This window comes from Hemicordylus capensis, chromosome 2 (genome assembly GCF_027244095.1).
Source record: "Hemicordylus capensis ecotype Gifberg chromosome 2, rHemCap1.1.pri, whole genome shotgun sequence".
In the NCBI taxonomy this organism is placed as follows: domain Eukaryota; kingdom Metazoa; phylum Chordata; class Lepidosauria; order Squamata; family Cordylidae; genus Hemicordylus; species Hemicordylus capensis.
In genome coordinates this window covers 225,422,652-225,492,609 of record NC_069658.1, presented here as the reverse complement: position 1 = coordinate 225,492,609, position 69,958 = coordinate 225,422,652, and the positions used below count along the sequence as shown (strand labels likewise).

Below are 69,958 nucleotides of genomic sequence, written 5' to 3'. Positions count from 1 at the left end.
CTGGGGGGTCCTCGGCCTTCCTCACCTCGGTGCCCCCTCAGCCCCCACCCACCCCTGGCCTTTCTTGGCATCTCTTCCCATCACCACGGCAACAGTGTCCCCATCAACACCACGGTGACCCCATCTCCCTGGGTGGCTCTCCACCCCCCCTTTCTCCTGCATATGGAGGGGAGGGGGTTTGCCCCATTGAGGCAGCCGCCCCCTATTCAGCCTCCTTCTCTCCCTTCCTCCCACCCCCCCATATCTTGGGCCTATTGTGGGCACAGCTGCACAGACCCCTTGGAAGCTGAGCGAGCGAGAGGGGAGGGAGGCCAGCTCACCCCAAACGCAGGCGGATAAAACCAGCGACATTGATGGCACTGAGACCCCCAGAAAAGAGAGTAATGGGGGAGGAACTGGGGGGCTTCAGTGGCTTTCAGGGGAAAGTTGGGGGGGAGCAATGGGTACCAGCTCCTTTCAAGAGAGGGAGAATAACTGTTTCCTAGGATAACTTTGTGATGGGACCCAGAGAGAAGAGGGTGGGTAAGAGCTGTGATGGATGTGGGAAGAGAGCTGCAAGTTAAGATTAAAGGAAAGACTTCAGATCAGGTTGGACTCTTGACTGAGGCATAGCCAGGCGGAGGGGGGCGGCTTGCAGAAATAGGGCACAGCCATGGATGGTTAAAAGTGCAGCTGGGTGCACATAGGCCAGCCAAGCAACCCCCACACCCCCATTCGGAGCAGATGGATTTGGGTCCTTAGAGGCAGCCTTGTGGGATGCTTTTCAGGATGTGGGTTGGGAGTTCTGGACCAGAGACGGCAGTGGAAGAAGAGACGGAGTCCAGCAACGAGAGGAGGTGACCTTTGATGGTCGGAGGATGACCTTGGATGCTGGTCCGGAGGACATTCTCCCTCCTCACCCCAGCCCTGTTTTGGGGGGACACCCTGGAATGATGGAAGGTCCCCGTGCATCCAAAAGAGAAGTAAGAAGCATGGGTGGAGGGCTGGCTGGGAAAGGGGGTGAATGGCTCTTGGGGGAAGGAAGGGTGGGTCTCTGCATGGAAATTTGGGGTCCAGGGGGCTGCAGTGAAGCAAGCGGGGGGAGTATGACACAGCTCTAGTCACACCTTCCCGTCTTCAATGCTTGGCGCACTTTCAACGCTCTTGTCTAGGATGGGGCCATTTCTTGGCATAATTTGAAATTACCACTTTCCTTTGGCTAAAACGAGTCTTGAATTCCCCTTGAAAGTGGGAGGGTGGTGGAATTCTAGCCCTCGTCCACCCAAGCAAGGGAGGTGAAACGTTGCGCTTTTCTCGCTCCTCTGTAAAAAAAAACCTCCCACGACCCTTTCCCGCTTTTGGGCCACCACCAGCCTTAGATGGAGTTTCACACAAAATGTCATATTGTATCTGAATCTGGCAGGAAATGTTTGGGTGTGGGGGAGTTGGTTTCCATCAATTAGGGGTTGACCCTCTCAAAGGTCAAGATGTGCTTTTAAGGGGATTTCATCCCACTTATGCATTTGGAGATAATGTCCAATTTTTCTGTCCCATGATTCTAAGGTTGGTTCCTGCTTTGTTTCTTCTTGATAACTGCGGTAGCTCTTTTCAGTATTAAAAAATAGTCCCCAGCACAAAGCAGATCCAGCTTCGCAGCTGTCTTCAGAGGTGCACCTAGGTGATTTTGGAGCCTGGACCTAAAGGCCTTTGGAGCGCACCACCACCACAAATTAGGCATCATTTTTTAACACGTAGGTTCTTGAGGACGGGGCCCACAGGGAGTGTGGAGACCCTGGACTTCGAGGCTGAAGTATGGGGTAAGAGCACCTCTGGCTGTTTTGAGAATAAGTTTGATGTGATTTATTTATTTATTTATTTATTTATTTATTATTTATTATTTACATTTATATCCCGCTCTTCCTCCAAGGAGCCCAGAGCGGTGTACTACATACTTGAGTTTCTCCTCACAACAACCCTGTGAAGTAGGTTAGGCTGAGAGAGAAGTGACTGGCCCAGAGTCACCCAGCTAGTATCATGGCTGAATGGGGATTTGAACTCAGGTCTCCCCGGTCCTAGTCCAGCACTCTAACCACTACACCACGCTGGCTCACTGTGATGCACAACCCTGGTTGTTGGGGGTTTTTTTGGTGGGGGGATGTTCACATCAGCAGTAGGGTTTACAGGGTCCAGATGCAGCTCCAAGCCCCACAGAGAGTCTGCTGCGCCTACAGGGAGATGGAGGTCTGGGGGGAAGGGGCAGGGTCCATGCAGGGTCCATGCAGCTCACCCCATCCACCTTGTGGGCTGCTGCTGCCCAAAGCAAAATCTGCAGATTCTGCCCAGCTGAACACCACCCATGTTTTTGGTGCTTCATCCTGGATCGGGCTGGAGGCCTAGCCCAGAAGGACCTTTTTGGATAAGCCAAATGTGCCAGTGGGAAGTCTTGAAGGGAATGGCCCTCCCCACTGTTGGCCACAGTGACTGGGATTAGAAGTAGACTGTCTCCAGACATGGAGGTTCAATTTGGCCAGCAGGACTAATAAGTACTGATAATAATCTCCTCCCACTCCTCCTCCCTGAGTTTGTCTGTTAAAGCCTCCTGGGCTAGTGACCGTCCCCACATCCTCAGGCTGGGGAATTCCACACATTCATCACATGGTGTGCAGAAGAACCGTTGGGGGCCTACTCTGCATTTCCTACTGATCAGTTTCACTGGGTGACTCCAAATTCTAGAATAATGAGACGGGGTGAGCGGCGGGGAGAAATCTTTATCCATTTTCTTCGTGCTGTTCAGTGTTCACCATGTTTTATGGTGTTTGGATTCTGCCCCCTACCCTCGCTAACTGAGCAAAGAGGCTCGTTTTAAAGGTGGTGATTCTCTTTTTTAGCAGGGGGAGAGCAACTGGCGCTATCCATCCCCAGCACAGCATCCCTCCAGTGGCTGTTACTGCTTGTTGTATCTTAAGTTTCTTTTTTCGATTGTGAGCCCTGTGGGGACAGGGAACCATTTTTATTTATTTATTTATCTATCCATACACACACACACACACACATTGGATAAATAAATACACACACACACACACACACACACATATAGGATAGATAGATAGATAGATAGATAGATAGATAGATAGATAGATAGATAAATAAATAAATATCACCACTTTTAAAACGAGCCTCTTTGCTCAGTTAGCGAGGGTAGGGGGCAGAATCCAAACGCCATAAAACTTTAGTTGGAAAGCGGTATATAAATATTTATCGTATTCGTATTCCTTTTTTGATCTCTCGATCCTGTTCCCTTTTTCTTTCTAAATAAAAAAGCCTCAAGTGCTGCAGCTATTCCTGAAAGGGAAGGGGCTCCTGCAGGGGTGTAGCCATAACTGAGCGGATGGGTTCAAAGAACCCGGGCCCCTGAGGGCCCCCCAGCTCAACGCCTCCCTATCTTCTTCATTATCTCCCTCACTCCGAGGGGCTGCTGGAGAGAGCGGAGAACATGGTCCCCCTCTCCCCTAGTTAAGCCCCTGGTCCCGCACACACCTCCACACACTCAGCCCCTGCACAAGGCAGCCTTTGGGCAGTTTCTGGGAGGAGGCAGTCTTGAGATTGCTGGTTTTGCCCCTCCCAAGTGGGGGTCGGGGCTTGAAGAGCAGGAAAAGTTGGGATTCTGCCCCACCCCTGCTTGGTGGGGTGGGAGATTCTAAACTTGATGTAGAAAATGGGAGGCATTCCAGATGAACGAATCCAGAGTCAACGAGTGCAGCTCTCTGTACGGGCCGGATGGCCATGGTGCCTCGCCGCACATCTAGGGCTGCTTTCTCTCATGTCTCTATGCACTTCTTGCCTGTATATAAGAACATAAGAACATCCTTGCTGGATCAGGCCCCAGGCCCAACTAGTCCAGCATCCTGTTTCACACAGTGGCCCACCAGATGCCGCTGGAAGCCACAGGCAGGAGTTAAGGGCATGCCCTCGCTCCTGCTGTTATTCCCCCGCAACTGGTACTCAGAGGCATCCAGCCTTTGAGGCTGGCGGTGGCCCACAGCCCTCCGACTAGTAACTGTTGATAGACCTCCTCCATGAAGTTATCCAAACCCCTCTTAAAGCCATCCAGGTTGTTGGCTGTCACCACATCTTGTGGCAGAGAATTCCACAAGTTGATTATGTGTTGTGTGAAAAAGTACCTCTGTTGGTTGGTCCTAAATTTCCTGGCAATTGGTTGGTCCTAAATTTCCTGGCAATCAATTTAATGGGATGACCCCTGGTTCTAGTGTTGTGGGTGAGAGAGAAGATATATTAGAGGCCACCACCGCAACAGAAGGTGGGTCTGTCTCCGAGGGTTGCTGGAGGAAGGGTTGAGATGCAGGATTCCAGCAGAAGGAGAGTTTCCATAGATAGGTCAGAGCCCTGTCAGACCCCTCCTGCACCTGAGTGCCTGATCCCTGAAAGAGTCTGCTCTGAAGGAGGATCCCTGAAGGAGGCTCTGCTGCAATGGAGGATCGCTCTCTCAATGGCTGCTAATCTTGGTGGCTGTAGGCCGCCTCCAGTTTCAAAGGCAGGATGAGTTTCACCTTTGAAGAGGAGAGCTGGTCTTGTGGTAGCGGGCATGAATGGTCCCCTTTGCTAAGAAAGACCTGCCCTGGTTTGCATTTGGATGGGTGATTACATGTGAGAGCCATAAGACATTCCCCCCAACGGGATGGGGCTGTAGCTCAGTGGAAGAGCATCTGCATGTTTCTTCCCTGATATCTCACGAGCTGCTGCCAGCCAGTGCAGACAATACTAAGCTAGATGGAGCAATGGTCTGACTTGGTGTAAGGCTGCTTTTTATGTTGCATCCGCATCCCAGTTGCTGGGGAGCAATGGTGGGAGAGTGTTGGCATGCCTTCCTCTGCTGCTGGTGGACTTCCCAGAGAGGCACCTGTTGAGCCAGTGTGGGAAACACAATGCTAGAATAGAGGGGCCTCATCCAGCCTCGCTGTTCTTATGCCTCCCTGGGCAATGGGTTCCAGGAGCAGAATTCTTGGGGTTTCATCTGTAGGGGGAAGCACACCAAGCCCAACAACCCCTATGGGGTTCTCTGAGACAGAGGGAAGCACTTTCCACAAGATACTTCTTTTATTTTTAGCCTACTTTCCTTAAGGAAAGTAAGCTTATGAGATCACCCAGCATTCTCTCTGTGTGTATGTCCCCACCTATCAAGTTTGCAATGCCTGGACCAATATGAACCAAATTTGGGGACACATAGGGGCACCTCAGTGGCATGGTTTGTAATGATGTCATCCACTCCAGTTCAAGATGGTGGATGCTTGAACCTTTGAGGCACAAGTGGGCTAATTTGTGAACTGCCAAACCAATTTGAACCAAATTTGGTGCAGGTGTAGGGACACATAGGGATGGCTCAGTGGCGTAGTTTGTGATGATGTCATCCACTCCAATTCAGTGTGGCAGACATGGAAACATTTAAGGCTGAAATGGGCTAACCTGTGTGGATGGTAATGGTCAATTAAGATTATAGTGAAAGGAAAGTAGGCAGATTAGTTCTTATCATTACAACTTTATCTTTATCTTGTCCTTTTCCATCCTACCTTTTCTTCCAAAGAGTTCAGGGCCACAGTCATGTTCTCTGCCTCCCACTCAGGTTTAATCCCCCATCAGCCCTGTGAGGTAACTTAGGCTGAGAGATAGCAACTGGCCCATTATAACCCATCACAGCTGGGTGAGGACTGATATGGAATTACTTGCATACTAATTACTTTAAGTAAATGTATGCCGATGGACACCAGCTTAGATGGCTTTAAGGAAGGATCAGAAATCAATAGATGAGGATGGATCAGTCAGTTCTTAACAGCCATGACCATTAAATGGAGTCTCCATGTTCAGAGGCAGTCTACCTCTAGATATTGCAGCCAATATTGGAGGACTGTATTTTTCATTCTCAGAAGCATCCAGTTAGCCACTGACAGGACCAAGATGCTGGAACAGATGGGCACTCTTCTTACGTTCTTCTGTTCCAATGTGGTAGTGCTGTGAAGCTTAAGGACAAAGGAAACTGCTTTATACTGAGTCAGACCCTTGGTCCATCTAGCTCAGAATTGTCTACACTGACTGGCAGCGGCTCTCGAAGGCTTCAGGCAGAAGTTTCTTCCAGTCCTACCTGAAGATGGGGTGGAGATGGGAGGAGAGCTGGTCTTGTGGTAGCAAGCATGAATTGTCCACTTTGCTAAGCAGGGTCTGCCCTAGTATGCATTTGAATGGGAGGCTACATGTGGGCACTGAAAGATATCCCCCATAGGGGATGGGGCCACTCTGGGAAGAGTATGCAGAAGATTCCAGGTTCCCCAGGCATACAGCTTTTCAACAAAAGTTTCCAAAGTAGACCTGGGACCGTATGCATGCAAAGCAGATGCTCTGCCAGGACCTACAGCCCCAGCCCCTAAGAGGAATATCTCACAGTACATGCATTTCATTGGCTTTCATCCAATGAAAACATTTCATCCAATGAAAGCCATGGTGGACCCTTCTTAGCAAAGAGGACAATCCATGCTCCCTACCCCAAGAGGTCACCTTAAGTGGCACACCGAGGAAATGCTTGCCTAGCAAGCATGAGGTTGCCAGTTCAAGTCCCTGCTGCAATCCCCGCTACTACTATATTGGGCAGCAGTGATATAGGAAGATGCTGAAAGGCATCATCTCATACTGCACAGGAGGAGGCAATGGTAAACCCCTCCTGTATTCTACCAAAGACAACCATAGGGCTCTATGGGCACCAGGAGAAAACCACAGGGCTCTGTGGGAGCCAGGAATTGAAATCAGTCGGTACACTTTACCCCAAGAGAAGGGTTTCTTTTGAATATGAATACACATGCTGCTATCCACCACCACCCCATCTACATATTTTGAGCATGATCCAATCAGATGTAAGCTCTTTGAAGCTCTGTAGATTCAGTGGGGGAGATGTAAGCACCTCTTTAACATCCCCGTAGAAAGGGATGGAGCTGAACCGGCTTCATTTCTGCTGGGTTGTCCCCAGTTTTTTCCCTAACTTCTTCCCCTGGGACTGCATCAGTATATTTCTGTTTATAAAGTGATTCCAGATTCATTTGTTTTAGAAGTGAACTTGGGGGGATTCTCCAGCAACCAAAATTAATCAACAGAAAACCCAGTCAGTGGTTCAGTTTCTAACAGCCTTCGTAAATGATAGATAACGGTTGTTAGATGCTGTTAAAAGTTGTAAGGGGGTGGGGGGTGACCCCAAAGCTTGTAAAATACTGAATCTGATTAGATAATGCTTAATACTTTTGTTTTAAAATCATCAGAGATGTAAGATTTTGGGTCCCCCACCCCAAAATATACCTTAATTTTTTAATGCTGAAATTAGACTATTGTAAGCTTGACTTTCTTACAATGTCATTTCCCTTCCCAGGATGGCTGCTCTCTGGCATCTCCTGTTCCCCTCCCCATCTTGCCTCCCTCTGTGTATCTTGCCTCTCTCTGACTATCCTGGAGGCCCGGCAGCTGCACCTTTTCTTCTGAGCAGGATTGGTGCAACTTTCCTCCAATGGCATCATGGGTAAGTTCACATACAGTCTGAAAATGCCAAGGGGCGACTTTTGGTGCACATTTCTGCATAGGGGGGCCAGATGCCAAGGAGGGCTTAAGTCTGGCCTCTCACACCTTCAAGAAGGTGGTACCAACTCCTGGCTGAGGAGCAGCATGTGCCAAAAAGCCCCCTCTTGCACAGCTGTGAAAAAAGGACTCAGGAGCTGTGCTGTCTTCTTGGAATCTGGTCCTCCAGCTTGTGGCTGTGTGATAGCACAAGCATGCCAAAGTCAGGAAAAAGACTGGTGCACCATTTAAAAAACAACAACCATACCCTGCCTTTGCTCCAGAATGCATAACTGTGTGGCGGAGACTGGGTGAGGTGCTGAGAGATCACACAGGAGCAGACCGGGCAGGGAGTGCCTCTGGCTGGAAGCAGGGCAGGAGGGGTGAGCATCTCTGGGGGCTCAGCAATTGTGGGCACAGTTTTTTCAACAGGAACTGTGGGAGCCAGAGAAAGTTTGCTAACTGAGGTCCCCTGCTGACTGAGCAAAGCGGCACCTTTTAAAAGTGGCGATTCTCTTTGTTGCGCAGGGGGGAGCAACTGGCCCTATCCATCCCCAGCACAGCAACCCTCCAGTGGCTGTTGCTGGTGTCCATCGTGTGTGTGTGTGTGTGTGTGTGTGTGTGTGTGTGTGTGTGTGAGAGAGAGAGAGAGAGAGAGAGAGAGAGAGAGCGCTTTGGGAACTTTTGTTGAAAAGCGGTATATAAACATTCATCATATTAATATTCGGCATGCTCAAGAGGGCAGGAGCATGTCACAGAGCTCTGTGAATCAAGCCGAGCAGGATTGTACCAGGATCCCTTCGCAGGCCCCTGCCTCATGAGCTCACAAGTGCCTGCCTGCAGCCTTGCAGTCTGACACCACTTTTCAGAGTGTGCTTGTTATGTCCTCATTTCTGATGGGGCCATCTCAGTGGGATGCAGAAGGCCCCAGGTTCACTCACTGGCAGCATCTCCAGGTAGGGCTGAGAAGGCCTCCTGCCTGAAACCTTGGAGAAGCCACTGCTAGTCAGTGTAGGCAATATTGCGCTAGATAGACTAGTGGTCTGATTCAGTATAAGGCAGCTTCCTATATTGCTAAGGCCTCTGTTGGAGCCATGGAATGTGTTGGTGATTTCCACGTCTGTAATGTCTGCTCAAGGGGGTTGTGTGTGTGTGAGCTGCCATGCCTGAGCTCACATGGGCATCAAAGGTCTTGAGTTTGTGTTTCTAACCCACAGAAAAATGGAAGAAGATGTCACCGGTTTATCAAATTCATTTCCCAACCATAGACTGGACACCCCATACCTAAACATGGCACAGGGACAGACTTTTAAAAAGAAACGAATAGGATTCTCAGCAACGATTCCACTGTGTTGCGTCCAGGGCTAATATATGCAGCAATGGCATTAGCCCTGTTTGCTGCAGCATCACTCTTCATGCAGTCATGTGGTTGCCTATCATAACCCTGAAGCTTCTTTCAGAGTCTCCCAATAGCCAGGCCTCAGCCCTCTCTAGGCCAACAATATATTTGCTTCCAGCTGCTCATGCTCTCTATGACACTGCTCTTACCTTTGAGGTGACCCCTCAGGGGGTTTCAGCAGAAGTGCGTACCTATGCCTATAGGCCCTGCTCACAGACCCAAATGTGGTTTCCTGCAGTTACTGAATATTGAATGAAAGGTGCTCTGCACACACCTAGACTCCCTTTTACACATGTTCCAGATATAAGTGCTGGCTGGTATAACAGGCTCCAGAGATGAGTCCAGATTTCTATAGTACTCTGCGTGGCCAGTTTACTATCAACATTCAGCTTCCTTTGAAGGGGGACTTCAGGATTTCTGCACAATCTGTAGGTTCGCTGATACACTGGAAACAGGGGCGACTCATACCCCTGGAGTATCTGATGGGCTCCCAGGGGCTACTCAGAGCCTTCCTCCTGCCTCTCCATGCTGTAGTTATGCAATTTGTTCCTCATTGGAGGATCACTGGCCTGAAGCCGACATTTCCTTAGCAATGTGTCCACTGCAGAAGGGGAGGGAGGATGGTGCAGACCTTCCCCTCCTCCACTCCTGATTGGCTGGCTACATGCTGAAGCTCAGCATACCGCTTCCCTTCCCTCAGCCTGACTGATAGGCTTCAAAAAATTAAAACTGAGTACACCCATTGAAATTAATGGGACAAGTAAACTTGTACATTTGTCCCATTAATTTCAAGTAAACAAGTAAACTTATCCCATAACTTAGACTGGATGTAAACCAGTGACTGGCGTAGTCAGTCTCATAATGATGTGTTTAAACTTGTGTGTGTATCTATCTATCTATCTATCTGTTTGATTTATATACCACCCTTCCAAAATGGTTCAGGGTGGTTTAGAACAGAATAAAAACAATTAAACCAGTTAACAATTAAAATCAAAACTATAAAAACCAGAATAAAACCAATAAAACATTCAAACAGCTAAAAACCCTGGAAAACCAGGACAAACATTTAAAACAATTTAAAACAGTTTACAGCAGTTAAAAAACCCAGGAAGGCCAGGCCAAACAGATAGGTGTTAAGGGCTCTTTTGTATATGTACATATGTGTGTACACACACACACACACACACACACACACACACACACACACCAGCCCCCCCCTTGAGCAAATTCCCATTGAATTCAATGGGGTACACTCCCAGAGAGGGGGGATATTGGATTGCTGGCTTTGTGTCCCCCACTGCTCCGGAGAAAGTCCTGCAGATGTACATGCGGGGCATCTGGTACGCCCACATGGGGTACCTGAGCTGAAGGTTTGCAACAGAAGCGGTACACCTGTTTTAAAAGGTTGGGAACCCCTGTGCTAAGAAATGGAAGGCTGAGCCATGATGCAGCTGCTATGCACGCACAGTCCTCCATGTGGAGACGGGCGCATCTGCCTTACAGGGAGAGTAAGAGATCGTGTGGTGGTCCACTCTTGCTCACTTTTGCGCCAGCTTCTTTTGCACCGGGACAATTTGGGAGAGGGCACACATGAAGGAACTTTGTCAAAAAGTGGTATATAAATATCCGGAGGAGGAGGAGGAGGAGAGCTATGGGTATGCTGCATGTTCACGGGAGCTCCAAGGAGAATGTCCATGTGTGTTGACCCCAAGAATATCCGTGTAATACTAGCCCGATTTTTGTGATCGTAAGAACCACCGGGCTCACAGCCGAGCCCGGTGTTTCTGGAGCAACTAACCCGCTCCTGTAGCCCACCCCTTCGCCCGGGTTTGCGGAGCGAGCACTCCGCAAACCTGGGCTATCTGCTCGTGAGTAGCCGCAGCGCCACAGCTACTCACGAGTAGAGCCCCAGCTTGGAGGCTTAAAAGCAGCCTCCCGGCTCGGGGGTCTCCCCAGTATGCCCTGCGGGCTCGCGCAGGGCATACTGGGGCTTCCGGGGGCCGCGTGGCCCCCGAGCTCCCCAGCCCCCGCTGGCTCAGTCTCTGGGCCAGCCATCGTGTGGGCGGCCGATCCAGCCGCCCAGGGCTTCCTCCCCGCTCAGCGCCCTAAACCGGGTCTCACGGATCGTGAGACCCAGTCCAAAATGTTCTTGGCATGCCCTTTCACTCGCTCCTATTAAAATACTATCAAATAATAATAGCACAGTCCAATCAGGAGCCAGCAGCTTGCAAATGAGTCAGGGAGGCGGGAGAGGAGAGCGAAGAGAGGGCCACCTGCCTCCAACATAGGTCCAGGGACATTCATCCCCCCTTATTCAATTATAGCCATGCCCCTGAGCCCATAAGAAAAGCCCTGCTGGATCAGGCTCTAGGCCTATCCAATCCAGCATCTTGTTTCACACAGTAGCCCACCAGGTGCCTCTGGGAAGCCCACAAGCAAGAGGGGAGGGCAGGCCCTCTCTCCTGCTGTTGCTCCCCTGCAACTGGCATTTAGAAGCATCTTGCCTCTGAGGCTGGAGGTAGCCTATAGCCCTCAGACTAGTAGCCACTGATAGACCTGTCCTCCATGAATTTATCTAAACCCCTCTTCAAGCCATCCAGGCTGGTGGCTGTCACTACATCTTGTGGCAGAGAATTCCATAGGTTGATTATGCGTTGTGTGAAAAAGTACTTCCATGCCCACGTGAGTGCTTACCCCACAATTCCTTGGATCCAGAGTGGCTGGAAACTTGTCCCTTGCAGAAGGAGGGGGTTAAGGGTCAAGACAAATCAAGTTCCAGCAGCTCAGTGGCAGAGAGCAGCCTTTGTGTGCAGACCATCCCAGGCTTAGCTCCAGCATCTCTCCAGTTAATGGATCTCTGGTTGCAACAAGGCTGAGACAGATCTCTCTCCCCGAGGCCTGGGGTTCCAGCTTCCCCAGCCAGCTTGGAGCCCCTGCTTGTGATTGTCCAAACGCAATTCTTGTCTCTGCACCCGAGAGTTGAGTGTGGACATCACCAGCCGGAGGTTTGATGTCAACAATCAGCAAAGGCTGGGGGAGGAGGGAAGATGGGGGGGCTTTCCCTCCCAAGGAGAAGCAACCCCTGGGTGTGGTTCAAGAGTGTGACCCTGCTTACTTTCTTTTTAAATAATGGAGTGTTAAATTAAGCAAAACAGAATGATTAAACAGAATGAGACTTTGGTCTGGGGCGATATAAAAATCCATTAAATAAATAAATTAAATTAAATTAATTAAATTAAATAAATTAAATTAAATTCTGTATACATTTCACCACAATGTTGGAATGAAGTTAGTTCCCCAATGGATATTTGTCAGCTTATTTCTGCACTCTTTCTTTCTGCTATTCCCCACCCCCCGCAAATGCCTGCTTCTGCTAGTGATAGCAATATGACACCATCTGTCTCTGAATTAAAGCACTCACAAATAGAACAGTACTAGTTAGGGGGCGGCTTTAATCTTCAGCCTTATGAATTACAGAGTGAGAGCTCTTTTTTCAAGCAAAGGTAGGTGCAAACTTCTGTGTTACATGAAGCAGTTAACTAAACAGAACAGAGAGCAAGATTCTCCACTCAGCCTTCACTGTTCCTGACCACAATGCCAAATCATCTGGACCACAGGTAAGCAATTCCATCTTGATGCTTCCCTTCAATTCAGGGAACCTGCATGCGTAGGAAAGGGCCTCTTCTGCCACATCTTGTCAGACTCACCAGATCAAGGTGCCTTACCAGAGAGCTTGGATCTGGGAACAGTCAGAATGACAAAAGGTGCCTCTCACTTTTCCAGAAAAATTCAAAGCAAAAGAGCACAATCTCAGGCAAAACCTGGACTGGCCTTTCCTCCCTGTGTGAAGATTGCTGCCTGGCTCAGATGGGCCTTGGCCCAGAGACAGAAGAAGAGCACTGAAGAGGGGACCCCATATGAGACACTACTGCCTCCAAAGACAAAACATAGGAAGCATTCCAAGTCAGATCATTGATCCCTCCAGATGCTCTTTGACTGAGTTTCAGCCCCATCCCGAGAGGAATACCTTACAGCCGACAGTATTCACATGTAGTCACCCATCCAAATGCAAAGCAAGGTGGACCCTGCTTAGCAAAGGGGACAATTCATGCTCGCTACTGCAGGTCTCACTTTACTCCTCACAGGCCTCAGGGACTCAAGACAATTGTTAAAAACACTCAGTGGGGACTTGGCTATTCAGGGGCGTAGCTATGGGAGAGGGGGCCCGTGTTTGCCCCTCTCCCTGGCAGCACCTTGGAGTGAGGGAGATAATGAAGAAAATAAGGAGGGGCGGAGTTGGGGGGCCTTGGGAGCAGAGACGTATCTAGGAAAAATAGCGCCTAGGGCAAGCACTGAAATTGCGCCCCTGTCCAGACATCTGACACCCATCTTTCAAATAACTTTACCAGAATATCAGCTCAAAAATACAAGTCAAGCTCGTTAATCTTTTAATATTTCAAGAACTATTTAGCAGTGGACGTAGCCAGACCAAAAAATGCTGGAAAACTACAAATTTCAGGATGCTGGGGCTCATGAAATACCCCAATACTATGTGGAGGTATACTTGGAAAACTAAACAGAAGTGCCTGTCTAATTCTCTACTATGCTTTGTAGCATCACTATTACATATGTTTTAAAATTAAATGGAGAATTTGACTTTTCCCAGATACTCTGAAAATAATTAAAGGATATGCAGAGTAAACTGTGTCACTGCTTGGAATATATTCTACTATTTCAGAAAGACAGTTAAAATGAGAGAAAGAGAGCAAGAAACTCCCAGTGGGCCTTAATATTAAGGATTTCACACTGATTCAAAGACAAACTCACCATTAATAGCCATATTATTAAGATATCACATTTAACTCAGTTATCACAAGAAGCAAAGTAAGAGCAAATGAATACAATCCTAGCTCATAAGCTTCAGCTCAGTATTCACAAGCCCTGATTCTCTGTACATAGTGCCAATCTGAATATGTGTACAGTGACTTATATTACATTTAATTTTTTTTTAACCTGTAGCCCCTTTGGGGAGGGAGGTTCCTAAAGGCTTGGGGGGCTGTCTGCAAAAGTTCCCCCTCCCCCTGCTGGCCTCTAGGGCCTCACAGGGACCATTTGAGCATGTGCAATGGCCATTTTTAAAAATACATTTTAAAAAATGGCAGCTGAAAACAAAGTGGCAACCACACATGCTCAAATGGCCTGGAATGGCATGGTCTAGGGCCTCACAGAGGCCATTTGAGCACACACAGTGGCCATTTTGTTTTCGGCAGCTTTTTAAAAAGAAATTTTTTTTAATGGCGCCCCCCTTCAAGTGGCACCCGGGGCACGTGCCCTGCCTGCCCTACCCTAGATATGCCCCTGCTCGGGAACGGGGAGCCCTGAGTTCTCTGAACCCATCTGTTCAATTATAGCTACACCCCTGTGGCTATTCTCCCAGGGTACAGAGCGAGCCAACTGGTTACAGAAACACCAGGACACATCAGTAGCACCTGTGACAGCAACAGCAGAATGTTTTGGTTCCTGTGGTCCTTTTATTCACAGAAAGCATCCAAAGGCCAAGCCAGCCAGATGTCAAGCGTGGATAGCCCACCAGAAGGCCAAGAAGGCCAAAGCCAACATAGCAGTTGTGGAGCAGGGCGCAGGGACCCAGGCATTGCACTCTGCCCCAAAGGAAGGCACTTTCAGGGGGTTGTGAGGGTGGTGGCATGTTTGGGCGAGTTAAGGGGTTTGGTTCAGTGGTCAGGCTGTTTTTATGACTGTACACTAGGAATTGCTTTACTGCCTTTCACTGTCGTTCCCTTGAAAGCATTGTGAATAAAGTGGTTCACAATCTACCTAGATGTCCTATAAATAATGATATGGGAAAGAGGTCAACAGATAAAGGTCTTTGGGGAGAAAGAGGTCTGCCAAAAGGACGTGATGGTAACTGTGGACGTGGGCCCTTCACGGGGAGAGAGCCTGAATCAGCAACGGACGGAGCGGAAGATGGACAAAGCCAGGCTAATATCCCAGGAGGTCTTGAACAGAAAGCATCCAATGTGGCAGGTGCTTCAGGGTGTCCATGTACGTATGTGCACCTTACCAGCAAAAGGGACTGACCTTTTGAATGCGCAATAAAATAATAAAGACACTAAGGCAGTTCAAACGATCGCTAAGAGGGTGGGACAAGCACACTCCCATGTTCATGTGGGCTTGTGAAAACCTAGGTAGGAGTGATCATCTGTGAGATGGGAGCTGGGGAGGACAGCCTGGGTTTAAGTGCTGGGTGGGATGGAGCTGTCCCTCCTGTCCAGCTCCTGTCCCACAGACAGTCACACCCCACTCCTCCAGCCTAGTTGCTTGCTAATAGATGGTTGGAAATTGAGAGCGCGCACAGCTCCCCAACACTTGTCCTGCCTTCTGGGTGATCATATGCATTGCCTCAGTGGCAGGCATAATGCGTAGCCTACCATCCCTCTGACAGTCCGTCCCGGGGCTGCGCGGACTTTGAAGCAAGCCCCAATGCTGTTCAGAAGCAGCAGATGCAGAAGATGCAGCTGTTCCTGCAGGTTTCCCCCTTGGAGCTTTCCCAGACAGCAGGCTTTACTATGGGTTTACTGCAGCGCTTTACTGCAAACTTGAAGTTGTCCCCAAAACCCAACGCAAAAAGTGGATATTTTTTCCTCTGGATATAAATCAGGCTGCACTCTGATCTACAGTGAAAATCCCAGATTGTGAGTGAATTGCTCCCTTGATAGCTCACAGGGGCCTTGGGGTAAATCTGCCCGATATGTGAACGCACAACCTCCATTCCAGAGGGCTTTAAAAGCCCTGTGTGGAAAACACCTTGGTGTCCATGGGAAATTTGTAGAAATGCTGCTTCTGAACCCACAGTTTCTGAACAGCAGGGCTTGCTTAGAGGTCAGCAGTGCCCAGGGCTGGACCATCCCAGTGATAGCAGACAGTACATAAATAAAATACGGGCAATTAAAGCAAACGATCTGGAGTCGGGTAGTGGTGAAAGCATGAGTTGCGACGGCGAGCCAGGAAATCTCCACTTCACATTTCTCATGGGCCACGAACTCACTCGGTGGGCCTAGACTAGGAATGCTGGCAGCTTCTGCCCTCTCCCAGCTGTAAGGATAACAGCAAACAGCCAGATACACTGTGGTGGATTAACGGAGAGGCATTTGCCTACGGCGGCAAAATTTGAGGAGCAGCAAATTTTGCCCCTCCTCAAATTTTGTCGCCCCTCTCTGTGGGCAGCGGCTGCTGCAGCAAGGGTAGAGTGGGTGAGGAAAATGTTTCCCCCCCTTACCTTCTTTTAAAAAGGCAGACCGTATTTAAGGTAAAAGGGTGGCAAAATCCTTTTTGCCTATGGGCGGCAAGAAGCTTCATCCACCCCTGCAGATCTATGTGGCTTAATCCAGGGGCAGTTGCTTCAGGGGTAGATGTAAGGGGGAGCAGGGGACAGCAAGTGCCAGCCCTCCGCCACCGTGGGGCAACTCCACGGCCCTCCCTGCTGCCTGCTGCCACCACCCTTCCTCACCCCACTGGGGCATGCTGTCATGGAAGATTGGAACACACATAGGAACATAGAACATAGGCACCTGCCATATACTGAGTCAGACCATTGGTCTATCTAGCTCAGTATTGTCTTCACAGACTGGCAGTGGCTTCGCCAAGGTTGCAGGCAGGAATCTCTCTCAGCCCTATCTGGAGAAGCCAGGGAGGGAACTTGGAACCTTCTGCTCTTCCCAGAGCATAGAACATGGGAAGCTGCCTTATACCGAGCATAAGTGACACCATTGGTCCATCTAGCTCAGTGCTGTCTACACTGATGGGCAGAAGGAACTCCAAGGTTTCAGCTCCTCCAAGCCCTGTCTGGAGAAACAGCCAGGGATGGGACCTTTATGTCCAAGCAGATGCTCTGGGAATGGGACAGGTTACTGTGGCTCTCCAAGGTGCTTTCCGGACTGAGTCCCCACCAGCAGATGTGGGCATGTGGGCGGGGGGGGGCATTATATGGTTCTTGACCAAAGGCAGCAAAATGTCTTGGCCCATCCCTGGTTTATGTAAGAATGTAAGAACCGCCCTACTGGATCAGGCCCAAGGCCCATTTAGTCCAGCATCCTGTTTCACACAGTGGCCCACCAGATGCCGCTGGAAGCCTACAGGCAGGAGTTGAGGGCGTGCCCTCCCTCCTGCTGTTGCTCGCCTGCAACTGGTACTCAGAGGCATCCTGCCTCTGAGCCTGGAGGTGGCCTATAGCCTGGTAGCCACTGGCACTGATAGACCCGTCCTCTATGGATTTGTCTAAGCCCCTTTTAAAGCCATCCAAGCTGGTGGCCATCACCACATCAAAGCAAAGTCCATACATCCTGAACCACTTTTGGGTTGCAGGAGAACAGGTACAGGATGTGCAGTAATAATAACAGTCAGTGTGGTGTAATGGTTAGAGTGCTGGACTAAGATCAGGGAGACCGGAGTTCAAATCCTCGCTCAGCCATGGAACTCACGGGCGACTCTGGGCCAGCCACTTATCTCTCAGCCTAACCGACCTGGCAGGATTGTTGTGAGGATAAACATAAGCCATGTATACCGCTCTGGGCTCCTCCCCGGAAGAGTGTGGGATCTTAAAATAAAAGTGGTCTCTGAGCATGTGTAATGTGCTTCCCCATGAGTAGCCACAACTAGTAGTCCCCATATGTAGGGATCAGGGGGAACTGGTCTGATGGCTTGAACCCAGGACCCCTTAAGAGCATGTTACAAATAAAGTCGCACCTACTTTTGGCCTGACAAATCCTGCTTGAAGCCTTCTTCCCTCCACATCCAGCTCCGCAATCTGCTATTGAACAGAAAGAGAGGTTGGTGTTAGCCGGTGAAGTGGGGGCAGGGGGCAGCGGCAGCCACATTCGGGCCCCCTCCCACCCGAGCCTCAGACAGCTCCACAGTCCCCTCCTCCCCCTCCCCACATAATCCCCTGGCCCTTTTCAGTGGGGACAATGGGGCGGGCTCAGCATGGGTGGTCTCAGCCCTTTTCAAGCTAACCAGAAATGTCCAGCCAAAGACATCCCGCCAAGCCTAGTCCACCTAGAGTTTCCCAGACTGGCCCCTCAGCTCTGCGGCTGTCTGTCGGCTCCCCACAGTCCCTTCCCATGCCGGTCTCTCTTTTCCTACCCCCAAATCCACCTCTGATAGCACAGACTGAGCTCAAGCAGTTTCTGCTGCGTCTGTGGAACAGAGGAAGCTGCCATATACCGAGTCAGACCATTGGTTCATCAGTATTGTCTACCCAGACTGGCAGCGGCTTCTCCAAGGCTGCAGGCAGGAGTCTCTCTCTCAGCCCTGGCTTGGAGATGCTGCCAGGGAGGGAACCTGGAACCTTCTGCTCTTCCCAGAGCGGCTCCATCATCTACGGGGAATATCTTCCAGTGCTCACACATGTGGTCTCCCATTCATATACAACCAGTACAGACCCTGCTTAGCAAAGGGGACAATTCATGCTTGCTACTACCACAAGACCAGCTCTGTGCTAAATAATAAGATGGGGAAACTGGCAAGCTTTTGGATGACTCAGACATCTTTTGCAGGCAAAAAGAGAGAGAGCAAACATTTTGCATAGCACAGAACGCTCCACTGAGCAAAACAGAAAGCAGGGTTTTAAGAACATAAGAACAGCCCTGCTGGATCAGGCACAAGGCCCATCTACAGGTGAAACTCGGAAAATTAGAATATCGTGCAAAAGTCCATTAATTTCAGTAATGCAAATTAAAAGGTGAAACTGATATATGAGACAGACGCGTTACATGCAGAGCAAGATAAGTCAAGCCTTAATTTGTTATAATTGTGATGATCATGGCGTACAACTCATGAAAACCCCAAATCCACAATCTCAGAAAATTAGAATATTACATGGAACCAAGAAGACAAGGATTGAAGAACAGAACAATATCGGACCTCTGAAAAGTATACAGTGTACTGTGCTTGATTGGCCAGCAAACTCGCCTGACCTGACCCCATAGAGAATCTATGGGGCATTGCCAAGAGAAGGATGAGAGACATGAGACCAAACAATGCAGAATTGCTGAAGGCCGCTAATGAAGCATCCTGGTCTTCCATAATACCTCATCAGTGCCACAGGCTGATAGCATCCATGCCACGCCACATTGAGGCAGTAATTGCTGCAAAAGGGGCCCAAACCAAGTACTGAATACATATGCATGCTTATACTTTTCAGAGGTCCGATATTGTTCTTTTCTTCAATCCTTGTCTTCTTGGTTCCATGTAATATTCTAATTTTCTGAGATTGTGGATTTGGGGTTTTCATGAGCTGTACGCCATGATCATCACAATTATAACAAATTAAGGCTTGACTTATCTCGCTTTGCATGTAATGCGTCTGTCTCATATATCAGTTTCACCTTTTAATTTGCATTACTGAAATTAATGGACTTTTGCACGATATTCTAATTTTCCAAGTTTCACCTGTAGTCCGGCATCCTGTTTCACACAGTGGCCCACCAGATGCTTCTGGGGAGCCCACTGGGGAGGCCACATGTACATGCCCTCTATCCTGCTGTTACTCCCCTGCAACTGGTATTGAGAGGCATTGTGCCTCTGAGGCTGGAGATGGCCCACAGCCACCAGACTAGTAGCCATTGATAGAGAGAGGAGAGTTCATCTTGTGGTAGCAAGCATGACTTGTCCCCTTAGCTAAGCAGGGTCCACCCTGGTTGCATTTGAATGGGAGACTAGAAGTGTAAGCACTGGAAGATCTTCCCCTCAGGGGATGGAGCCGCCACTCTGGGAAGAACATCAGAAGGTTCCAAGTTCCCTCCCTGGCAGCATCTCCAAGATAGGGCTGAGAGAGATTCCTGCCTGCAACCTTGGAGAAGCCACTGCCAGTCTGCGTAGACAATACTGAACTAGATAGACCAATGGTCTGACTCAGTATATGGCAGCTGCCTATGTTCCTATGACCTGTTTTCATTCAGGTCTGTCTACTTTTTCGCCATTGCACTGCCAAATCTTCCAAACCTCTCAGGCTATCCATTCCCCTCTTCCCTTTTAATCATTTCCCACAAACTGAGGGCGGAAAAAGAGCCCAGCTGCTGGAGCAGGGCAAGGTGGTTCCATCTAGTGCAGCATCCTGTCCCATCAGTTGCCCTCATGGGGAGCCCACAAGCAGAGAGAAGATGAAGGCAACAGCCTTCCCCTGCTGGGGAGGCTACTCCCAGCAACTGCTGGTGGGGTAAAGAGTGACTCTCAGCATGGAGGCTTTATTGAGCCACCACATTTTTGATTACAAAAATGTATACTTTGCCCCTTTGTCACAATTGCTGCCCAGGGCAGCTTACATAATAAAATCACAATTAGAATAAATACATTAATAGACTCCTCCTCCACCATGTATTTGTCTAAAACCCTGTGACCTTGTGGGTACAGTATAGAGTTTGAAGAGCCAAATATACCTGCCCTGTGTCCATACCTTCCCAGGGCTAGACACTTTCTGCTTCCATCTTGCGAAAGGGAGTTCCATACATTAATGATGCACTACCATGATAGTAAGCCACCTAATGGCACAGCAGGGAAATGCTTGACTAACAAGCAGAAGGTTGCCAGTTCGAATCCTCGCTGGTACTATATCGGGCAACAGCGATCTAGGAAGATGCTGAAAGGCATCATCTCATACTGTGCAGGAGGAGGCAATGGGAAACCCCTCCTGTATTCTACCAAAAGAAAACCACAGGGCTCTCTGGGCGCCAGGAGTTGAAATTGACTTGACGACACACTTTACCTTTACCATGATAGTGCATTAATTAATGATGTGAAGGACTTTCCCTTGTCTGTCCTTGCCTCTCCTATCTTTCTCTTAGACAAGACACTATGACAGGTCCAAATTCTTCCTGCCTGGGACAAAGAGACCACAACACCCATGTCCCCTGCTGCAACAAACTGATTATGGGAGTTGTAATCCAACAACAGCAGGATAGCTTCAGGCTGGCCATCGAATATTTATATACCTCTTTTGAGCAAAAGTTCTCAAAGTGGTTTACATAGAAAAATAACAGTAAGGAGAAGATGGCCCCCAGTCCCCAAAGTGCTCGCAGCCTAAAAAGAAACAGAAGGGAGAGACCCCACCAACAGCCACTGCAAGGACGAGCGTGCTGGGGTTGGACACAGCCCGTTTCTCTTCCCCACTAAATATAAGGAAATCACTTTAAAAGGTGCCTCTTTGCTCAGCTAGCAGAGGTACTCGGTCTGAAGGCTTGTGTAATAAAACTCCAAACCAATCTACTCAGAATAAAGCAACAGAGTCTGTGTGTGCCACCAGTTCTGTTTTGCATAATTCTGGGTCTGAGCAGACCAGCTTTTGAAAGAAGGAGGAATTTCTCTTTTTGTGAAGAGGAAGGGAAAGGCCTGCGATGGGGACAGGGAGGGACTCCGGTAGGGGCATTGTTGCTAGGCCCTTAAAAGAGAGCTGATAATTAAGCTCGGTCATACCTCCCCGGAATAATTATGCATGTTGTAAAAGTCTCTAATTTTACAATACAGCACCTCTGAAGGTGGAATCAGCAGAGCCAGGAGAGGACGGGAGCTTTCTCTCATCATGTCCTGTGCAGGCGCCTCCGTGGTTGCCCTTCCTTGCAGGAAGAAGAGGTCCTAGACCAGGGAGCTCACGAATGAGATTCAGGGCTCTCAGCCATTCATCAGGAGCCTGCCCCATGGGCCATCCCCTCATTATGCCCCTGGGCTGGGCTCCAGTAGCAATAGGAAAGCTGTGCAAGGGAAGAGAGGCCAGGAACCTGCTTCTCTGGCTTCTGAGCCTTCACAGGATGGAAATCACACACTGGCTTAGGAACATAGGAAGCTGCCATATACTGAGTCAGACCATTGGTCCATCTCGCTCAGTATTGTCTCTACACAGTATTGTCTCTACACAGACTGGCAGCGGCTTCTCCAAGGTTGCAGGCAGGAATCTCTCTCGTCTCTCTCAGCCCTATGCTATAAAAGCATTCGTTGCAACCTATGCATGGAAGTAGGTCACACGTACTTCTGGTGCCCCGAAGCACATTACAATAAAAGTAATAGAGAAAGGGCAACGAAAGCAGCGAAAGTAGCTGAATCAGGGAAATGGAGAGCACAAAAACAAACAGAAGGACCACCTGAAAGACAATAAAGACAACAACAACAGGATCACCCTAGGGCGGGAGAGGATATGGACACGCATCCCCTCCCACTGGCTGATCACACAAGCTTGGAGGGTGCAACTAGGGAGACGCAAGATCAACTTTTGTCCCCATGGATGCAGGCATCTTCTAAGAAAACCAAACAAAAAAAGCAATGGGAGGATGAAAGAAGCGGATCGACCAATCTTAATAGACACCCCAAAGACACGGGGATGGGTCTAACCCAACAGAATAGATTCAAGGTGCTAGCAACTATGGCAGAGGTTCCAGATGCCAATGATGAATTGATCCCTCCTTCAGACTCAGCAGCTGACCAAAAGGCAGATGATTTGATCAAAGCCCACAAAAAAACAAACGGATATCCTCAAAGCACTCAAGGGCCCCAAAGAAAACTGGACTAAATACACCCAAAACTGTAACCGGCCTGGAGGAAGAGTTGAGGGTGGAACAAGACAAAGCAGCAGAAATATGGAACCTAAAGAAAGAATACAAGAGCATTCTAAAACAACAGGAAGAGGAAAAGTCAGCCCTATGCCAAGCCATACAAACAAAAGACCCATCAATCCAAACTTCAGGGGAGAAAGACCCTGATGTGGAAAAATTGGACCGAGTCCTAGCCCAGATTAGAGCAGATATCGCAGAATATAAGTCGATAGACTTGAGTTACAGCTATCAGCTTGCAAAGATAAGAAACATACAGGAGGAAATAGGATAAATTAAAAGCATCCTAGAGGACTCCCAACAGGAACACGAAGTAACTACCTTGGCCGAAAATGGTATTACTGATTATTGTATCATGACAGAAGAGAATATGTTAGTGGAAGAAGGGAAAGATCCTAAAAAGAGCTGGAACGAAAATGTAGAAAAAGAACATCCCTTAGAGGCCTCCCAGGAACCTGGGAGGAAAAATGGGTCTATCCTCATCCCAAACCACCCTCCCTTGCCTCCCGTCTCTGAACCCCAAACCCCCTCCCCGTCACCAACCCTCCCCGGGGCCCATCTGCCTCAGAGTAGGTCTACACTTTCACGTGAAGTAAACGTGGAAGGGGTAGGAGGTAATACTGTGATCATGGAAGACGTGGAAGTAAGGGTTGAATTAACCCAATAAGCCCCTTTGAACAATACTTGACACGATCTGAGACCTGAGGAACAAATGCCTACTATTCTATTGCCTCGCTTCTACGTGAACAGCAACTCTTTGTCTGAATGGGTCCTTGCCTTACACATAACACCCTCCTATCATGGGTTGTTTGACCAATTCCTATAATATACTTACATGAAATGTTAATGGATTAAGGTCACCAAATCGTAGGCAAGAGATCCTACACTTTTTAACAAAATGGAACTATCACATCTATGTTCTGCAAGAGAACCATTTCGAAAATGAGAGCCACCGCTTTTCGGCACAACAGCAATGGACAGCGGGCCCATCCTTCTGGTCCTACGATGGGAGCGGCAATGCAGGGGTAGCGATATTGTTTAAAGACAGACCTGATCTCAAAATCGAGAGGGTATTGGAAATTGATCAGGGCAGACTAATGTATGTAGATTTTACTGTCAGGGGTGACCCAAGCTCGGCAACCACTCAAAGGCTTGACCGAGCCTTCAGACTCTGTACCATATATGCCCCGGTACAATCACACCTTAGGAAGGCTCTTTGGGCTAAACTAAAAGATATATGTGACACCAAGCGCCACCTCCTGATCGCGGGGGATTTTAATAACAGAGCCCAACTGAGCTTTTAACAGAGCCTAATAACAGAGCCCAACTGAGCTTTCCTGAAAAGGAAAGCCTTTTCAGGAGGCCTCCCAGTCTCCCCCTCAAATCTCTCTCTAACGAATGAGGAAAAAGCTCTCCAACGTTTTCTGAGCGAAACTCTGGGTTTAGATGATAAGGCCTCGGGGGTATATAATGATTTTGATTTTTTCCCAACCCGTCACGAAGAGAAATTTAAATCGCAGTATAGACATAAATTTAAATCTGGAGTCAAATTTACATATTACCACCCGAGATCAGCTAGCCAGCTAGATAGACACTGGGCTCCCCCTTCTTTTGAAGTCTACAGGTGTAAACTAGTACTTACCCCATGGTCAGACCATGCGGCTGTGGGATTTATTTGTAATCTCTCTGAGGTAATTCCACATGGTAAGCCCTTGTGGAGATTACACCCCAAAATTTTAAGTGATGAATATCTCAAAGGTGTCTTTTTATCAGAACTGAGGCGACAGATCCCTCGGCTATTAGAGGCAGAAGATGATCCTTTGGGAGCCTGGGAGACATTTAAAAAGAGGGTGGGCTGCCGCACTAGGGCAGTGACCAGCCGGACATATAAGATAGGGGTCAAAAATTATCAGAAAGCGATCACCCAACATCTGAGGATTGTCGATAAGATGAACAGGGGAGAAGCCTTCGACGTGGAATCATGCCACCGCTACAAAGACACAATCAGGACATTTCAAAATGAGCTGCGGCACAGGCGTTTAGAAAATAAGCTGTATCGCTTCAAAGTGTCTGTAGTTGAAAAAGGGAAGTGGGCAAAGGACAAGATGCATGCATCTAGTTTGACATTCCAAGGCCTGCGATCGGATGGAAGTCGCCCACTAAAGGCTGACCCCCACAATATGTTAAAGTTCATGGCCCAGTTTTATACAAACTTGTATGCATTGAAGGATATTTCTGTAAAGGACATTCAATCTTATCTAGATAGGTTCTGCAGTCTGAATGAATATGGTCTCCCTCACTGAGGGGGGGGGAAGCTCTTTGACCCAACCTGTAACGATAGAAGAAGTCAGAGCAGTTATCTCAGCGGGAAAGAACATATCGGCCCCGGGGCCTGATGGTCTGACATGGCCTTTCTATAAGATTTACGCAGACCAGCTACTACCAGTCTTAGTAAAATTATTTAATTTGGTCCTAGACAATGGGCGTTTAAATAAGTCTTTTGGGGATGGCCTTTTAATTTTTCCCCCCAAGAAAGGTAACACCACTTTACCACAAAACTGGAGACCGATAACCCTCACAGAATCTTTGCCAAAATCCTAAATAATAGATTGGCGAAAGTGGCCCCTAAATTGGTCCACAGCTTGCAGACAAGCACCATCTCGGGAAGAAAGATGACAGACTCATTGTGTCTGCTGAGATAACTTTTTTTACTCTATACAGAATGAAAGTTGGAAAGGTCACCTCCTCTTATTGGATCAAGTTAAGGCCTTTGACAAAGTGAACCACAATTACCTGTGGACATTGTTGAAAGCTAAAGGTATACCACCCCTCTTCGTTACTTGGCTACAGCTGCTCTATGTGAATGCAAAGGTGACACCGCAGATTAATGGATGGCGAGGCGACCCAATCACTTTGCATTTGGGTGTCCGCCAAGGATGCCCACTGAGCCCATTACTTTATGTTTTTGCCCTGGATCCGATCCTGATCAGGATTCAGAGAGAACCCCATCTGCGAGGACTCACAGTCTCTATCCCTCCGCCCTGCGAGATCTTCCCAGGAGGGAGGAGAAGGGAGAGTGATGGGATAGCCGAACCACCTGTCCACTCAGAACCGCGTTCTGAGTTTAGGGTAAAATTTGTAGCTCATGCCAATGATGTTACATTACTGTTATCGAATGAAAATGAAATCTCTGTAATACTAGACCTCTTCTGGGAATATGGCAAGATCTCGGGCTCAGAATTAAATGCTGACAAAAGCGTATTTGTTAAAATGGACCCCGGACGCCAGCAACTCTCGTGCCTACCCATCTCTGAATGTAAAAGCGAAGGGGCCCCAGAGTCCAAGCTGAAGCGGGTAGATACAGTAAACATTTTGGGGATTGAATATGGGATTAAGGGGAAAGTCTGGAGGGGAAATTGGACAGATTGGGAAGAAAAAGTAATGCTTAAAATCACCATGTGGAAAAAATGGAGCCTTGCCATGTACCAGAAAGCGGTTTACATCCGGACTTACCTGATACCCCCGGTGCATAACCTGGCGGTAGTCTATCCTCCCCCGCTCGATCTCCTTCGGAGAGTTGAAAGCCAGATCTTCCATCTAGTATGGCACACAGCGGCCTTTCCTTTGGCCTGGAGGCTGAGCGGGGAGGCCTAGCCCTACCTGCCCTGCAACCCTATTTTGTAACTGAATTCATGTCCTACAATTTTGGAAACTGGATCTTCGTGAATGTCCATAATATGTCCAACCTCCTGCAAAAAACCTGGGTCTCGCTTTTTGCTCTGCGTTGGTGCAAGTCAGCATGGGGCATAGCATGGTGGGGGGAAGGATCTTTCAACAGTAATATCACACAGTATTAAAAAGAGAACACCGGACTACTTGAGAGATTTGCTATTCACACTTTAAAAATGGAAGGTTGAACCGGATCTATTTAAAGGATCCTCCTCAGTTAAGCTGCTAAGGAAAACAATTTATGGAGAGATTCTAGAAGTGGGTTTTTTAAAACCTGATTTAGAACGTAAACGCTACAAACACCGCACTTCACAGTACTTGTTGCAACCCGATCACCCTATTGCTCTTTTTAAGGAGAAAAAGGTCTCTTTCCATTTATGGGAAACGAGGTGGCGTTTATACCACCAAGTACTACCGCTTAATGCAGCTAAGCCATGGTTCCCAGAAGACCAGCAAGAGTGTCCTAAAATCACCTGTAAACAGAAAGCTAGTGAGCTAGGCAAGCTAGGCAAAACATTCAGGGAAATCCATTCACATTTCTTAAAAGTGTGTGGTAGCCAAAAGAGTGTGGCAGGGAGTAAGCAAGTTGTTAGAGTGGCCTGATTTGGAAAAACAGACTTGGGAAGATCTAACCTCGGGTTTGAGTGATAGAACCTCTTTTCGAGGTCCCAGAAAGAAACCTTCAAGGAAATGGGATGGAACAGGTGCCCTCATACTAGGGAATTGGAATGTTCCCCTTCTCGTAATCAGGTTAGTAAGCCTGTACAGGTATGTCATTTATGCAATGCTCCTACATAGGAATAGGGAGGGAAGACGTGACCAAGAGGTTCACGCAGATGAGACAGTAAATCTCTTCTGGAAAAGTTTGTATGCTTATGTGCAAAAAGACAAGTGTATCTCTTCTAAACAGCAATGGGACAAATTATGGAAATGGACGTTGGACGTACCCCCGCCTCCCCCGATTACCTGATGTGCCTTGTAATCCCCCATCCCCGAGTTACAGTACTGCCTGCATATACTTTATAACCCTGTTGGTTTCCAAATCCTTGTGTGTAAATCTTTGTAGATATATGATGTACAAACAACCACTTTGTATATAATTGTGCTTTGGCAACGTACTGTATGCTTTGGTAGTTTGTTGGTTCAATAAAAAAAATCTTGTCCTATTTAAAAAATAATTTAAAAAAAATCTTGTCCTATCTTGGAGATGCTGCCAGGGAGGGAACTTGAAACCTAGATGCTCTTCCCAGAGTGGCTCCATCCCCTGAGGGGAATATCTTACAGTGCTCACACTTCTAGTCTCCCATTCATATGCAACCAGGGCGGACCCTGCTTACCTAAGGTGACAAATCATGCTTGCTGCCACAAGACCAGCTCTCTTCCTCTCTAGGCTTATTTGCCTAGAGTTTTACAAATCTTCTACTTAAAAAGGAAGATTTCCAAATCTTTTTAAGAAAAAGATACCTCCCCTTAAAATGAATGAATGAAACAATGAATGAATAACTATAACTATAAAACTAAAACTAAAACTATAACTATATATGCACTGCAGGATCAATCCTCAAAAATGAAAACCCATTAAAAATAATTAGGGCTCTCATTCAATTATTGGAATCAGTCAATGAACAGAATGATTTTCAATTGCTCAGTTAATCAAATAAAGCTGGATATATTTTCATAAATGTCAAACAGCAGTTTTGATGAAAGGAGGAGCGTTCCTGCAGGGCTCCGTTGTGTGACTCAGCTAGATTCCTAACAGGCACCCCTCCAGAAGAAGCATGCCCTCATGTGCCAGAGAGACAAAAGGAATGCTTCTCCTGCCTCCTAACATGCCCTTGTGTGCCAGAGAGACAAAGGGATGCCTTTCCTGCCTCCCAGAATGCCACCATGATGCTTCCTCAACCCCCTCAGCACCCCTATCCTACAGGGACTAAGTCTAAAGACATCGCACTGAAAGGACCACCTCTTCTTGCCTCTCCTCCATTTATCTCCACTTCCTCTGCTGGTTCTGTGCCAGAATATTTTGGCTTCCAAGCAACAGTTTTCAGGGTTCCCAGATGTTGTTGAACTACAACTGCCTGCTCTCAAGAAAATCCCAAGCTCTGCTTAGGGACCAGTCTTGGGCCCAAGGGTGGGATGATCTGGTTCTTTTCCATGAATGAAGACTGCCAACCGCTGTGTGGTGTTGGAGGCTGGATGGAAGCTCCTCAGAGCCTGGCCCTGTCTGGTGCTTGCTGCACAGTCAGGTGCCACCCAAGGGCCCCAGGGAGAAGCCAGCAACTGATGCCTGGTGGTGCCCATCATTTCCTCTTTGGCTAAGCACTGGCCCTAAAAGCAGCAGTCAGATGGAAAGGGAAAGGAAACATTTTGCCTGATTAACTGGGGAGAGACACATTTTATAAAAGAGACACATTTATAAAAACTGAAATATCTACAATATATTTTGAGGAACTTGTGCAAAATAAAGTCATACTTCCTGATGACCTACGGATACCAAATTTTGCATTCACAACCCTGTCACTGAAATTAGTTGAATGTACAATTTTGTATACAGGAATATGCTTGGGGGGAATTTACATTTTTTATTTTTTAGAAGAAATTCTGAATAGCATACTTCCCAGTTACCTACAAACACCAAATTTGGCATGAACCATCCTGCCATTTAAATTAGTTGAAGGCACTACTTTTTACACAGGAATATCCTGGGGGGGAGACTTACATATATATAAAATTCTGGATATAATCCTCATATTTTAACTGCATAGCCCTCCATCAGTAGCTATACATTATATACATATATTAGTTATACATATAATTTCTATAATATTCCCACCCTCCTCTGCCACCTTCCTAGAATAATTACAGTAACGATTCTTAAATATTTGTATATCGATATGTATATTTATTAAATCCACATGGAGCAATCCTGGAGCTTTCCAAGAGTACGCAACGGAGGTCTCCTTTCTTTCCCAGGGCGCTTCAGCCAGACACACAGCAGCTCCTTCGTACTGGTGGAGCAGTTCCAGCCGTCCCGAAGCGTGCTTCAGCGGACGGGCAAGCAGGCCACCATCCAACCAGTAGAGCAGTCCCCACCTGCCCTCCCCCCGACTCCTGGGAAGCCCGCAAAGAAAGAGGGGGCTTCCGTGACGTCACGGGTGGTGGGTGGGGAGAGCCCCTCGTGTGACGCAGCCATGGGCGGGGAGCGGAAGTGACGCCGGCGCGGAGGTTCCCTCCCCCTCCTCCTCCCCCCAGAAGAAAGCGGCGGGCTGGGCGCTCTGGGGGCCCGGAGAGGAGGTGAGGCTTAGCTTGGCGGGCAGGAGGGAGCCCCCGGCCCCCCCACCGAATATTGGCTGTGCAGCTTCTCCAAGGCGCCCCCCGCGAGCATGTGCAGAGTGCAGCCCCCCTGGAGAGCCAGGCCGCAGGGGGAGCATCTGAGCATGTGCTGAGGACCCTCGGGGGCGACTCTAAGGGGCAGAGCACGTGGGGCGGGGGGCAGGCTCCACCGGTGAGGGAAGAGCTGCTGGAGTCAGTCAGAGCAGAACCCAGCGGACCCCGCGCTCTTGCTCCACCTCTCGAAAACAACGCTTCATTCAGGTAGCAACTGAGTCCTGAATCCAGGTAGCAATTCTGAATTCTCGTTCTGAGAGTAACTGGTGAGAAGGTTCCGTGGGTAGGGAGAGCCCTGGCTCGAATCCTGGACAGCTGCTGCCAGCCAGTGTAGGCGCTATTGAAGGACCGTGGGTCTGGCTCAGTAGCTGGCAGACATCTCTGTGCAGAGAAGGCTGGAGTGTTCAGTGGGCAGAGCCCCTGCTCGGCAAGCGGAGGGTCCCAGCCCAGGATCAGTTCCTGGCAGCATCTCCAGGGAGCAGGTGATGGGCAAAGACTTCCCCTGCCCGAGACCTTGGAGAGCTGCTCTCTGTCAGGGAGGACTGGCAACCCAGATGGGCCTATGGCTTGGCCCAGGATACGGCAGCAGTTTCACATGCTTTGCCTGCAGAAGGTGCCAGAATCCATCCCCACATGAAAAGGTGATTTTGCTGTTCCCAAGACCCTCTTCCCAAGACCCTGCCAGTCAGAGTTGGCAGTTCTTGAGGTAGATAGAGTTAGGGTCTGACTCTGGCCACTTCATATGTGCCAAGCACAAAGCGGGCAGATGAGATGCAGCTGGACCAGCTCAGAGTTTAAACTCTGCATGGACTTCTCTGATATCAGTACTGACTTTTATAACTTTTTGAAACTGTTTTAGTATTGTCTTAATGTTTATTATTCTGATCTTTGTGTTATGCCTGGATTAACTTTATTATTACTGTATTAACTGAATAAAGCAGGGGTACCCCGCCCTGGGGGCCTAAATGTTGTTATACAACTTCTACCCCGAAGGTCATTGTGGCTGGGGATGGTGGGAGTTGTAGTCCAACAACATCTGGGCGCCCAAAGTTGGGAACCCCTAGAATAACAAATTTTTAAAATAATAATTAAAAAAACAACACTCTTCATGACCAGGAGTTAATGAATATTGCCTGACTGGCAACCCTCCCTGGAGCCAGTGTGGTTTTCTTCTTCCAGGACTCGTAATACAGGGAGGCCTCTGCGATCCTCTGTCTTTTGACTAACGGTTTCTCCCTACCACGATGGCAACTCCGGCCAACGCCCAGAATGCCAGCAAGACCTGGGAGCTGAGTCTCTATGAGCTTCACCGGACTCCCCAGGTGAGAAACAGCAGGCCTGAGGTCGTGGAGGATGGGCCTTTTTTTAATATGGGAGGGGTTAGATAGATGGCTAGACAGGGTGAGCCCCCCCGCCCGTCCTTTCAGATCAAGAGGAGATCAACCCCTGGCAGGGGGTCTTCCTCCCCAGTTCAGAAAGAAGGCACAGTGTATGTTGTGCTGGAAGGTCCTGGAATTGTGACCCCAGCTGTAGAAATAATTCCTGACCAGTTTTAGCAAGCCGTGAGGCATAGCGAGCATGGGTTGTTCCCTTTGTTAAGTAGGGCCCATCCTGGTTTGCATCTGGATGGGTGACTACATCTGAGCGCTATGAGGAAGTCCCCTTAGAGGAAGGGGCCATAGTTCAGTGGAAGATCAGAAGGTCCCCGTTTCAATCCCCGGCAGCATCTCCAGGTAGGACTGGGAGAGACTCCTGCCTAAAACCTTGGAGAGCTGCTACCAGTCAGTGTAGACAAAACTGAGCTCCGATGGTTCAAAGGACTCTGTTGAAGGCAGCTTCCTATGTCCCTGTACAATTTTGTTTTTAAATTAAAGTGTCTTCTATAACAAGGATTTGGTCCTCTTTGAGCTGCTTATTCCTCCTTCTGAATGTTCTTTGTGGAAGCTGCCAGGGCAGAGGGTGGGATCAGAACTCAGACCTCTTCCCCCAAACTCCTCCCTGCAGGAGGCCATCATGGACGGGACAGAGATTGCCGTCTCCCCCCGCAGCCTGCACAGCGAGCTGATGTGTCCCATCTGCCTGGACATGCTGAAGCACACCATGACCACCAAGGAATGCCTCCACCGCTTCTGCTCTGACTGCATCGTCACGGCGCTACGTAGTGGGTATGTTACAGGGAAGGGGGCCAAGGTGCTGGCGCTTGGCCCTCTGCAGAGAGAGCAGCCAGGTGGAGCAGGAGAAGCAGGGCCAGGCCTAGGGCCCTCCTCACCCGGACCCTGATGGCCCTTTGGGCCTTATGCCCTGCGGGGACTCTGCCTGGCTTGGCTTTCTCTGAAAGGTGTTCAGTGGTTTGAGAGCAAAAAGTCAGTCTGGGGAGGTCGGCGTGTTGTGAATGGTGCTGTGGAAAGATTGAAGCATTGAAGAGGGGAAAGCACTTGGCCTGATTCAGAGTAGCGCTGGGTGAGTTTATGAAAAGGTGGGTGTTCTGTTGTTCTTGTGATGCTTTGGGGGAGGAGTCCAGTCCTCCCTGCAGGCCTCGTGGGATTACTGGCTGCAAAGGAGCAGAGCTGGCCTTGTGGCACTCGGCTTGACCCTCCTGCTAAGCAGGGTCTGCCCTGGTTTCCATTTGGGTGGGGGACTGTACATGAGTGCTGTCCGATCTTCCCCTGAGGGGATGGGGCCACACGTAGCTCAGTGGCAGAGCCTCAGCTTTGCCTGCAGAAGGTCGCAGGTTCACTCCCTGGCAGCATCTCCAGGTCGGGCTGGAGAGAACTCTGCCTGGAACCTTAAGGGGGCTGCTGCCAGTCAGTGCAGACAAGACTAAGTTAAGTGGACCAGTGGTCTGACTCGGCATAAGTCAACGTCCTCTGTCCCTCTCTCTGCCCATGGCTCTCCTTGGTGGTGTGACAGCAGCACTTCCAACTCTCTGATGCCCACCCCACTAGGTGGTGTATCCCTGCCAGCAGGGGGCTCCCAGGCACCAGGGTGCTGGTGGCCCTGGCGGGGTTTGGGTGGTAGAGCCTTGGATGGTGTCCCTTCTATGCAGTAGCTGTTAGGGGGCATTTGGGGTTGGAGCCACTGCAGCCAGGAAGAGGTCCCCCCCTCCCCCCCAAGTAGAACCATAGAGTCTCTCCTTCACCTTAAATTTTGCCCCTCGGGGAACCCCATCTGCAAACGGGCACCACAGAAGGGGATCTTGGAACTGCAAGGTCTCCTTCAGCAGATGGCGTTGTGCAGCGTGGAATCCTTTTCACCTCTGTGGCAGTTGTGTCTACAGGCTGAGGAGCTTCATTCAGTCGTGTTTGGAGATTCAAGCCTCTCCCTCTCCGCCCCCTGCATATCAGAGAACCTAAACATTTCCTTGACACAGAGGTGTTCAAACCTGACATTGGCTGACTACAACTCCCATCATCCCCAGCCACAGTGGCCTTTGGATGATGGGAGTTGTAGTCCAACATCTGGGGTTCCTCGTTTGAGGACCCCTGCCATTAGTATGGGCATTCTTTGCTGCCTGTTCTGGTTTAGTGGTCCAGGCAGGATAACGGCCTTTTAGTCTACAATGTGTTGGCCAGGGTTTGGGGTGATGGGGTAGGGCAGTAGTTCCCAACTGGGGTTCCTCCAGATGTTGCTGGACTACAACTTCCATCATTCCCAGCTGTGACTGGGAGTGATGGGAATTGTAGTGCAGCAACATCTGGAGAAACCCTGGTTGTGGACCACTCGGGTGGGGAGTTGCTGTGAGCGCTGCGGTCCTCTGGCATGTGGGGTGGTGACTCCCTCCCCAAACATCTCCACACCCTTCACCCACCAACAGCCCCTTCCTTTTGCTGTAGGAACAAGGAGTGCCCGACGTGTCGTAAGAAGCTGGTCTCCAAGCGCTCCCTGCGGCCGGACCCCAACTTCGACGCGCTCATCTCCAAGATCTACCCCAGCCGGGACGAGTACGAGGCTCACCAGGACCGGGTGCTGGCCAAGCTCAACCGCCTCCACAACCCGCAGGCTCTCCGGAGCAGCATGGAAGAGGGGCTCAAGATGCAGGCCATGAACAGGTGAGTGAGGCAGCAGGCCTGGTGGGTGGGTGGGTGGGCTCTCTGTGTGTGCTCTGGAACCCAGCGGGTGGAAGAAGCAACTCCCTGGATAAGAAACACTTCCCCTAGGTTCAAATAACTTTTTAAAAAAAATTTAAGAAGTGTGCATGCACATGTGCGCATACACACGCACACCCAGATGCCCTTCTCTGTAGTGCTGGTATTGTGCCTGTTCAAGTCACTTATTTTTGGACTGAGGAGTGCCAAAGTTCCCCTGCCCTGTTCTCCAGGTTCCCAGATGTGTTGCTGGGGTTGGTTCTTCCCAGCGCTGGGAGATGAGCCGTTTGGCTGTCCTAGCAGGACCCCCGAGCACCCGTTCTTGACAGAGAGCAGGGGCAGGCAACCTTGGCTCTCCAGCAGTTGCGGGCCTGCAACTCCCACCCTCAGCCACACCTGGAATTCAGCCAGGAACCAATTGGCAGCCAGCCAAATGGATGGAATGAAACAGGTGGCCAGCCTGAGGTTCCCCAGCTGTGATAGGACTACAACTCCCATCCTCCCCAGCTGCTGCTGCTGCAGCTGGAGTGATGGGAGTTGTAGTCAGTCATAGCTGGAGAGCCTCAGGTTTGTCATCCCTGGAATAAAGTGTGGGAGTAATGTGATGCGGTCTGCTGGCCCCGAGGAAAACCCTGGCAACTCCATTTCTGCTTGACTGCAATTTCCAAAGTATCTTCAAAGGCAACCCCAGCTAGAATTGGGTGGTGGGTATGCAGGGTGGGGCCTCTTCCATGGTAGCACCCTGGCTCTGAAGTGGCTTCCCTAGAAGGGCTAGGTGGTCCCCTCATATTCTTGGTATTCATTTCTCCATCTGGCAGCAGCTCTCCAAGGTTTCAGTCAAAAGTCTCTCCCAGTTTTTCCTGGGGATGCTACCGGGGACTCGACCTTGGACCAGTGGTCCCTCTAATTTTTTTTCATCTCTGTGCGGAATGAGTTTTGTTTCGGGCGGCAGTCTTTTGCCTCTCATCAACACACACACACACACACACACACACACACACACACACACACACACACACACAAAGGTTCAGGGTGGTGGTCCATGAGTCTTAAAACAATTTTTTTTAAATATTCCTTTAGTACTTACACCCTTCTCTGAGGTTGCGGGGGTGGGGTCCACGGAGGTTCCCCCTCCCCTCACCGGCCTTCCTCGCCGGCCTTCCAAAAATCTCCCGATTCGGGCGTTCTTCGGGCCTTTCCCCCACCGCAGTGGCCATTTTAGGCCTCTGCATGGCCTGGGTCGTGACCCTGCCACACAGGGGCCTACTGCGCATGTGCGGTGGCCTCCAAAATGGCCGCTGCTATGTGGGAAGGACCGAAGAACACCCGAACCGGGAGATTTTTGGCACGAGGAAGGCTGGCAGGGGGAGGGGGAACCTCCCGTGGATCCCTCCGCTCATGGCCTCAGAGAAGCCTCCTCGGAGGGGTAAGTACTAAATATATATACAGTTACTTGCGAACCTCCCCAAACAGCCGGCTTGCGGGGAGGGTTGGTCCAGGGTCGGAACAAACAGGAGCTGGTTCAGTTCAACCCCAAACTGTCCAACCTGTTTGCACATCCCTGCAAGCAGATGTTCTACCACTGAGCTACAGCTCTATCCCCTAAGGGGAATATCTGACAGCGCTCTCATGTAGTCACCCATCCAAATGCAAACCAAGGCAGAGCCTGCTTAGCACAGGGGACCATTCATGCTCACAGCTGCAAGGCTGGCTCTCCATCCATTTCCATGGGAAGTTAAGCACGTCCATTTTAAACTTGCTTTTGATGTTTAATGCTTTCCTGTTTCAGGAGTTAGTCTCTGGCTGCTTTCTCTTCATGGGTATTTGAAATCTTAATTGGCATCTGGAGTCCCTGTGTGCTTTTATTTTGTAATGTTGTGGGTTATGATCCTGAGCTGCTGAGTGGCAGAGGAGGAGCACCCACCAGTCAACCTACCTACCTGGGTCCGGGCATGTCCCTTCAGGCCCAGGAAGTCTGAGAAAGTGGAGGCCATGCCCAGCAAAATCAGAGATGGAGAAGATTTGGGGGCTGAGCAAGACTTTCCATTGTTGGGCGGCGGGGAGGAGGAGGAGAGAGGCGTTGGCGGAAGCCGACATACACTTGTTTGGAAACAATAGCAAAAAACCTGCTGTTTGAAGCCAAGATGATGATGACTCTTCTCTAGGAAAGGTTAACCATAAGAACACTGTGTTTAAAAGACAAAAACGGCAACTGCAGGATGATTCAAAATAAGACTCGACATACCCCAAGACTGCCCAGCTTCCGCCCTCCAGCTGTGTGTGTTAGAATGGCAACTCCCATCATCCCCAGCCACAGTGGCCAATAAGGGTTGATGGGAGTTGTAGTCCAACATCTGCAGGAGGGCCAGCGTTGAGCAGCCCTGCTCTGAATCAGGGTTTCTCAATGTGTGGGTCCCCAGATGTCATTGGACTTCAGCTCCCATAATCCCCAGCCCCAGTGGCCTTTGGTGGGGAATTATGGGAGTTGAAGTCCAGTTACATCTGGGGACCCACACGTTGAGCAGCCCTGCTCTAAATGAATCGTTTGGTCTGTGTTGCCAAGGGAGCAAGGCGGGCTCGCGCTCCAAACGTTACAGCGCATCCACCAGGCCTGTGTTTGGGAGGCAATGGAGAGGAGAGCTGGTCTTGTGGCAGCAAGCATGACTTGTTCCCATAGCTAAGCAGGGTCTGCCCTGGTTGCATATGAATGGGAGACTTGATGTGTGAGCACTGCGAGATATTCCCCTCAGGAGATGGAGCAGCAGCTCTGGGAAGAGCAGAAGGTTTCAAGTTCCCTCCCTGGCAGCATCTCCAAGATAGGGCTGGGAGAGATTCCTGCCTGCAACCTTGGAGAAGCTGCTGCCAGTCTGTGAAGACAATACTGAGCTAGATAGACCAATGGTCTGACTCAGTATATGGCAGTTTCCTATGTTCCTATGTAGATGTCTGCGTCCAGCCGCTGTGCACCTCTGGGCTTCTGCGAGTGGCGCGCTCTCTGTGGTGGGGGGATGGCCGTGGGCTAGGAGCTGCCCATTAGGAATAGGTCTACAAATGCTCTCCCTCCCCCCGCCCTCCTCCAGGGGACAGCGGGTAAGGAGGCACCCTCAGGAGTCGGACAACACCACCTTCAGCGGGGCAGAGGACAACTGTGACAGCCGGTCCCATCTCAGCAATGTCTCGGCCCCCAGCCAGCCCGAGGCCGGGCCCAGCCGCAAGCGTTCCCCAGCCTCTGACGAGTCGTGCCCCGAGCCGGAGACCTCGCACGAGGGAGGGCGGGGGAGCCCTGAGCCAGGGCTGGAGCCCAGCAGCAGCGAGATCGAGTTGGTCTTCCGGCCCCACCCTGTCTTGGTGGAGAAGGGCACCTACTCCCAGACCAGGTGAGACCTGGGGCAGAGGGGCGGGCTCCGTTTGGCCTCCATGCTTTTTTTCCTCATACGCAGTGGCTAAGGTTTCGTTCTCTTTGCCCCAGGCCTCCTATCTGCTAGGTGTTCTTTATCTCTGTCTTTCAATGACCTGCCAGATTCCCCAATAGAGAATGAAGTGCAACCGAAGCATTGAATTTTATATTTTGTACCTTTCTTTCCTCAGGTTCCTTCCCCCTGTTTTAAGCATGGATTAAGCATGAAGGCCAAATAGTGCCCACTAAAATATCTAGTTTGGGGATTGAAAGGAACCTGTAAAGGAGGAAAATCAAGGAAGCGTTATTTATAGACACTTTGAGACCTGACATTAATGCTCAGGAGGTACTGGCTGATGCCATGAAATGTATTAGCTTCTGAGAAGAATCAGGTGTTCCCCCTTCTCTCCCTCACCCCCCTCCCGCTCATCATCTCTCCACCGGTCAGGGAACTCTTGTGTTATCACGTCTAAGGAGTTTCACAGCTGGGGAACCGGGGTCTTCATCTGCGCTCATTTGTTTTTACTTAACTGAGGATTATGTGTCACACCGAAACGTCTTACGGTTTTACGTTTACCAACTTTTAGTTTTTCTTCATTTGTGCAATGAAAGGTCTTTTTGTTGAGAGGTTACCTTGTTAAAATAGTGCTCAGGTTGGCTTCCAAAAATTAAAACTTGTCGCTGTCATTTCAATAAGAACAACAAAATCATAACCTCCTAAAAGGAAGTTAGCCATCTAATGGCACAGCGGGGAAGTAACTTGCCTAGGGAGCAAGAGGTTGCTGGTTCGAATCCCTGCTAGCATGTTTCCCAGACTATGGGAAACACCTATATCGCGCAGCAGCGATCTAGGCAGATGCTGAAAGGCATCATCTCAGACTGTGCAGGAGATGGCAATGGTGAACCCCTGCTGTGTTCTGCCAAAGACACAGGGCTCTGTGGTCGCCAGGAGTCGACACCGACTCGACAGCACAACAACTTTTAAAAGAAGTTAAGAAATAGCTCTGTCAGCTCAGTCATGGGGGTCCTAATTGAGAGCCGGTGCAGCATGGTGGCTAGAGTGTTTAGGATAATGATGATTTATGTATATGTATATGTATATATGATAGATAGATACACACACACACCCCACTTTCTATCAAAAGTTCCCAAAGCGGTTTACATAGATATAAGTAAATAAAATAGTTCTCTGTCCCCAAAGGACTCGCAATCTAAAAAAGAAACATAAGATAGGCACTAGCAACAGCCACTGGAGGGATGCTGTGCTGGGGATGGATAGGGCCCGTTGTTCCCCGCGCTGCTAAATAAAGAGAACTACCACTTTTAAAAGGTGCCTCTTTGCTCAGTTTAGGGTTAGTTTAGGATTGTTTCTTGAGGGTTTTGGTGTTTTCTGATTTTTGATGGTTGGTCCCTTTGGGCATTTTGGAGAGGGGAAATGAGGTGCAACTTCTTAAATACACCCCAAATGAAAGCACCCCACGGTGAAGGGTTGCCATGTTGCCATGTGCCTGTTGTATACATGTTTCCCTATAGACATTGGCTGAACTGAGCATGTTCCCTCTGCCCCCAAAGAGCAGCAGAGACCCTCCTACCTACCCTCCCTCCCACCCACCCACCCAGGTTGACCTTGCAACTGCTCTCCCCTTTCTCACTTCTGCCTCCCGCTTTGACAGGTATGTCAAGACCACGGCCAACGCAACAGTGGACCATCTCTCCAAATACCTGGCCTTGCGCATTGCCCTGGAGGAAGCCCCGGGGCCTGGCCCAGAAGCCCCCGCCCTGGAAGACGTGAGCGAGAAGCAGTACACCATCTACATCACCACGGCCGGGGGCGCCTTCACGGTAATGGCAGGAGGAGAGCCGTTAAGAAGCCTGGGAGGTGGGGGCGAAGGAGAGATTGCCCCTTGGCAGAGATCGAAAGGGCTTAGCCAAAGAGGGCTGAGAAGGGCCATGGCCCCGCTCCCTAAGCACAGCAGAAGCAGAGGGATTGGTGAAGACCAGTGTTCCCTGCAACAGGGATTGCCAGATGGTGTTGTCTAACATTCCCAGAATCCTCGGCCAAAGGCCATCGCAGCTGGGGATTCTGGGAGCTGTAGTCAACACCATCTGGAAATCCCTGTTACAGGGAATACTGGTGAGGACAGGAGGCCCCAAGTTCAAGGGCTTCGTCTTCATTTTAGATGGCACTGATGGTGGCCATCACAAACTTCTCCATCAGGGATGTCTTAAGTATCTTCACCTGTCACGATGACTACTCTACCTCTCTGGCTTGATCCGCACGATCGTTAGAATCTAGGTTGAACATGCCTTACCAACAGTAGTGTGGTTGTGTGAACCCATGCCAAGGCAGGAATATCAGATTCAAGGCCAGAAACCACCTTGGTGTAGGTTCACACAGTTGTGCCAATGTTCTTAACCCATGCTCATCCTGGATTGGAATAACTGTGTGGACCAGGCCTCTTGTGTATGGTATTGGGGAAATTCCTTTTTGTTTGTGGAGTGGGGGCTAAATTAATGCTCAAGTGGCCAATGGCGCATTGTCTGCTGTGAAGCTGCATCCAGGATAATGTTTATTGTGGATTGTCTTTAGCCTGTAGTTATTTGCTCACAATTGGGTCTTCTGGTTGCCATGTTTTAGGGAGCAAGGGAAAACGTTCCCCTAGGTCAAATTGGCTTGGCAGTATTTTAAGGTGTGTTTCTCTTTGCTAACTGAGCAGAGAGGCACCTTTTTAAAAGATATTTTCTTACATTTAACAGCGCGAAGGCAACTGTCCCTGTGCAACCCCAGCACAGCATCCCTCCAGTGGCTGTCACTGGTGTCTACCTTATGTTTCTTTTTAGACTGTGGGCCCTTTTGGGGACAGGGAGCCTTATTTGTTAATTATTATTATTTCGATGTAAACCTCTTTGAGAACTTTGGTTGACAAGCAGTCTATGAATATCCGTAGTAGTAATAGTATGCAGCTTGGCTCACTGGCTTGAGTTGCCTGTTTTGCTCTGAAGGCTCTTCTCTCCTCTCCACTTGCTCTCTGCTTTGGGCACACTTTCACCTGGGTTGACCTGGGAAGGCTGTGCAGACTCTCTAGGTTTGCCTCTTAGCGTGGTGGTTGTCGGTCCCATCTAGGCCCACGCTGGGTTATGGGGAGCACTCTAAGGAATGCAGAGAGGGTGGGGGAGAAAAGCTGATGTAGGCAGTGGGAGTGGTGGCACAGAGAGGAGTCGGTGGGCTCTTCTTGCTCTTCCCTTCTCAACTTTTCCCTCCACCTCCTTCCCTCACTCAGACGCTGAATGGATCCGTGACCTTGGAGCTGGTGAACGAGAAGTACTGGAAGCTGAGCAAACCCCTGGAGTTGTACTACGCCCCCACCAAGGAGCAGAAATGATGGCTGGACCCCAGAGTTGTGGACTGCAGCGTGTGGGTGGGGTGGGGGTGCTGGCTTTGCCCACAGGGGCCTCTCCGAGGCGGCAAGAGGCCCTTGTAGAAGATGACGCTTTGCGGGGGAGCAGGGCGGGAGAGTGCTGGGTGGGATGGCTGAGTGGCTGCCCCTGCTTCTTTCTCCTCCACCTCTACGACCACCCCGCAAAACATTCTGGCATTCTCGCCCTCCCCGCCCGCCCGCCCGCCCCAAGCAAAGTCCTGTGTCCTCAGGAAGGGTGGGGCGCCCCTCCGTTCTGGCTTCCCCCTCCGGTGAATGACTGACGCCTCCTGCCCCCTGCTGCTGCCCTGCTCCATGCTGCTGGTGCGGGTGGGATGGAGAGGGGTGCGGCGGCTTCTGAAATAGGTTGGTTTTTTGTGTTGTTGTTTTTTTAATAGCCTTTTTACAGTTTTTGGGGGGGTTTTTTGGTGGAATTGAATCCATCACAGTTTTCTCGCCCCTTTGAAAGGCGCTGCCTGGAGTCTGTCTCTGTTTTGGAGTTGGAGGGGAGGGAGCAGTGGCCCCCCACCTCCACCCCAAGGGGGTTCTGTCCTAGCCGTCTCCCTCCACCCACCGTGAGCAGAGCTGGGCATAGGAGCCGGAACTCCCTTCCTCTTCCATGGGGACCAGGGAAGACCCGGCTTTCTGCTCTACTGGAGGACGTTTCCAGTTAGGGAGCTGGGAGCGGGAGCTGAAGACCTGTGGCTCGAAGTCAGAGAGGCGAGAGGAGGCGGGAGTGCAGGTCACAGCAGACCCAGCCATGCAAATTGATCTGTGTGGGAAGGAAAGAAGCCCAAGGTGGGGAAGAAAGGGCCCAGGTCGGCAACTGCTCTGATGGAAAAGGTGGAGGGATTAAACAATCAGGCCTGTGTGGAGTCTGCAGTCATTTGATCAATTGAAATGCATTGGAAATCTTGCTGCAGGTGCTTTTGGCTGCAGGATATCATGCATGACACCCCCCCCACGATATCCCTCCCACCCCTGATTCTGGATTCATCACTCTTTTCCTTAAGTGCAGGACTGCAGCAATTAGGCCTGGAGATACCCAAGGGAGTTTGCAAGAGTAATCTGTGGGGAAAGGCCTTGTTTAGGCAGGAAGATGAAAAGAGGGTGGCTTGGAGGAGAATTTGCTCCCATCAATGCTTGTGCGGATGCTTTAGACTGAGTCAGACTCTTGGTCCATTTAGCCAACCCTGTCTGCTCTGAGTGGCAGCAGCTCTTCAGGATCTTGGGCAGAGAGAGGCCCCTTTCCTATCCCTGCTGTGAATGTGTTGCTGCCAGTCAGGGATTGAAACTGGGGTGCTGATGGTTCACACAGAGGAGGTGCTCTTCCCCAAGCTGTGGCCCCACCTGCAGCCTTATAGTGCTTTGGCTGCAGCTGCTTACCTGGGACTGCCTGTAACCATCTTAACACTTCCATATTCAGTGAGGCTGAATCGTTCCGTGGACAGTCAATTAAGGCTGTCTCACTATTCTTCATCCAAGTCCTGGGTGCAGATCTTCTCACCGGGACTCGGGAACTGCACAGGAAACTTCCCCCAAGAGTGCTTTCTCTCCTGGGTTCCAAGGAGATGTGGAAGCTGTTCTCACGATCACTGAAAAGCGGGCCAAGGGAGCTTAGCCTGCTTTCCAGGGATTGTGGGAACCACCAGGCGAGCCCGGTCCTCCCAAGGTGGCTAGCCTGCATAATTTCCCCTCCCCTTAGACGAGGCTAACAGAGCGACCACTCCGCTAACCTCATCTTTTTGCTCGTGTGTTGCCACGGCACGCAGCCACACATGAGTAGACCCCCCCAACTGGGAGGCTGCAAACAGCCTCCCGGGCTCAGGGGTCTCTCCAGCCCCCGCCAGCTCCGTGACGGAGCCACCACTCGTGTGGGCAGCCGATCCGGCCGCCCAGGGCTGCCTCTTGATCGTCTGCAGGAAGAGCAGGCTAAGCCCACTCTCCCCGCAGAACCCCCTCCTCCGTGAAGGTCTTGAGGAAGCCCGATGAGGAAGCTGTCATTGTGTTCTGTGCTACAGTTGGGAGGGGCTGTGACTTGATAGCAGAGCCCCTGCTTTCCATCCCTGGCCTCTCCAGGGATGCTGCTGCCAGTCATTGGTCCCAAGTGTATGACTCAGTAGGAGGTGGCTTTTATGTTCATGACAGAAGGGAGGGGGCATTGTCCTGGGAAGAAGCTGCCTCCAATCACAAGAGAGGATCTTGGATGACCCTTTTCTATTTATTATAAATCTTAGCATATCAGAGTTGCCACTTTTGCACTCTTCGTCTCAAAGGCCTTACGGTCCTCACTGCCTTCATTGTGACTGTGACCTCTGGAGAGGGAAATCCTTTTGCTTCCCACTTTGCAGATGAAGAACTGAGACCGATGCAAGCAGGTTGCTGGCTCAGGGTGGATGGGGCCATCGCTCAGTGGTAGAGCATCTGCTTTGCAGGCAGAGGGTCCCAGGTGGAATCTCTGGCATGTCCAGGGAGGGGTGAGAGAGGTTCCGAGACTTGCCTGAAATCTTGGAGCACTGCTGCCAGTTGGATGTAAACAATACTGAGTTAGAGGGACCAAGGGTCTGACTTGGTAGAAGGCAGTTTCCTATCTAATCTTTATTGATGGGGCCATCGCTTAATGGTAGAGCATCAGCCTTGCATGTAGAAGGTCCTAGGCACAGGTCTGATCCAGGCCACGTGTGAGTGCATGGAGCCTCATTTCTGAAGCCATCATCCTATACCAGACTGTACAAAGTCTTTACATGGCATTGAAGTGAAGATGAGCACCTTAACTTGCAATTTCCATTCTTTTATTTAGAGCACGACTGAAAATGTACAGCAGCTTAACTCCCATTTTAAACCGAAGGCTTTTGGATTATTGCATTTCCAGGTGTTTTAAAAAGGAAATATGATTAGACACTATGGGGCAGAGGTTACCCAAACCATGTGGTAACCCTTCCTGTTGTTGAACACCAAAAACTTTGTAAAACCTTCAACTAAAATAAAGTCACACTCCCCGCCCCGCCTGAGAAAACTCAAGTAAATGAAATTAGTGGATTAAGTAGTGACAATGTGGTCCCACCTCATGATGATTCAGTCCTTCTTGTGAATAAGGACACAAGAAGAAGCAGGTAATTTGTGTTCATTTTAAATCTGTACTTCTTTTCCCCCCTCTTTCTTCAAACACACACACATAGACAAATGATAATTACAAATAACAAATGCTTTAACAACTGTGTTCAAAACTACAGATTCTCTTCCCAGAAATTTCTCATAGTTCTGCTTGATTTAATTTCCTTCAGGATGGTGTTATCAGCAAAATAGTATAAAAGTTGTACACACGTGTAGCAATTCACACACACAAGCACAGGTGCACACACACCACTTCCCCATTCCAGTGCTTCCTGCCAGCTGCCCCACCTCAGGGCTCAGGTGGCCTCCATGCCTGTGCAGAATCCGCATATGTGTAGAGGCTATCGGAGCTCTAGGGGTGAAGGCCAGGGCAGCCAGCAGGGAATGCCAGTAGGCCAGGGCAAGGCACATGCCAGAATGGAGTGGCAGCAGGCTCGGGGCCGCTGGAGGGGCAGAGTGGTGAGTTTCCTGCCATGTTTATTGTGGGCAGTGCTGTGGGCACTGTAACTTCCAACTTGCTATGCACAAGACTGTTAGCACTACAAATGCATTTTTCTGCCTCTTAAAACCCAACTTTGAGGATCCCTTGTAAAATAATCAGTTGGGTCCCTGAGGATATACAAAAGGCACTTTGCTGTCTAAAGACTGAAACTATGCAGATAGACTACAAAGTCATTTAAATGGCACTTTCTCCGTCCCCCAAAATGTCACCAACCTTTTAAACCCCTGTTCAAAAGAGAAAAATGTTAAACTGCTCTATCTGAGCCATTTCTCAACTTCTCTTCACCCAATTTGCAGGGGAGGTGTTCCTTCACCCAGTGAATGTGTGCTGGTAGCCAGGCAGATCGGACAAATCGTTTTGATTTTATAAGCAAGAGAATGTTCAGGGCTTATAGTGGTAGAATGTTGGAAAACACTCTCCAGCTTAACTATACTGGCACAATTGTGCCAGTATAATTCCATTTGAGTCAGACTATAGAGCTGCAAAGCAGACATTACAGTGGACCAACTAGCACAGCAAGGTCATAGGAAGCTGCCTTAATACCAAGTCAGACCCTTGGCCCATCAAGCTCAGTATTGTCTGCACTAACTGGCTGCAGATTCTCCAAGGTTTTGGGCGGGAGTCTCTCCCAGCCCTACCTGGAGATGCTGCCAGGGAGTGAACCTGGGGCCTTCTGCATGCAAAGCAGATGCTCTCCCACTGATCTACAGCCCCATCCCATAAAAGGAATACCTTACCTTACTGCAGACAATGCTCATATGTAGTCACCCAGCCAAATGCAAACTGAGGCAGACCTTGCTTAGCGAAGTGGACAATTCATGCTTACTACCACAAGACCACCTCCCCTCTCCAGACCAGCTCCAGGTCTCCTCTTACTGGCAGCAAGCAGCTCTCCACAAAATTGTGGAATTTTAGGAGTTGGAGGGGGCCTTAGAGGTCTTCTAGTCCAACTTCCTGCCCACTGCAGAAATCTGCTACGGCAGGGTTTCTTAACCTTAGGCCCCCAGATGTTGGACTACAACTCCCAGAATCCTCAGCCACAAAGGTCATGTCTGGGGATTCTGGGAGTTGTAGTCCAACAATATCTGGGGGCCCAAGGTTAAGAAACCCTCTGCTACTGTATCCCTGGTCAACCAGCCTCTGAAAACCTGCAGCAAAGGAGAGCCCACCACTACCCAAGGCAGGCTTGTCCACTGTCGAATTACTCTTGCAGTTAGGGAATTCTTGCAATTTCAGCCTATTGCTTCTAGTCCTCGGGAGCAACAGAGAGCAAGTCTGCTACTCCTACGTGACAGTCCTTCGACTATTTGAAGAGGTCTTTCCTATCACATCTTCATATCCTTATTTCCTATCTAAACATGCCCAGTTCCCTCAGCTGCTCCTCCTAGGACTCGTTTTCCAAAACTGACACATGTATGTGCACCACCCTGCCAGCCCTTCTCTGCTAAGAAATGCAGAACAGAGCAATCTGGCTAAATGATGTAAAGTCATCTGTGCTCATTTTGCCCAGTTTGGTCTGCTGCACTACATAGAATGAAGAAGGTCAGGAGTGTCATACACAAACAAATACTATTTTTTAATTATCTACATATTTATATTCTGCAGTATAAATCTTAATAGGAGTGCACTCAGTATTCATATAAACATCTTTAAAAATATAAAGTCAAACAATCTTGTTCCCAAATGCATAGAATACAAAGTCTGATAAGGCCCATTCATATGTTATGTTCAGCACTTGTACCATGACTGTACAGTGTTATATTGAATACAGGTTCAGAAATGCACTTCCTGTCTCTACCATGCATTTGAAGGGCCTGTATCCAGGTGAATTTTTAAAATGAACACAGTCACAGCCATTCACACAAATTCAAGTACGAGTGTGCAAACATCTATACACTCATAGAGCATAACGTCTGAATCAGGCTATAATTTATTTCACTAATGCGTAATATAGAATGACTGGCTAAAATAAAGTGTCTTTGCACGGCCCAGAATGTGTCACACTCTTATTGGTATTGGGTTTTTTTAAGAGGCTTTACAAATACTGAGTGAATTCCTACCTATTAGGATGTATATATTATAACATCATGAATATAGATTTTTAGATAATATTTGATCATATTTGTTTGTATATAACATTCCTGATCTTTGTCATTCTATGTAGCCCTTGTGGAGCAAGTACTCATCTTTCTAATGAGCTGCTGCTATGTTCACCAAGGACTAGAAGCATCAAGATGCTTTGCGAGGCCTTAAAACTCTTGGCCCCCTCACCCAGCACCAGGGGCACTGATAGGCATGGATCTGGGAGCCCAAGTCTGTGTACCTATTCTCCTAGAGGACCCTATGATTTTCCCCAAGGGAAAAGCTGATCCCTTCTATATTTCTGGAATGGCTTGGCCTAGAGTTCAGAACTTTGGCACAGATGTAGGACAGGTTGTCAGGATTCTGTATATTGATTCTGAAGTAGATTGGTTGATCTATTGATTTTTTAATGATTTTTTTAATTTTAAAAAACTTCCCAAAAAAAGTCAGGTAAGTGGCTGTTTTCATGGCAGAAAATTACAAAAATGTCTGGAACTGAAGCCCCACCCGACCATCACCCCCAGGTGGAGCAATCTTCCCATTGCCTTCATTAAAAATGGTAAACATCACCTCCCCCATTAATATTTCTGGAATGGAGTTCTAAAATTGGGCTCAGATGTAGGACAGGTTGGTAAGACTCTTTGTATTGCTTTTGAAGTGTATTGTTCAATCTTGCTTTTTAAAATGATTTTTATTTTATTTTAAGAGAAACTTCAAAAAAAGTCAAAGTCCTAGAAATTATTTGTTTCATGGCAGAAAATTACAAAAAAAAATCTAGAAATGAAGCCGCCCCCCCAACTTGGACCATCATTCAAACCCCACCCCCCATGTGAAAGAATCTGCCCTTTGCCTCCATAAAAATGTGTAACATGCCCCCAGCCACCTTTTGCCCAAACCTTTACATTTCCAGAATGGCTGGGCTTAGAGTTCTGAAACTGGGCACACATGTAGTCCAAGATGGCAGGACTCTGTGTATTTTTATTTCAAGGAAATTGGTCAATCCTGTGATTTTTTAAAAAAATAATGTTTCTCTACTGCAGTAAAACTGTCAGTTATCTCTGTCATAGAATACTTCACGTCTAGTGAAAGTGAAATGACCTGATAAATCTGAATAAACATGCAACTTTTTTAAAAAAGCAAATGCACTATGCTCAAGTTGGTTTCTGATCCAAATGGTCTTCATGAGAACTGTGAAGCAAGGGGCATGCATTGTGGTTTTGATTTCTTTCCTTCTTACAAACGCACTATATGTCCAAGTTGATTTTGTGTTTGAACTGTGGAGTAAGGGATGCATGTGTCCCAGAGACGTAAGTTTGGGCGGGGTATAAATTTAATAAATAATAATAATAATAATTAATTAGTTTGTGAATGGTCAAGAAGCTATGTGAATCCATGGGGCTTGCATAGTCTTTTTGTGTGTGTGTGGTGGTGGTAAATGCACTCTGGTCCAGATCTGTGAGTTTGTGGTGAATGACCAAGAAGATATTTTGGGGGGTTGTGTAGTCCTCCCCCATGCCCCACGCCGCAATGCACTCTGGCCCAGACTTGAGGACTTTTGGTAAATTGGTAAATTGCAGAGGATACTAATTCTGTGCGTGGCAGGCAAGAGGCGGGGCGGGGGGGGATACCCTTATTAGGTCCAGGGTCCAAAATTACTTAGCTGCACCTCTGAGTGCTGCTGACTCTCACAGCTAATCAGCCCTCATTTCCTCCGCTATCCTTTCAAGCTTATGTCCTCATCCATAGGGACTAGAAACTTGCTTCAAAAAATAATAATGTTAATTGTTTTGATTTATAAAGGAAGTCTAAAAAGCTGAGATGCCCAGCAAGCTGAATTCAATGGGAGGTCCCATCCTCGGCCATCAGCTGCTCTTTCAGCACCCTGTTCATGAATGCCATAGTGTGACTAACGGGTGCTTCTCCCTGCAGCCCTTGTAAAAAGAGAACTCCAGAAGGGTGCCCAAAGACATTTTATTATTTGGTTTTTGGCAAAGGCTAGAATTCCCTGAAAAACCGCTGCTTAACACAGAGGCTCATTTGGAATTGAAATGGGATACTTGAGGGTGGGAGGATGGACACGCAAGGGTAAAGGGTGTAAGATCTAGAACAGTCAGTCAGCATTGCTCTTCTCCTGGGGGTGTCCGATGTCAGCCTGTCCAGGGAGATGGGGAGAGGTCTCTCTGGGGCTGGGGTGGCCAACTTGAGGCTCTCCAGCTGTTGCTGGACTGCAACTCCCATCAGCCCCAGCTGTAGTAAATTGTGGCAGGGGGTGATGGGAGTTGTAGGCCAACCACAGCCGGAGAGCCTTAGGTGGGGCACGCCTGCTGTAGTCCAGCCTCTCTCTCAGCTTGCTGCGTGCCTAGGAGGCACAGGACCCCATAATCCAGGTCTGATCCTTTGGGCCAGCTGTCCAGCCGCATAAGTACAGGAGTTCCCGGTCTCCAAGGGGAAGGAGCAGAGACGGAGAAGGCAAGGCTGGGACTCTGGGAGGAGTGCTGCAATGCTGGTGCAGTTAGTCACTGGCTGTGGAAGGAAAAAGAGAGGCGTGATGAAGGGTGGGGATGGTGTTTTAAAAAAAAATGCCTATACTTGTACTGCAAAAGCTGTGGTTTATACAGCCAAAAGAAGGGGGCTGTGGAAGGACAGCGGGAGAAAGGTGGGCGGAGAGACAGAAGGGGGCTGCTCCCGTCCAGCAGCCCCTCATCTCTGAGCAGCTCCTGCTTGTACAGGGATGCAGGGAGAGACGTAGCGAGCGCTGAGGAAAGGGGGACAATTGTCCCCAGGCCCCAAGGGTCTGGGAGGCCCGCAAGGCTCGTGCTTGTTCTCAGCCAGGGCGCCCCCTTTCCCCCTCCCTCTCTCCCCACCACACCCCGCCTGGGCATTGGCCCCTCCCCTGCATCTGACATCAGACGCAATGGGGGGGCAGTGACAAGAAGTGGCTGTCGCAGCACCCGCAGAGTTTCATTTCCCCTGTCAGCAGTTGGTGGGACCAACCGCTGACAGGGGAAATGAAACTCTGCTGGGGCTGTGACAGCCCCGTTCTCGCCACTGGCCCCGCCCCCATGCGTCTGGCGGGGGGCGTGGCTTGGGGGCACTTGCTTCACTTGTGTGAAGAAACACCCAGGAGGTGGGAGGGGGCCGCTGGTCGGCCTTGGCCTGCCGGCCCCCCAACAAGTTCCCTATGTTCCTGGATATAGGCAATGGTTGGGGTCTTGGGTCTTGAGCCTGGCAATGAAACTGCATTGATAGTAAAACAGCAGTAGGGGGGGTGGGTAGAAGAGACATAGTAAGACCTTTGGATGGGTGACTACTTGTGAGATGTAGATACAGCCGGGGAGTGAACCAAGTATTTTCTGTATGCAAAGCATGCCTCATCTAATCTAGTACCCTGCTTCCAACAGGGGACAGCCCCTGGTACCTCCGGGAAAGTCTGCCCATACGGCACAACGGCAATACCCTCTTGTGTATCTTGAGTGCTGCCCAGTCCTCTACATGTTTACTTGGAAGCAAGGCTTGCTATGTTCAATGAAGCTAACTCCTGGGTAAGTGTGCGGAGGCACACAGGCTAAAGCATGCAAGCCAAGTAAATGCCTCGATTCCAACATTTGTCTTCATGTGATGTGGTGTTATTCAGAGGCTCAGAATCCAGGCTTTCTAAATAAAAGAGGTGCAGGAGAGGAACACAGGAAGCTGCCTTATACGGAGTCAGACCCTTGGTCCATCTAGCTCAGTATCGCCTACACTGATTGGCAGCAGCTCTCCAAGGTTGCCGGCAGGAGTTTCTTCCCCAGCCCTACCTAGAGAAAGAACTGAACCTGGCACCTTCTGTATACAAGCAGATGCTCTTCCACTGAGCGATGGCCCAATCTCCTAATACCTTACAGCCAGTGTTCCCTCTAAGGCAGGGTTTCTTAACCTTGGGCCCCCAGATGTTGTTGGACTACAACTCCCAGAATCCCCAGCCACAAAGGCCATGTCTGGGGATTCTGGGAGTTGTAGCCCAACAACATCTGGGGGCCCAAGGTTAAGAAACCCTGCTCTAAGGCATGTGCACACAGGCACATGCTCACAAGTGGTTTTTTTATGTCCGCTCAGTTAATTTTAGAGCCCGCTTAGGTTGAATCAGGGAGGCCTCACTCAATGCATGTGTGCACACACTGCCTGGATACTGCCGCCCAGAACAAAACTCATTCCGCATACAGATGAAAAAAATTAGAGAGAATACTGCTTACAGCTCTCACATGTAGTCACCCATCCAAATGCAAACCAGGGCAGGCCCTGCTCAGCAAAGGGGACCATTCATGCTTACTACCACAAGGTGAGGCCAGTGGGGAAATGACTTGATTAGCAAGCCAGAGGTTGCCAGTTCGAATCCCTGCTGATCTGTTTCCCAGACTATGGGAAAAACCTATATCAGGCAGCAGCGATATAGGAAGATGCTGAAAGGCATCCTCTCACACTGTGCGGGAGGAGGTAATGGTAAACCCCTCCTGTATTCTGCCAAAGACAACCACAGGGCTCTGTGGTCGCCAGGAGTCACTGACTCAACGGCACTCTTTACCTTTACCACAAGATGTGTGCTCCTCCTCAAGTGAGGAGGAGGAACAGGTGGATCAAACTTACCATTGGCATATGTGTCGCCATCAATGGGAACATAACCAAGGGCGTATCTAGGGAAAATAGCACCTAGGGCAAGCACTGAAATTGTGCCCCTGTCCAAACAGGGATGATGGGACTTGTAGTCAACAATATCTGGAAATCCCTGTTAAAAGGAACACTGGACCATCTAGACATGGTTGTTGATCAAAACCTGAAAACCTGAGCCATCTCTGAAAAAGACTTAGAACAACAGTCAGGAGTTATCCGAGGATTCAAAGTGTCATTTTCTCTGTCTCATCTCATGCTTTTAAAAAAAAATGACTTTGATCACCTGCCCAAATAGCCACTAGCAGAATAGGGGAGGAAGAAGGTGGGGGTGGGGCTCTATAATCCAGTGAATGATTCCTGCCAGCCTTGTGATGACTGTTGGCTCATGATGGGATATATGTGCATTCACCATTCTAGTGCTTACTTTGACACCAGGAGGGAAGAGGATACATTAGTTTGCCACACTAGACAGAGGAATTTGCAACAGGAGCAGGCAGCTGAGTTCTGCCAGGGCCCAAACCAGCCCCTGCCAGACTAAGAAATCATTGTAATTTGCCCCTTCCTGTCACAAGCAGTGTGCTGTTCTTTTATTATTGACTCTAACTTTCAGATATCCCAGTCATGGATGGAAAATTCAGGGTCAATTTACAAGAGTCACATTTTCTACATGGAAGTTTCTTCTGTGCAGGTGTTGTGCAGAAACCCATGTGTAGTGACCGCCAGGGGCATAGCAAGGTTGGAATGGGCCAAGACGAGATTTTAAAGTGGGCCCCCAGCCCCTCAAAGTCCAGGGCCTCCACACAGCCCAGGCCCCCAAGGATTTAAGTCTGATATTTCAAAATAAATATGCTGCCTGGAAATACATTTCACTGAATACACACACGCACACTTCACAATATATAGTGATATACATACATTATTATATATTTGTGCTACTTTTAATGCCTAGAACACAAAACACTAATTATTAAAATGGGCCCCTCGCTGCAGATTAGCAAAGGAGACTTTCAACCATGCAGTGTGAGCCTATGTATGTTTTCTCAGAATTCTGAACACATTCAGTAAAGTTTGATTCCAGGAGGTTTTTCACCGGAGGCTTTTAAAGCCCTTTAACACACATCTCCTTTGGAATGGAGGTGCTGCATTCACATTTTGGCCAGATTGAACCTCAAGTCCCTGTGAGTTATTGGGGAGCAGTTTACACACAAGAAAAATAAAATAAAAGCACAACACATGCCTCAGAAGTTCACACTCAGACCTTCTGGGTTGCAAAACAATTTGAACATGTGCATGTATAAATGAATGAATGAATGAATGAATGAATGAATATAATATTGTTTGTTCCAGAAGTTTTTGTAATTTTCTGCCATGAAACAAGCCACTTATAGGCCTTTTTGGAGAGTTTTTAAAGCCAGCAAATTTTCCAATCTGTTTTAAATTAAATATTCAGAGTCTTCTCAGTTTCTCCCCCCGCTCCATATCAAAGCCCTATGGCAAGCAGATCCCTATATATGGGGTGTGTGTGTGGGGGGGGGGGGGTAACCACAAAAAGGAATTCACATTCTACCTGGCAAAAGCTGTGCTGGATGGTCTGGGCAGCAGAGGGTCTGCTGCTGAGAACTCTGCCTGCCTCCTTCCTGGCTTGCTTGGGGCCTGCTGAGTTCAAGCTTCAAGGAGGTATACTTGGAGGCCTCTCTGGAAGCCCCGCCCACCCACCAATCAGCTGAAATGCGGGGAGAGAAGAGCTCTGCTGCAGTTTGCAGGCCGCTGGGATCCTAGGCCGGAGGGCAAGGCAAGCAGGAGAGAAGGTGGCTGAAAGGCCTTGGGGCTGGGCAGGTGGGCAATGGGGTGGGGGTGACAGGCACTGCCGTGGCACCTAGGGCATGTGCCCTGGCTGCCCCTCTCCAGTTACGCCCATGAACGTAACCTGAGTGTTGGGAGAAGTAGAAGGTGAGTTGGGAAGATAGGTTTTCAGTCTTCCTCAAGGTTCCTCACCTCACCTGCCCCCACCAAGAGGAACCACCCCTTGACAATGATGCCATTCTTGGTATATTACGGAGTACTTCTTCATTTGCAAAGCTCTGCAGTCTTACCTTCTGGGTGGGATCCGCTTCCTCCAAAAGATGATGCCAGCTATGAGGAACGCAATGCCCAAGAGCAGCACCGCCAGTGCAACGCCAACTCTCAGTCTGAGCTCCATAGGCATACCTGGTGCTGGGGGCAGGGAGAGGAAGAGAGAGCTATTAACAAAGGCCCCTACAAATTCTGAGCAGTCTTCCAACAGATCCCTTGGGGTGTCTTCTGCAGCAAGCCCGGGTCAAAAGGCACCTGCTGGAATATTGTTGGTGATTTGCAGGATCAGATCAGTTGGTGATCTGTCGGGGAGTAGACTCCCCCTGTGGACTAGCACCTTTGGAAGTGTTTGCAAAATGTTCTTAACTTTGGGAAAGGATGCCACCTGTACTCAGTCACTGAGGGAACTGCCCACTACCTCCTTTCTAGAGTGAGGAGTGGAAGGGCCTAAGCATGAAGGCCCAGAAGCAGGGCCGCCAAGAGCAGGTTTGGTCCCCGGTGGGAAATTTTTTTTGAGCTGCAGTCACAAGGCCTCCTCCTCCACTGTCACCGCTGCCACGAGGCTTCCTCTGCTGCTACTCTTAGAGCCCCCCACCGCTGCTACCATCACCACAGGGCCGAACCGCCGGTCAACGCGCTATTCAAACTGCACAGGTGCACTGGAGCGCCTCACAGTTCTCAAGGGCCACTGGGCCAGACGGTCAGGCTCAGCGGCTGCTCCCGCTACACTTACCACCGCCACAGGGGGGTGCTCAGCTCACTCCCCACCCACCAGCCGCTCACATGGCAGCTAGAATTAATTTAAAGATAACTAAAATAATTATCTCTATTTATCATTATTTTTACCACCCTGGGCCCCCTTCCAGACTACCGGGTCCCAGTAGTTTGTACCAGCCTCCCCCCACCTCTCGTTGGCCCTGCCCAGAAGCTATTCCTTGTGGGGTGAAGAAAAAGCACTCTACGCATGGCAGAGGTGCACCATTATTTAATATGACTCCACATGCTCCATGGTTGAGTCCTCCTGACATGGCTAGAGCCAGCTCAGGGGAGGTTTTGCGATGGCCTCCCCTGGCCCCTCCAGGAGCCCAGCCCAGCCCAGCCCAGCCTCCCTCCCGCTCGCTCACCCCAGTTCTTGGTCATGGGCTCAGGAAGGCTTGCGTGAGTCACTTGGCAGGTGTAGGTATCTCCAACATGGGGGTTGACAGGCAAGGTGACCCGTGCCTGGTACGTCCAGTCGCCATTGCTGAAGTGCACTGGGGTGCCTGACCCATCCTTCACGGGGACCCCATTCTTCAGCCAGGAAATGGCCACCTCTTTGGGATAGAACCCCCACACGTTACAGGCCAGCATCATGGGTTCTGGGGTGTTCTGCGGGGTGACGGGGTAAATGCGGATCTTTGGGGGTGCTACGGAAAGCGAGACAAGATTCAATATTAACCTTTCCCGTGCTGCCAGGGGCTGATTTGATAGATGCCATCACTTGCCCTCAGGACCAAAATGGTCACTTGCCATCACTGCCCTTCTGCTGTCTTCATGGGACAAACAAGCCAGTCTCTACACAAAGGGATAAATCAATTCACTGTAGAATAACCTAAATAGTCAGTCAGGATTGCCTTTCCCATGTGAACCCTGTGATTATGTCCCCTCTGTCCCTGACCCACAATTCCAAGTGGCCCTAAATGAACAAAAGGGTCATGGTCTTACTTATTTTTCAGGAAAGGAGCCACCATATAGAAGGCCCCTCTCCCTGGTTGCTGCCCAGCTGTAGGGGAGATAATGACCTCCAGCAAGCAAAGAAGCACTAGGGACCAGTGTTCCCTCTATCAGGGATTCCCAGATGATGTTGACTACAACTCCCAGAATCCCCAGCTTCAGTGGCTTTTGCTTGGGGATTAATGGGAGTTGTAGTCAACAGCATCTGGGAATCCCTGTTAGAGGGAACACTGTTGGGGACCCCCCTGAAACAAGAAGCACCAAGCGCATGGGCCCATCACCCCTTCCCCAGGCCTGCTCCCTCCGATCTGAAAGGCTGTTCTCCCTTCACTCACTCAGCCTGGCACCGGTCTGCTTCCACAGGGGCTGGCTCTGCTGCTGGCAAGCTGTCCGCATCATGTCTCGCTGGTGAGGGGCACTTTTGCTCAGGAGTTCACAGATGGGGACTGCAGTGTTGTTCCAGGGGAAGGTAGCGCCCAGGCCACACGGCAGGAACTCCTGGTCCTCGTTGTCATAGCAGACGAAGGGGATCTTGTTGAAGGACAGAGTCCATTTGGCCCAGAGCAGCTGGCTGTTTGCAGCCAGGATGCAGTCCGTCTCCATGCGCAGGACGTAGAGATCTGAGGGGGACAAAGAAAGGAAGAGGATGAAGCTGGGGCTCTTTGCGGTACGATCAGGGAAGGATGTTATGATATTCCCCTCAAGGGATGGAGCCGCTCTGGGAAGAGCAGAAGGTTCCAAGTTCCCTCCCTGGCTTCTCCAAGATAGGGCTGAGAGAGATTCCTGCTTGCAACCTTGGAGAAGCTGCTGGCAGTCTGTGAAGACAATACTGAGCTAGATAGACCAATGGTCTGACTCTGTATACGGCAGCTTCCTATCTTTCGTGTTGTCCCAGAGACCAACCTGGCTGCTGCATTCTGTACCAGTTGTAGTTTCCGGACTACATACAAAGGCAGCAGCCCTACATAGAGTACATTACAGCAGTCAAGCCTGGAGGTCACCAGCATACGTACTACTGGTTGAAGGGCATTTTCCTCCAGAAATGGGAGTAGCTGCCGTATCAAGCTGATATGTGATCAGCAAATGTGGGAATCAACCCGTTATACATATAAATAAAGAATTTGGTTTTACTTAACGAGTTAAAATTTTCAGCAGTCACTTTTAACTTTATTTACAAGCATGGCTAACTTCCAACTTTCTTTAAAGTTAACTGTTGTTTTTTTAATTCTAAATACTGTACGGGATTTGAAACCTGCTCTCCTGGAGTTTGTCCTGACTCAGCACTCTCTCTAGGACTCTGCATGATGGATAAGGATATTTCTGGATTGGAGCAACTCTAGGAGTTCTTGGAGAAACAAGAGTGGGGCCGGCCTTCCTATGGGACTGATCTCTCAGCCTCAGAGTTCCTTGACTGGCATTTCCATGCCTTGCCAGTAATGCCACTTGCAAGAGAAGTCCACATGACTGGGGCCGCGGCAGACAGAGGGGCTTGTTCCTCTCTCTGCTGCTGCAACCATGGGGGAGGTTGATCCCAAGAACAGAAGCAAGCAGCCAGGAACTAGTGTGAGGCTGGAAGGGTGCGGGGGGTAAACCCTTCTGATGAGGGCCGAAACCTTGGACCCCTTGTCTGCCTGCCTGTGGACTTGTTGCTGGCCTCCTTTCCCTTGTACCTCTAGCCAAGCCTGGCTCCTGTTCTCACCCCATCTCTCCCCTGTTCCCTAGCCCTGAGATTGGCTTCTTCGGGCTCCAAGGAGGGAAGGACAGAGCCTGTGTGGGATGCAGCAGGTCTCCCTGGAAAGCTACCCTCCTGATGCAGCCCAGATGGGGAGAAGCTCCTCCAAGCTCTTTGGGGGTGCAGGAAAAGCCCTCTGCACGTAAAGAGTCCCTGTGATGAAGTCACTTCCCCGGGACTTGGCCTCATAGGAACATAGGAAACTGCCATATACTGAGTCAGACCATTGGTCTATCTAGCTCAGTATTGTCTTCACAGACTGGCAGTGGCTTCTCCAAGGTTGCAGGCAGGAATCTCTCTCAGCCCGATCTTTGTAGATATATGATGTACAAACAACTACTTTGTATATAATTGTGCTTTGGCAACGTACTATATGCTTTGGTAGTTTGTTGGTTCAATAAAAGAATCTTGTCCTATAAAAAAAATAAATCTTGTCCTATCTTGCAGATGCTGCCAGGGAGGGAACTTGTAACCTTCTGCTTTTCCCAGAGCGGCTTCATCCCCTGAGGGGAATATCTTACGGTGCTCACACATGTAGTCTCTCATTCATATGCAACCAGGGCAGACCCTGCTTAGCTAAGGGGACAAGTCATGCTTGCTACTACAAGGCCAGCTCTCTTGCTCTCTAGGCTGATTTGCCTAGAGTTTTACAAATCCTCTCTAATTCAATTCAGTCTTGCCCACCTCTCAGGGTTATTGTGAGGATCATGCGCGCACGAGGAGAGACTGCACGCCGCCCGGAGGGAGTCCCTGCCCAGGAGGAAAGGCGGCCGGCCCTGGAAGAAGCCCGTTGCATGGTTCTTTCGGCCGGACACCCACCCCAGCCCACCCCACCCCGGTTCCCCTGCTGGAATCCTGACCTGGTGGCGGGGGACTCTGCGCCAGGCACAGTGGCCAAGCCAGCAGCAGCAGCAGCCAGGTCGGCCTCATCCTGCCTTTGCGCTCCTGCTGCTGCACTCCTGTCCTGGATCCCAGACCTGCTTTGCAAACTTTTCCTTGCGTGGGGAGGGGCAGCGCCGGAGCGGATTTCCCTCGATGATCCCAGATCCTGAAATGGATCCCCGAGGCGGAGGAGCCCCTGCGCTGCAAAAAGAGAGAGGCAGAGACGGTCCTCACGGCACTTCTGCTGTTGCTTCTGCAACTCCCTGCCGGCTGTCTCGGCTGTCACTCGTGCAGTCATCTAGGTGCAGCAGAGCAGAGTATATACAGCCCCGGCGGGCGCCCAGCCCAAAAGCCTTCTTTTCCAGGGGAGCCAATGAAGAGGCCGTCCGCCACCGCCGCGTCATCAGTCACCGGGAGAAGCGGACCCGGCCGGGAACCAAAGCTCAGGAGGAAAGTGCGCTGGGCGCAGAAGGCAGCAGGGTGAAGAAGGTCCACTGGCAGGCAGGCCTCGCCTCGCCCTCCCTCGCCTGTTGCCTCCAATGAGAGAGAGGGGAGGCAGGCAGGGAAGGAGCAAACAAAGCAAGACTCGCTTGTCTTGGAGGTGCCACAGGACTCTTGGTTGTGAAAGAGCCCTGTGGTGGCACCTTCAAGAGGGACCCCTGTAAATGGGCCTCTTGGCCGAAGGCCAGAAGCAGTGTGGCCACTGACAGACGGAGGGGGCTGTTGAACCCCATGCACAGACTTTTTATATAGGCTGGTAATAGTAATAGTAGTAGTAGTAATAGCAATAGCACTTACATTTATATACCGCTCTATAGCTGGAAGCTCTCTAAGCGGTTTACAATGATTCTAGCATATTGCCCCCAACATTCTGGGTACTCATTTTACCGACCTCGGAAGGATGGAAGGCTGAGTCAACCTTGAGCCCCTGGTCAGGATCGAACTTGCAACCTTCTGGTTACAGGGCGGCAGTTTTACCACTGTGCCACTCAGGGGCAGTAGTAGTAGTAGTAGTAGTAGTAGTAGTAGTAGTAGTAGTTATATTGGCCCCTATGTGGCACCATAGGGGCCACAGAAATCACTATCAGCCAATTACAAAAAGCCACTTTACTGGGAACAGCCTATATTCTGCGACAATATCTATAATAACAATAAGAACAATATTGATAACAAAATCCAGCCATCTCAGGTCCTTGGGAAGGACTCGATGTCTGGATAAAACAAACCAGTCAATAACACCTGTTTGACTGTGTAGCAATAATAATATAATACTAGTAATTGAATGCCTTTGAGGCATACACTGAGTGCCTTTCTGTCAGTGTTATCACATGTAAAGTGATGCATACTGGGGCAAAAAAACCCCATCTTCACATATACATGGTCGGTGGCTGAACAGATCTTGGGGTTGTGGTGGACAGCTCGTTGAAAGTATCTGCACACTGCAGCAACTGTGAAAAAGGCAAATTCTATGCTTGGAATATTTATTTATTTATTTATTTATTTATCACATTCTGTATCGCCCAAAACTTGTGTCTCCCTTGCTAATGATAAAACACTTGGATTGCGTGTCTTTGGCTAATGATAAAACTTACTTTAAAGCAGTGTTTTTCATAACATGCTCTTGGAAGGGGATTCAGTTAGGAAGGGGATCTATATGTGTGTGTGTGTGGAGAGAGAGAGAGAGAGAGAGAGAGAGAGAGATTGGTGTAGTGGTTAGAGTGCTGGACTAGGACTGGGGAGACCCGAGTTCAAATCCCCATTCAGCCAGGATACTAGCTGGGTGACTCTGGGCCAGTCACTTCTCTCTCAGCCTAACCTACTTCACAGGGTTGTTGTGAGGAGAAACTCAAGTATGTAGTACACTGCTCTGGGCTCCTTGGAGGAAGAGCGGGATATAAATGTAAAGAATAAATAAATAAATAAATCTAATACTCTTGGGACATGCGTGCCCAGGATTTGGCGGAGGAACTCTCATGACATGCTGCGAGAGTTCCGAAGTGAGAAGGACTGAGGAGTAGAGAGGGAAAAGAAAGTGCTGGTGGTGGCCGGCTGGCGGGTGGAGGAGGGGAGAGGGAAAAGTGGCGGCAGGCAGTGGGCGGGGGGAGAGAAAGGCGGTGGCAGGCAGCGGGTGGGGGGAGAGAAAGGCAGCAGCGGGCAGCGGGCGGTGGGAGAGTAAAGCGGTGGCGGGCAGCAGGTGGTGGAGAGAAGGCGGTGGCGGGCAGTGGGCGGTGGGAGAGAAAAGCAGCGGCGGGCAGCGGGTGGGTGGAGAGAAAAGCAGTGGCAGGCAGCGGGCTGGCGGAGGGCGGGAGAGAAAAGCAGCGGATGGGAGGGAGAAAAAACGGCGGTGGGGCCCTTCTTGGCCACCCGCCTACAGCTCTGTGTGTGTGGAGGAATGGGAGGGGAGGAGGGCTGGAGAGCGCAGGCCGGAGGGAAGAGGAAGAGAGAAGAGACCGGGCCGGGAGGAAGAGGGAGGGGGAAACAGCCAGCCCAAAGCACCACACAGATGCTCTGTGCAGGGTTGGCTAGTTGAAAATAAAACTAATATAAATTGATGGTGCAGCCACATTTGGAGTACTGTATACAGTTCTGGTCACCACACCTCAGAAAGGACATTATAAAACTGGAGAAGGTACAGAAAAAGGCAACCAAGATTATCAGGGGCCTACAGCACCTTCCTGGCAACTGGGCAAAGAGGCACCTTTTTAAAATGGTGATTCTCTTTATTGAGCAGGGGGGAGAGCAACTGGCCCTATCCACTCCCAGCACAGTAACCCTCCAGAGACTGTTCGTGGTGTCCAGGGGCGTAACTATAGTAGGGCAAGGGGAGACAGTTGTCTGGGGCCCACTGCTTTGGGGGGTCAGAGGTGTCACATGACTGACACCCGCCCAGGCTTCCTTCAGGATCCTCCGAAATTTATGTGAATGTTAAGACCTGGAGCTACCAGAACAGCATGTCTTTTTCTAGTACCATTAAATGACTTGCATCATCCACAATTTACAAAACCTTTTAAAAATAATTTAGGATGATGTTCTATTGTGGCACAGCTTTAGTGCGGGGAGGCATTTTAAAATCTTGTCTCTGGGCCCACTCCATCCTTGCTATGCCCCTGCTGGTGTCTATCTTATGTTTCTTTTTAGATTGTGAGCCCTTTGGGTACAGGAATCCATCTTTCTTTCTTTATTATTTCTCTGTGTAAACCACTTTGGAAACTTTCGCTGAAAAGCGGTATATAAATATTTGTTATTGTTGTAAGGCTACAACATCTGGGACTTTTTAATTTAGAAAAAGGCAACTGAGGGGTGAAATGATAGAGGTCTATAAAATTATACATGGTGTAAAAGTGGATACAATAGACATTTTTTCTCCCTCTCACATAACACTAGAAAGGGCCATTTCATTAAACTGATCGCCAAGAAATGTAGGACCAACAAAAGGAAGTACTTTTAAACACAAGGCATAATAAACCTATGGAATTTTCTGCCACAAGATGTGGTGACAACCACCAGCCTGGGTGGCTTTAAGAACAGCTAAGACAAATTCAAAGAGGACAAGTCTATCAATGGCTACTACTAGAGGCAAGATGCCTCTAAATCCCAGTTGTAGGGGAGCAATAGCAGGAGAGAGGGCCTGCCCTCAGCTCTTGCCTGTAGGCTTCCCAGAGGCATCTGGTGGGCTACTTTGTGAAACAGGATGCTGGACTAGACGGTCCTTAGGCCTGATCTAGCTGGGCTGTTCTTATGTTCAACCCTACTACCTGGAGTAACAAACCATACATGTGGGTTTGGGGGCTAAGTGACCTGTCCCCAATACACCAACAAACAGGGAGCCCACGATCCCATGAGACTCCTGAGCATGTTAAGAGTGGGAACTACAAGACTGTAGTCCCAAACATAAGCACCTGGGAGCCTTCAGAATAGCAGTGCTGGCAACAGCTCAGTGGAAGAGCATCTGCTTGGCTGCATCTCCAGGTACATAGGTACATAGGAAGCTGCCATATACTGAGTCAGACCATTGGTCTATCTAGCTCAGTATTGCCTACACAGACTGGCAGCGGCTTCTCCAAGGATGCAGACAGGACAGGAGTCTCTCTCAGCCCTATCTTGGAGATGCTGCCAGGGAGGGAACTTGGAACCTTCTGCTCTTCCCAGAGCGGCTCCATGCCCTGAGGGGAATATCTTGCAGTGCTCACACCTCTAGTCTCCCATTCATATGCAACCAGGGTGGACCCTGCTTAGCTAATGGGACAAGTCATGCTTGCTACCACAAGACCAGCTCTCCCAAGTAGGGCTGGAAAAGACTACTGCCCGAAACCTTCGAGACCTGTTGTCCGTCAGGGTAGACACAATACTGAGCTAGATGGACCAAGGTTCTGACTCTGTATAAGGCAGCTTCCTATGTTTGGATGAAGCTGCTGCAAGAGGGAAAGGGGCCCAGGCCCCTTCTGCCCCCACCTCCCCCTGCAGCCCACCTCCCCCCCAGCTGTTCACAGCCTGCAGTGCCAGGATGCTGACCAGGAGTGCAGGCAGATGGAAAACTTGAGAGCAACGTCCGTGCATATATGTGTGTGTGTGTGTGTGTGAGAGAGAGAGAGAGAGAGAGAAGAAGAAGAGGAAGAGGAGGAGGAGGAGGAAGAAGAAGATCACCACTTTTCAGTGGGATATGGATTTGTAGGTCTTGCGGGGGAATAATTTACTAAAATGACTGGGAACGCTCCTCAAATGCTTAGCAGGGGATCTGCATCCCTGAGGCCAGCCCCACTTTGAGCTGAACTAGAGTCCAGTGGACAGAGACACCTTCCGGCTTGTGCCAACCAAGCCAGAATCCAGCCTGGGTCTCTGCGGCTGTGACTGGGCCTTTGGACACTTGGCGTGCAAAGGCCCAGTGAAGGTTTTCAGTTAAGTCACGTTACATCTTGTGTCATCAAACAAGGAGGATTTATTTTGCAGTGCAGTGAAAATATCGGAGAAAGGATCAGAGAAAGCCACAGACACCCGCCCCTACCCCCGCCTTTCCCCGGTTCCTCTTTGCCTCCCCCCACAGACACTTCCCCTTGGCTCACAGCCCTCCAGCTTGCTGCCTGCCTTCTGAGCACTTTTACTTTTGTTATTCAAAACATGCAAAGCTTATTTTTACTTGCAGAAAACAGCTTCTCGGGTAACTGGACTGGAGTAGGTCTGCAGCTGAAGCAGAAGGAAGCGGTTCAATCCCCACCAAGCTGGAATGGCTACTAGTATCACTTCAGCCTGCCAATTGGAGGGATACCACTTTTGAATGAATGAAAAAATCTCTGCAAGTAGAGGAAGCTAGATCGTCAGGAATGTGATCTATTCTGGTTTTACCCAGGTCCTGTGCACATCTGGTTCCTGTGCACGTTTTCTGCTTGCAGGAAGGAGTTTAATGTAAGCGAGCACTGAAATAGTGAGGCGATTCCCACAATCAGTGGGAGCCGCCTGGGGAGGGTTTGCGGGGGGAGCGGGCTTAGCCCACTCTCCCCGCACATGAGCAGGCAGTCTGCTCCGGGCGGCCACAGCAGCCACCCACACAACTGCCAGCTCCGTCACGGAGCTGGTGGGGGCTGGGGAGTTTGGGGGCCGCAAGCGCGCAGGGCATGCTGGAGAAACCCCCAAGCCGGGAGGCTGCTTTTGAGCCTCCTGGTCAGGGGTCTGTTTGTGAGTTGCCGTGGTTCGGAGGCACGCCACAGCCACTCACGATTGCAAAACCCGGGTTTAAGCACCGGGCTACTTGAGCGGGTGACCCGCTTAAGAACCACCGGGCTCCCAGCCAAGCCTGGTGGTTCTCACGATGGTAGAAAATCAGGCTAGCAGAGGCTAGCCCGGTTTTCTGCCATCGTGTGAATAGCCTCAGTATCTCCCACCTACAATTAGGAAAGGTCCATTCTAACACCTCAGGACTCTGGCGATTCTACCACCTCAGGACTTTACCATCCAAAGCCACTCTTGCCCCTGGACTTCTAGGCGGGCCTCCACACCCCCTGGGGACCCCCAAATCCTCTGTCCCTGGTGGTGTGGTCACTGGCTGGTCTGGGCTGTGCTGGGAGGCCGAATATGAACTCTGCTTTAGAGGCAGAGTAGGGGAGAAAGAAATGTGTGCGATGGGGATATGTTAAGTTGCGTGTTGAAATGTTTCTGCTAATGCATATTGGCATGAATTAAAATATACTTGTTTTGTATTCTGACGTACTTGTGAGTTCAGTTGATGTTTGTACTCTCAAGAACCGTGTTAACAATACTGTGTGAGTCATGGTGTGAGTGTGTGTGTGTGTGTGTAGGAGGAAGAAGCTTACTTGCAGTGTGTGTGTGCGGGGGAGCACTGCAAAGGCCTTTAGGTTCAGGCTCCAAAATTACCTAGGTGCACCTCTGCAACCACCTCCTTCCCTACTCATTCTGGGGTGTGTATAAATATGAGTATCCTCAGGACTTTTCCCATGGAAAGGCAAAGCCTGCAATCCTATACCCACTTACCTGGGAGTAGTAAACCCCATTAAATTCAATGGGACTAGCTGAATTCAGGTGCGGAGGGAGCAGCTGGCTTCCTCTGCTGATGACTGTTCCCTCTAAGGCATGTGTGCACTCACAAGTTTTTGGATGTCCACTCAGTTAATTTTAGAGCCTGCTCAGGTTGAATCAGGAAGGCCCCACTCTCAATGCACGTGTGCACAAACTGCCTTGATACTGCCGCCCAGAACAAAGCTCATTCCACACACAGATGAAAAAAATTAGAGGGAACACTGCTGCTGATGCCCTTATTTATTGTTGTTATTTTGTTAAATTTATACCCCGCCTTTCATTAAGAAAATCCCAAGGCCTTATGTATAAAGTAGTTGCCACCTTTTTTTGTTCCTGGCAGCACTCCTCTGTCTTTAACAAAAGCATAAGAGGCAGTGGCAATTGTCCATCACTTCAGGTCCATGCTGAGGAGAGCTTAACCTGTTGAACTGCTGTTTGCTCCATGAGAATTAAAGGTATGGGATGTTGCCAGAAAAAGGAAGGAGAGCAGTTCTTAGGTATAGGGTAAAATCTCTGATGCTTCCAGTTGAGTGACTGACATGATAAAGCTTCCCCACCTCAGCCTTTTAACACTTGCAAAAATGTTTTGGAGGCAGAAACTCAGCAGGTAAATCCATATCACTCATCACCAGACTTGGAAGAACTTCACCTGTAAAAAAACAAATGAGCCAATCCAGAAAATCAAGCTAGGAACCTCAGGGCCATGGAAAGATATTCTGGACTCTTTTGGATCCCACCACATAGATGACCAAGAGTAAAAAACAATATCCAAGTTCATTTTATTTTCCAAAACAATTTTATTTATTCAGCATCTGCCAGTATGAACAGGGAATCAATGAAAACAAGATCTTTGCCGCCTGACCGTAATATCTCTCATTTCTCACTTTGACACATTTCACCTTTTTAAAATCTGGAGTAGTGGATAAGAGTGATGGACTAGAACCGGGGAAACCCGAGTTCAAATCCTCATTCAGCCATGAAACTCATTGGATGACTCTGGACCAGTCACGTATCTCTCAACCTAACCTACTTCACCATTAGGAGGATAAACATAACCATGTACACTGCTCTGGGCTCCTTGGAGGAGGAGGAGGATAAAAATGTAAAAACAATAATAATACAAATAAAATAAAAAGTTCTCTTCCATTTTAAACCTACAGCATTGCACCCCTGCCTCTGCGGGCATCATCCAGGTCCATGGTTTCATCTTAGATCCGTCATCTTCATCGCTTTTATCATCCTATTTAGCCTCACAACCCTGTGAAGTGGGTTTATTATATTATTTAAGGCTGCCTTTGACAGCTGCACAATAGACAGGAATCTCAACTGGTGAAGCCTCTCCCTGCACCAGTTGAATCTCTTCCACTTACAGGCTGTGGTCCAGGATTCCATCTGTTGTTCTATTCATCTTGTCCTCATTGAGGTGCCCAACCTGTGCCTGAGTTGTACCAATTCAGATGCATCTTGGGAATCACGTGCTGGGATGCTCCCCTGTACAATCCCCTGCATGCAGAAGGGATTTTCTTTTGCAGGGAGGAATTCTCCATCACGTGAGCCCCCTCAGCGCAGGTTGAAGTGATAAGTTCAAGAAACAGATTTACATCTCAAAGTGACAACCAAGCCAGATAAGCAGTTATATTTAAATCATGGAGGGAGCTCGAAGTTGCTTGAAATACTCAGAACTGAAGGATGGACAGGCACACAGGCAGACCAATATCCCATGCAAAATTTTCTGTTGGGTGGGACAGGGAGACATATAAGGAGGGGGTTCTCAAATTCGGGCCCCCAGATGTTGCTGGACTACAACTCCCATCATTCCCAGCTTTCAGCCATTGTGGCTGGGGATGATGGGAGCCATAGACCAATAACCTCTGGGGCGAGGACCCAAGCTTGTTATGGAATTCTTCTCTAAGGGGCATTAACACTGCATGGGGTGGGGGTGGGGGATGAGAAAATGGGCTCTGGGGTTTAATCCTGCCCAGAAGATAACCCACTGCTCAGGCTGGACGTCAATTGCCATCCCTTCCCCTGCAATCTAAACTGTATGAGGGCAAGCGATGGTTCCTTAGTGCAAGGGGAAGGTATTTTGCACATGCTCAGAGGCCTTGCTATATTCTTGCTTCACCAGTTCCAGGGCTCAGCCCCTATCATTAAAACACAGAATCGGAGAGCCAAATCCTACATTCCGAAGAATAAGGTAAGAATAACAGCCACCAGCTGCTCTGGGGCTGCATCCCTTCACCACCGAGTTTAAGAAATAAAACAAAGGAAGCTACTTCCCATCCTGGGAGCTCTCTCTTTCCAAAACCAAAGACATCTTGACATTCTGTCATGGACATCGTTTCTATAATTCTCCACCCCTCTTCCTAACGACTACACGCTGGTCCAATCAACTTGGGTTCAAACAGCCCTGATCCTGTCTTTTAAACAGAATCCTTTGCAATGACATGCAGAAGTTCAGTATCTATCTATCTGTCTATCTATCTACTTACTTACATTTATATCCTGCTCTTCCTCCAAGAAGCCCAGAGCGATGTACTACATACTTAAGTTTCTCCTCACAACAACCCTGTGAAGTAGGTTAGGCTGAGAGAGAAGTGACTGGCCCAGAGTCACCCAGCAAGTATCATGGCTGAATGGGGATTTGAACTCGGGATTAGCTTTTAAAGCAGCACCCCTTGTGGAAATCCATCCCCACTCGGAAAAAGACCAGACCCATTGCCCTGAAGATCCATATCTGGACCTAGATTCAAGGTGCCAGGTGGATTACTTCCTGCTTGCCTGAGTAAATGATGCATAATCTTTGTAGAAATATTTGACATTTATGAGGAGTGGTCATGGATCCCAAGAGATTTTTGCATCGCAAACCCCTGTGAAAGGCATAAGAGCAAGACAGGGCAGATTTTGTCAGGCGAGTTGGAAACCCTGAGTTCTGCCCATGTTCCATGGGGAAGGCAAGTTGGCTGTGCCTTCCTCCTGTGATATGAATCTGCAACCAAACGGTGCTCCTGCCCTCACATGTCTATGTTTAGTCCCCTGCTAACTGGGCAAAGAGGCGCCTTTTAAAAGTGGTGCTTCTCTTTATGGAGCAGGGGGAGAGCAACTGGCCCTGTCCATCCCAAGCACAGCATCCTTCCAGTGGCTGTTGCTGGGGTCTATCTTACATTTCTTTTTTAGATTTGTGAGCCCTTTAGGGAGAGGGAGCCATTTTATCAACTTATTTATATCTATGGAAACTGCTTTGGGAACTTTTGTTGAAAAGCAGTATATAAATATTTGTCATATTCATATTCTTTTGGTGCAAAGCCAGAGAACGATCCCGGGCTGGGAGGAGTGAGGGGCGGGGTCAGCCAATAATGGTGGGGGCAGTGGTGACCCGAGAGGGACAGTCAAGTTGCTTCTCCTCCAGTCTTCATGGCGCTGATGGGAGGATTCAGTCTGAGAAAGAAAGGAGGTCAACATGGTGAGGCAGGAAGAGGGCCAAGTGTGTGTGCGTCTCCCCCCCACCCCCGGCCTGTCCCTCTTTATTTCTCTTGCCCACTTCCTCCCCCTGCTCAACCCGAGAGGAATCCTGGCTCCCCCTTCCCATTTGCTGGCTTCCTTCTTCTTTCCCCTCAGAAACCTGTCCGGTGGGAACCCTCACTCCCAGAGGAGGAGATCTCCATTCCTGGCCATCAGGGTGAGCCCGGGGGGGGGGGGGGGGCTACGTGGTCATTCAGGGCGCCAAATCTTGCATTCAACGGCTGTGGTGGCTCTCGGAGGTAGCTGGGGCAGGAGGAGGGGCTTGTTAAGGAAGCAGATTATTTAAAACTAGCTTGACCGGCACAGAGCATCTGCAAGCTAGTATTGTATTGCTCTCCTCACCCCCTGCCACAGTCCCCTTGCCCCAGAGGCCTCCCCACCCTCATCTGAGCCCTAGATTCCTCCGCTCCTGCTCCTGCTCCTCCTCCTCGCAAGTCCGGAGAGACTCCCAACTGGAGCTCCAGAGCCACCCCCACCTGCAGCAGCAACGGAGTCGCCGCCACCGCCTCTGACTGGGCTCAATACTCACGCGGCTCTGCGTGCCAAGCATCATCTTAGCGCTCCATATAAATAGAAGATTGGGGAGGTGTCCTGCCACCGCCCCGCTCTGCCCGGAGTCTGCTCGGCCACGCGCCCTGCCCCTATTGCTCAGCTAGCTGACGCACATGCATGGTGGCCATTGGAGAGACCAGTCCTATTAAAAACATGGCCAGAAGGGTCTCCGTGCACACACACCAGCCAGTGGTATAGCAGGGGCATAAGGCTTGATAGGAAGGACTGACTATGACTTTGATGCCCCTCCACATTCCGTTAAAATTCTATTCTGTACTGTACAGAATATAATTCTATCAAATAATTCTAACAGAATATGGGAGGGAGCACCAAAGTCATACTTCTCCTAGGGCACCAAGCACCCCATTGCGGGCTGGCCTTGCCGGCTGTGCTCCCCATCCCCACCCCATCCCAGAGGTTCCCATTGTCTTCCGGATGCCATGCAAGATGCTGAGGCTGATTCCGAACACCCCAGGCCCAGCACGAAAGCCTGAAAGCAGCTAAGGACGCCTGCATCTGGCTTGTGCCTGGTGGATGGAGACTGCCCCAAACGCAGGCACCTATGCTTCTTTGAACACCAAAGTGGAGGTAAGCCGGGGCATAGGAACATAGGAAGCTGCCATATACTAAGTCAGACCATTGGTCTATCTAGCTCAGTATTGTCTACACAGACTGGCAGTGGCTTCTCCAGGGTTGCAGGCAGGAATCTCTCCCAGCCCTATCTTGGAGATGCTGCCAGGGAGGGAACTGGGAACCTTCTGCTCTTCCCAGAGCGGCTCCATCCTCTGAGGGGAATATCTTGCAGTGCTCACACATCAAGTCTCCCATTCATATGCAACCAGGGCAGCCCCTGCTTAGCTATGGGGGCAAGTCATGCTTGCTACCACAAGACCAGCTCTCCTCGAGAGAGAGCTGCACCAGGTCATCAGCAAAACAAGAGAGCCAGGCCTTCCCACCCAAAAGAGGCCTGCTTCCCAACATCCCTTGGTGTCCCTCATGCTCAGATCACCCTTTGAATTCCGCCGGTTTGTGGTGCTTGGGGGTCACTGAGAGAGGCTATGGTCTGGGCCGGAGTTCTTCATTGCAGGACCCAGGGGCCAATGGTGGCCCCCATCAACCCTACGCGCCATTCCTTCCTCATTGCTGATTGTGGCTGTGTGAAGCTTCCACTGGAACTGGATACTCTGCACAGTCTCCCTGGCACCATGTGGAGGTGACCATTCCCACTGTGCAGTGCTGCCCAGCTTCGGGGCCGGGGTCCTTTGAGAAAGGGAGCCCCTGCCCATCTTGGAAGGCATGTGCAGAGTGCTGGGAAGTGCTTGGAAGGCACACACAGAGTGTTTTCCTCCTAGAGCTCTAAAGAGAGGGATCCACCACTCTTAAAGCGATGCTCTCAGCACTGAGGAAAGTGCAGCACTGCATGAAGGTCAGTGCTGTAGGGAATGGCTCCCACATCGATGGGTGGTAGGGGTTTTTTTGCCCAAGTGATCCCTGCTTGGAAAACAGTAAACATCACTGGTCTAAACAGCTAAACAAACCCTGGAGGTCTGCTCAAGTCTAAGCTTGATCATGTTTCAGAATCACAGCAGCATAAGAAACCTGGAGACCAGCCACTGTGGTTGGGGATGATGGGAGTTGTAGTCCTGTTGGTGGGAGCAACCGCTGACAGGGGAAATGAAACTCTGCTGGGGCTGTGACAGCCCCGTTCTCGCCACTGGCCCCGCCCCCATGCGTCTGGCAGGGGGCGTGGCTTGGGGGCACTTGCTTCACTTGTGGGAAGAAACACCCAGGAGGTGGGAGGGGGCTGCTGGTCGGCCTTGGCCTGCCAGCCCCCCAACAAGCTCCCTATGTCCCCGGATATAGGCAATGGTTGGGGTCTTGGGTCTTGAGCCTGGCAATGAAACTGCACTGATGGTAAAACAGCAGTAGGGAGCGGGTAGGAGGGGCATAGCAAGGCCTTTGGGGGTCAGGGATGCTGTTGCTGGTGTGCTTCCTGAAGGC

At 49.7% G+C, this 69,958-nt stretch overlaps 3 protein-coding genes and 1 long non-coding RNA gene across 12 annotated transcripts in view; 1 reads left to right on the top strand and 3 right to left on the bottom strand.

The window, feature by feature from the left end:
- Window positions 1-12,424: 12,424 nt before the first annotated feature.
- On the bottom strand, window positions 12,425-21,944 carry LOC128346825 (uncharacterized). The gene is made up of 3 exons (XR_008317230.1): window positions 21,524-21,944; window positions 17,751-17,807; window positions 12,425-12,722 (listed from the first exon to the last, which is right to left on the bottom strand). It is a non-coding gene; the product is annotated as an uncharacterized LOC128346825 (long non-coding RNA).
- Window positions 21,945-29,486: 7,542 nt separating this feature from the next.
- RING1 (ring finger protein 1) lies at window positions 29,487-43,614 on the top strand. 9 transcript variants are annotated; one of them, XM_053300536.1, is made up of 7 exons: window positions 29,487-29,619; window positions 30,892-31,034; window positions 31,717-31,877; window positions 33,546-33,761; window positions 36,878-37,174; window positions 38,868-39,036; window positions 40,476-43,614. In XM_053300536.1, exons 2-7 carry the CDS (start codon window positions 30,957-30,959, stop codon window positions 40,575-40,577), a joined length of 1,023 nt encoding a protein of 340 aa, XP_053156511.1. In that variant the 5' UTR covers window positions 29,487-29,619; window positions 30,892-30,956; the 3' UTR covers window positions 40,578-43,614. The 9 variants fall into 9 exon arrangements, with proteins under 9 accessions (XP_053156511.1, XP_053156507.1, XP_053156510.1 ...); XM_053300532.1 differs by having other exon boundaries at window positions 29,490-29,619; window positions 30,873-31,034; XM_053300535.1 differs by having other exon boundaries at window positions 29,534-29,619; window positions 30,869-31,034.
- A 4,687-nt stretch (window positions 43,615-48,301) lies between these two features.
- On the bottom strand, window positions 48,302-57,604 carry LOC128347096 (HLA class II histocompatibility antigen, DM beta chain-like). The gene is made up of 5 exons (XM_053301209.1): window positions 57,334-57,604; window positions 55,077-55,361; window positions 54,153-54,434; window positions 53,049-53,169; window positions 48,302-48,831 (listed from the first exon to the last, which is right to left on the bottom strand). The coding sequence occupies exons 1-5, from the start codon at window positions 57,401-57,403 to the stop codon at window positions 48,825-48,827; spliced, it is 765 nt and encodes a 254-aa protein (XP_053157184.1). The 5' UTR covers window positions 57,404-57,604; the 3' UTR covers window positions 48,302-48,824.
- Window positions 57,605-64,660: 7,056 nt separating this feature from the next.
- Window positions 64,661-69,958, bottom strand: part of LOC128348104 (class II histocompatibility antigen, M beta 1 chain-like) — a 13,913-nt gene continuing 8,615 nt past the window's right edge. The window contains exon 6 of the mRNA XM_053303665.1: window positions 64,661-67,321. Within this exon, the coding sequence (XP_053159640.1) occupies window positions 67,317-67,321 (5 nt within the window). The 3' untranslated portion in view covers window positions 64,661-67,316. The remainder of the gene's footprint in view (window positions 67,322-69,958) is intronic.

Bases quoted from the DNA above. Each gene is read 5' to 3' on its own strand.
- RING1 (XM_053300536.1), top strand. From the start codon at position 30,957: ATGGCAACTCCGGCCAACGCCCAGAATGCCAGCAAGACCTGGGAGCTG. The intron at 37,175-38,867 runs GTGAGACCTGGG...CCGCTTTGACAG, and splicing joins GGCACCTACTCCCAGACCAG to GTATGTCAAGACCACGGCCA. The intron at 39,037-40,475 runs GTAATGGCAGGA...TCCCTCACTCAG, and splicing joins CGGCCGGGGGCGCCTTCACG to ACGCTGAATGGATCCGTGAC.
- LOC128347096 (XM_053301209.1), bottom strand. From the start codon at position 57,403: ATGAGGCCGACCTGGCTGCTGCTGCTGCTGGCTTGGCCACTGTGCCTG. The intron at 55,362-57,333 runs GTCAGGATTCCA...TGTCCCCCTCAG, and splicing joins GCAGAGTCCCCCGCCACCAG to ATCTCTACGTCCTGCGCATG. The intron at 53,170-54,152 runs GTGAGCGAGCGG...CCCTGCCCCCAG, and splicing joins GCCCATGACCAAGAACTGGG to CACCAGGTATGCCTATGGAG.